This window comes from Neospora caninum, chromosome VIIb (assembly GCF_000208865.1).
Source record: "Neospora caninum Liverpool complete genome, chromosome VIIb".
In the NCBI taxonomy this organism is placed as follows: domain Eukaryota; phylum Apicomplexa; class Conoidasida; order Eucoccidiorida; family Sarcocystidae; genus Neospora; species Neospora caninum.
Window position 1 is genome coordinate 4,721,482 of NC_018394.1, and position 60,948 is coordinate 4,782,429.

At 54.2% G+C, this 60,948-nt stretch overlaps 9 protein-coding genes and 1 non-coding gene across 10 annotated transcripts; 5 read left to right on the top strand and 5 right to left on the bottom strand.

Annotated features, from left to right (window-relative positions):
- Positions 1-853: 853 nt before the first annotated feature.
- On the bottom strand, positions 854-926 carry NCLIV_t090010. Its single transcript has one exon. It is a non-coding gene; the product is annotated as a tRNA-Met (tRNA).
- A 2,833-nt stretch (positions 927-3,759) lies between these two features.
- On the top strand, positions 3,760-7,468 carry NCLIV_029820 (putative zinc finger (CCCH type) protein; the record flags this gene model as incomplete). Its single annotated transcript, XM_003883177.1, has 3 exons — positions 3,760-4,175; positions 4,973-5,739; positions 6,141-7,468. The coding sequence occupies 3 exons, from the start codon at positions 3,760-3,762 to the stop codon at positions 7,466-7,468; spliced, it is 2,511 nt and encodes an 836-aa protein (XP_003883226.1).
- Positions 7,469-9,935: 2,467 nt separating this feature from the next.
- Positions 9,936-16,300, bottom strand: NCLIV_029830 (Integral membrane protein, related; the record flags this gene model as incomplete). Its single annotated transcript, XM_003883178.1, has 10 exons — positions 9,936-10,129; positions 10,353-10,470; positions 11,074-11,256; positions 11,868-11,972; positions 12,428-12,598; positions 13,165-13,353; positions 13,918-14,009; positions 14,306-14,444; positions 15,095-15,214; positions 15,761-16,300. 10 exons carry the CDS (start codon positions 16,298-16,300, stop codon positions 9,936-9,938), a joined length of 1,851 nt encoding a protein of 616 aa, XP_003883227.1.
- Positions 16,301-20,524: 4,224 nt separating this feature from the next.
- On the bottom strand, positions 20,525-23,737 carry NCLIV_029840 (conserved hypothetical protein; the record flags this gene model as incomplete). Its single annotated transcript, XM_003883179.1, has 3 exons — positions 20,525-20,659; positions 21,375-22,626; positions 23,703-23,737. The coding sequence occupies 3 exons, from the start codon at positions 23,735-23,737 to the stop codon at positions 20,525-20,527; spliced, it is 1,422 nt and encodes a 473-aa protein (XP_003883228.1).
- A 378-nt stretch (positions 23,738-24,115) lies between these two features.
- Positions 24,116-25,831, top strand: NCLIV_029850 (putative transcription factor btf3; the record flags this gene model as incomplete). The annotated part of the gene is made up of 1 exon (XM_003883180.1): positions 24,116-25,831. One exon carries the CDS (start codon positions 24,116-24,118, stop codon positions 25,829-25,831), a length of 1,716 nt encoding a protein of 571 aa, XP_003883229.1.
- A 1,975-nt stretch (positions 25,832-27,806) lies between these two features.
- NCLIV_029860 (hypothetical protein) lies at positions 27,807-28,391 on the top strand (the record flags this gene model as incomplete). The annotated part of the gene is made up of 1 exon (XM_003883181.1): positions 27,807-28,391. The coding sequence occupies one exon, from the start codon at positions 27,807-27,809 to the stop codon at positions 28,389-28,391; it is 585 nt and encodes a 194-aa protein (XP_003883230.1).
- A 5,466-nt stretch (positions 28,392-33,857) lies between these two features.
- On the top strand, positions 33,858-43,799 carry NCLIV_029870 (putative cAMP-specific 3',5'-cyclic phosphodiesterase; the record flags this gene model as incomplete). Its single annotated transcript, XM_003883182.1, has 12 exons — positions 33,858-36,255; positions 36,955-37,139; positions 37,572-37,656; positions 37,918-38,038; positions 38,499-38,600; positions 39,038-39,137; positions 39,678-39,865; positions 40,230-40,833; positions 40,995-41,224; positions 41,876-42,179; positions 42,697-42,855; positions 43,278-43,799. 12 exons carry the CDS (start codon positions 33,858-33,860, stop codon positions 43,797-43,799), a joined length of 4,998 nt encoding a protein of 1,665 aa, XP_003883231.1.
- Positions 43,800-46,179: 2,380 nt separating this feature from the next.
- On the bottom strand, positions 46,180-49,853 carry NCLIV_029880 (putative major ampullate spidroin 2; the record flags this gene model as incomplete). The annotated part of the gene is made up of 5 exons (XM_003883183.1): positions 46,180-46,255; positions 46,967-47,910; positions 48,273-48,432; positions 49,113-49,249; positions 49,722-49,853. 5 exons carry the CDS (start codon positions 49,851-49,853, stop codon positions 46,180-46,182), a joined length of 1,449 nt encoding a protein of 482 aa, XP_003883232.1.
- Positions 49,854-52,438: 2,585 nt separating this feature from the next.
- NCLIV_029890 (Translation initiation factor SUI1 family protein, related) lies at positions 52,439-55,589 on the top strand (the record flags this gene model as incomplete). Its single annotated transcript, XM_003883184.1, has 5 exons — positions 52,439-52,748; positions 53,125-53,369; positions 54,145-54,220; positions 54,681-54,784; positions 55,503-55,589. 5 exons carry the CDS (start codon positions 52,439-52,441, stop codon positions 55,587-55,589), a joined length of 822 nt encoding a protein of 273 aa, XP_003883233.1.
- A 2,282-nt stretch (positions 55,590-57,871) lies between these two features.
- NCLIV_029900 (AGC family protein kinase, related) lies at positions 57,872-59,943 on the bottom strand (the record flags this gene model as incomplete). Its single annotated transcript, XM_003883185.1, has 2 exons — positions 57,872-58,770; positions 59,814-59,943. The coding sequence occupies 2 exons, from the start codon at positions 59,941-59,943 to the stop codon at positions 57,872-57,874; spliced, it is 1,029 nt and encodes a 342-aa protein (XP_003883234.1).
- Between the last annotated feature and the right edge of the window lie 1,005 nt (positions 59,944-60,948).

Consider the following 60,948-nt stretch of genomic DNA (forward strand, 5'->3'; position numbering starts at 1 on the left):
CTTCACGCGTGCTAGGAGACAGAAAAGAAGAATAAGACAGGCAAAAGAATAGTACACCAGAGCAGACGGCGTGTAAACTGGCAGCGCCGTACAAGGGGAGAGGAACTCTGGCCACTTTTGTGGATCCCAGCTGCGATGGGCAACGAAAACATGCCCCCCTTCCCGGTGCTGCCGGCTTCTGAAAAAAATGCGTATTCCTTATCCTGTGCTTAGTGCGGAATTTCGTTCTCTCGGTACGCACATAAACTTGCTGCGGTTTGCCAAGAGGCGGTGGTCGGCGCTATGCTTAGGGCGGGGTTCTAATCGGGAAGAGACTGCGACACGGATAGAAGCTTTCAGGGTTTAAGCAACACGGTTGTGTCGATTCTGATACATTCCCTCAGCTAAGGAACCAGCTTCTTCCAAGCTCTTTCCTTCTGAGAGTAACTTTTTCCCTCAAACAACTTATGAATCAGCGCAAAGCGGGGGCTGTCGAATCTTACGGACCATGACAAGCCCTACGGCACTAACGGACTAGTAGACGAGCCATGCTGACGAGAGAAAAAGACCGACGACATTTGAACGTTAATAGCTTAGAGGATGTAACAGTCCGTGTCTATGATGCTTCTGAGGAAGCAAAGGTTCTTGCCGGCGTGTATGTCGACGCATCGATACCGAAATATCCGTACAGGCATTTACGATCTCTCGGAAGTATGACATAGACGGGGCCGGCGAGTGGAGACGAGACACTCCTTTGAGAATCTAAAAATCCCCTTGTGAATTGTGTGCTCAGGCGGATGGTGTTATACCTGATGAATTAATGCCTCGAACAGTTGTGGCACTGAAAAAGTTTAACTCCGCAAAAGTAAACAGTTGGGCACTGCGAGGATCGAACTCGCGACCTTGGGATTATGAGACCCACGCGCTACCGACTGCGCCAAACGCCCTTGCGAACGGAACGCAGCGGCATGCCGTGAGTCAGTTTCGCCAAGTGAACTAGTGAAACGGCTCTTCATGGCGATTGCATGACGAGAAGCGGCTGAAAATATAAATTAAATCTGTGCTTTAAACCAGTGTGACATAGGCTCAAGCTTCTTTTCAGATTATGCAGTGCAGGAAAGTGCTCCTGGGCTTTTGTTGGGGGGGGGGGGGGGGGGGGGCGGTTTAGTTCCTCCGATCTTCCGTTTTTCAATGATTTGAGGCTGCGGAAAAAATTCGTTTCGCCAGAGTTTTACAGGATTGCTCCATGGAAAGAACTCTTTAACACTGATTGGCCCTTTGTTCCTCTCATCTAGGGAACGTATTCGTGTCATTCACAACGTTCCGGGCGGCGACGAATTGAGCCGCAGGAGCATTTCCTATCTAAGGTGTTCGATTCTGGAGTTGTCAGAGTCAGTTCAACTGAAAGCTGCAGAGCTCACTTGGTCAGAAACCACAGAAGTACCTGAGGTGTCCAAATACCGGAAACAAAATATAAAGTGGGGGGGATGTCCCTTCTTCCTGGTCGAGTATTTCGCCCGGACAGAAAACGTCCGAGACAGAATCTATCGTCTCGGAACAGACTAAAGACTGTCCCTAAATACCAATTCTCCATCTCATACTCGAAGAGAACACTTCTGGGCTTCGGTGAAAACGCTCAAGCAAGCTGCTATATATATATATATATATATATATGTATGTATTATTGAGCATCGAGGCAGAATCAGCCGTAATAGTAGTGGGTTGTCGCCATGAGCGCAGAAGATATGCACTGCTGCTGTGAGTGCCGGTGCGCCTGACACAATGACGGACAACAATGGTGAAACAGCGTCTTGTCTCGACAACTAGAGTGCTTGTTACATGGAGTAAGTCAGAAAGCCAAGACCTCAAATGGCCCTGTTCAATATAGAGGCGCTTCTCACATATATGAAAACCCAGCATTGCTGCGTTCGCCGTGTACGAGGCCACACTCAGGAGCTGGTGGTGTGTCCCTGGTGAAGCACATCCAAGTTTGTTCGCTTGCCCCTTCCGAACTCCAGAGAGGTGGCATTTTGTGCCTTTTTTGCGGAAGAAACGGCATTGCTGTTTGATCTGAGATTGATAGCCAATTTCACGGCAAAATATCAGAGCGCTTCTCTTCCTCTTCACCCTCATTTTCCACAACATGGGTCAGTGGTTGTCCGAGCCATTCAACTGTTGAAATTCCCTGATAAAACCGAGAAGCAAAGCCAGACTCTTCAGTTCATGTACACAAGGCGGAAATTGTGGATGAGTGTTGCGTTCAAACAATCAAGGGACAACATTGTTGGCTTTCCGCAAGGCACAAAAACGAGACGACATAGCTTGGTCCGCATGTGTTTTCGCAGCAGTTGTGTTATTTCGTTTCTTATCTTTTTAGCCAAAGATGACCATCTCCGATCCGAATTCGGTCACACATATCTCCCGTCTTCCTTCAACAGTCGAGAAGATTTCCGCAGAGGCTGATACTGTTTCAACCTAAGTACTGACTCAATGAAGACAGTCACTCCAATTGCCAGGAAGCACCCGAGTATAAATAAAAAACATAAGGACGATCTTGTGGTGATATCTTCCAGAAAGCCAAATACGAACAGAAGCATTTATATTTATTGACACGTTTAGTTAGATACTATGTTCACCCCACCCATGGTGTGGCAAGGGAAAAGAATGTACGCCCCCTTGACAAAAAAAAACGTCGGCTGTCAGTTTTCCACGATAAACTTTTTTCATGACAGCGCAGCTGCCAGTGAGATGGCGACTTCACGCTGACTTCTGTGCTCAATTTATGCATATATATACAAGTACATCTGTACTACAGTTATACACAATTATGTATGTATATGTCTTGCGCTCTTGACACTCTTCTATTAAGCGACGCTTTGTTAAACAGGTTTTTTCTCCTCTTTCACAGAACTGGCGTTTTTTTTCCAATCTGAGTCTCTTTTGTGTGTTGTCTGGCAAAAAACTACTCAAAACGCTAGAGAAAAAAGAACCACCACTTGAAGTTCTACGCCGGAATAATCCTGGGCGACAAACGAGATCCGCGTTTCTTTTTCTCAAGCTTTTTGCAATATTTTTCTGGACCAGATACTGAAACACCAGGCGCGTCGAACAGAGAGAGAAAAGAAAATTAAGTTTTTGTCACGGCCTCAAAGACAGGTTTTTTCACAACCAGCGGGGCAGTTCATGTCAGCCATTCCTCATCTGGCCGATTTTTTCTCTCTTCCAAGAACTAATGCCCCTTGTTAGCGGTTATGCGATGTTTATCTGGTTTAACCTTGACTAGGTGTCTTCACGAGACTCGAGAAAGTATTTTTCCGTCTTCAGCTTGCGTGTTTGAGTGTTTTTTCTTACGTGGACAGACGGGAGCATAGGTCTCGACAGTAGTCTTCTTGCTTTTGCTGGGCTGTTGTACTTAGTTCAAAAGTAACGCACAGGTGGGTGCGTCGTTTCTATGAATTCCATTGCCGGTACAAAAAGACTGAATCATTCGGCTAGCTTGCCGACGATCCCCCACGAATAGTCACCCCTCTTTGCCAAGAGGAGGAGAGGAGGGTATGCGCATACATAGATGCGTGAAAACGTGCTGACATATCTGCCATTACATTTGTTCATATTCACGGAGTATAAATACATACGTAAATCTCGTTCGGCAGTCTTTTCGTCTGGTTTTGGGGTTCTGGCCGGTAGCATCTCCAGTGAGCCCAGAAAGGTGGCATGTGCACATGTGGCTTTTGCTCGTACCCGCCGTGGCCCTTGCGTTCCATTCTCCCACGTGAAGCCATGGCGTCGTCTTCCTCCGCTTCTGCTTCAACCGCGCCAGAGAGTGTGAACAGCACACCAGACAAGCAAACGCCCAGGATATACCCATCAGGCTTTCGGTTCTCTTCTGCAGGCAGGACCAAGCACACGGCACATGAAGAGACGAATGGGAAAACTGGGAAACTGCAGAGTTCCGCAGCGTCTACACCAGGACTCGGTTACTACGGAAACTCGGCGAAGCAAGGAGTTGCGAACCAGCCCGGATCAGCCATCGTGGCGAGTCAGATGTTCAAAACAAAGTTGTGCATCGACAATCAGACAAAGGGATGCAGTAGAGGCGCCGAATGTCCCTATGCCCACTCCGTCGATGAAATGAGAAGCCTGCCTGATTTAAGAAAAACAAAAATGTGCTCTCTTGTCCTTTCAGGCAAAGGATGGTAAGCCATAATGCCCAACACGTGACTCACGGAAGACTTTTGTCAGCGTCACCTCGTTTATCCGAAGGGCTCGTGGGACTTTTAGAAGACGCCAAGCTTTGTAAATACATAATCAGGGAAAATAATGGAGTCGTAAGGCTATCCAACATATGACAGGCGGAATTTTTTCTTGATTCGTTACATCCACAACAGTTAGTGAACCACGCATTTAATCGAAACTATATGTACATGTTCAGATATCGAAACATAAAGGCCAGCACTGTTTTCCAAGACACCTGCCACTGGTGCATGTCTACAATGTTTGGCGGTTTTACAATTTCTGCTTGAGATAGGTAGCTATGTGAGCCTCAATATGTGCTGTGGTCCATGACTGTGCTAGCCTCCCATTAGTCAACAGTCTGCAAAGATTCGTGCTCCGGGCATGGCGCTGCTGATCCAGGTCAAATTGCAGCCTAGAAGCAAGGGTTCACATCAGCATTCCCAAGTTGTCAATATACCTATGACCTAGCAAGCAATCTGATATTCCATCTTGTGTGGCCCTCGTGTATTGCCAGTTTGCTTGTCATTTTGCTGCCGAAGTAATCAATGAAAGCCATCTCAGGTTCACCGCATGCCTGCATTTGTTCTCTGATGCCCTGTAGAAAGAAAGAAACGAATGTGTTGAGCATTCAAGTATTATTGGCGGCTACAAATCGTCTCGGGCCAACACGATCTTTCTCTGTGGCGCCCAGCAGACTTTTTGCGTACGTCGCCACCTAAAACGGGAATTGTGGACATTTTGCTGTGTTGGCTTGCAGCAAGAATAAAGCATGTAAATTTGCACATTCTGAGGACGAACTTCGCTACACCTGCAATTTTTCAGAATTCAAAACTCGTATTTGCCGCTTTGCGCAAGAGCAAGGAGGCCGCGGGTGTCTGTATGGCGTGAGGTGTCCGTATGCTCACTCCCCGTCTGAGCTGCGTCATCTCGAGTCCCCCACAATTTCCCCGACTGAGATTCTGGTACAAGAGAGGAAAACGCGTGTGCCTTTCGTTTCCAAATCACCTCACACCAAAGTTGTACTTTCTTCTTCCAAGCCGGGTTCTTGTCCACTGAAGAAAAAAGCAGAAGTCGCTCAAGAAAGTCAAAAGAAGACATCGGCGTCTCTCGAACATCAGCTACAGGGGAGGCACGGCTGCAGGCCTTCTCTCAACAGCGAAGAACGGAGAAGAGATAGTGCATGGGAAAAAACTTCTGGAGGTGAATCACCCTATTTCCCGAGCGTGGAGAAACTGAATTGCACGCCGCAGAAGGCAACCGCATGTAGATCGAGCCACGAGTCTGCCGGTGTGCATCTTCTGCCATCGGAAAACCGCCTTCAACAATGTAAACAGGCTTCCTATAGTCAGACAGGGAACGATGAGGAACTCGGTAGCTCCTCCCAAGAAAATAGAGACAAAGAAACTTCTCTTTTGCCACTCGGTTTCGAAGCGAGTAACAGAATGCCACGATCGCTCGCGAAAGGACACCGTGCGGCGACCGAGAACGCTGGAAAGTTTGCCAGCACACCCGTCGATTCAACAGGTGGGCAAAAGGAATGGTGAAACTCTGGTCATCACCTGCATGTCTCTAATGATTGTTGCCACGGGAAAAGAGGAAGAGAAAGCGAATGAGCACGGGAGCGATAAGCATGGTAAGATGGAAAGAGTACCGGATGAGAGCGAGGAGAGGAGCCGAGGGAGACACGGAAAGTGGTCAAAACAGAGACGTACACAGATGCGTAGGTGCAGAATGGTAGATATATCTGCGAACACGCCTGCTGTTTATTGCTCTTGACCAGCTGACTCCTATTTCCCGGAAATTCTCTTGTGGTGTTCCTGTCCACGACTTGCTGGAATGTTCGAGTTTTTTTGTTTGGTGTGGATGTTTGTTCATTTGTCTGCTTGTTTGTGTTTCGGATGTTTGTCTGATATGTTTCTTATCAGAGCCAAGGCATGAAAATAAGTCGGAGAATCAAGCATTTTTGCTTAGAGACTGTGCCTCCTGTGATAAACCACTTACTGAAGGCACGGCCATGCCCCGGACGAGAAAGCAGGAAACTAAATCACCTCTTTTTCAAGCCCAGCAGCCTCCCTCCTTTCTTGTCTCTTCCTCAAATGCTGTCGTTCCACCACCATCCGCCCAAGATCGAGATTCCAGCTCTTTTACTCTGATCGATAATGCCGCTCTAGATGCTCATACAATGGCTCGAGTGCTTTCTGCCGGTGGCCTGCGAGGCGCGGAAGCGAACATGCCCGGGACTCCACCTAAGCAGAACTATCCTTGTGAAAAGACTCGCACCCTCAAAACGCTCAGTGGGGGTTCCAATACTCCGCCTGCTACAACTACCTACAGGGCACAGGCACACACACTGTCCGCGCTGAATACTGCCTTTTCTACCGAGGAGATTTTCTTTCCCATGGCTCCTCGCCCAAAGAAAATGGAAGAAGATGTGTTTAACTCTGTGCTGCCTCCGTCCCTGCCTCTCGTTGCATCTTCGCCGTTCCTAGACAAGCGAAACGCGACTCAATCCTCGTCGGAAGCAACCCCCCTTCTTCCTCCGCCTGGATTCGAACATATCCGTTTGGAGAAGAAAGACGCGTCCTGTGGAAAGAAAATGCCTGATTTCGTGGAGAATCTCAGGGAAGGTCCGCTCACTTCTTCTTTTTCCGAAAACACTGAAGTGGACCAGCATGAGCAGCTCTTCCTACAACTGCAGAGGCAGCTCTTACTGCAGTGTTGGGGCAAGGTGGATGACGACGCTCTGTTACTTCCAAGAAACCTGGCTCTTGCGCCCACCGCAAACCCCGGAGGACGGGCTGAGCAAGAACACAACACTGGCACGCCTGTTTCCTCTGACCTTTCCAATGACATCTTCCACCGCCCGGGGCACGCGTCGCGCCTGCCCGTTGACTGGGTCATGTGGGAAAGTGAATTGCAAGGGGGAAACGCTCAACATACACTCGGAGGATTTGCTGACCAGGAGCTGTGTTCTTCGAAGTTCCTGACGCCCCGTGATGATAAATTCGCTTCATCGGCAGCTAACAAGCAGTTTCTTGACGTACACAGCGTACCACAGCCCCTCTTCGTTGGGAAGTTTACTCCAACAGGGGCGAAAACGAGCCGCAACAATGGCCTCGGGACCCTGTCGGTGAGAGAGAAAGGCGACCAAAAAGAACTGAGTATGCTTACAGGAAGAAAACTGAAAGAAAACCAAGAACTTGGAGAGCTTCTAGTTGCAGCAGAGTCCTGGCAGTCAGCTATGGTGCCGTGAAACGAAACGTCCAGCAGTCTTCTGAACGCGCTGTGAGCTGCTGTGTGCAACAAGCACGGACCGCGAAATTACGCTCTCACCATATTCACGGGGACGCCAGGTACCGTCGCGTGGCTCTCCGCACACGATCAAACAGGTTCTGTGTACCTCACTCCAGGCCGTGCTTCTCGAGTCTTCGTACAGGGATGCATATGACTTCTGAAATATACATCTCTATAGCTCTCTGTAGACAGATACGTAGATGGATAAACCGATGGATAAGTAGATGTTGGAATTACCGTTAATAAAAGAGTGCATATTCGTATGCGAGGGTGCGACGCCTCCACGGGTGACGTTATGTAACTGCGTGCCCGCGTTCTGTTTCATTGCTTTGATTTCCACGCACTCCTTGCATGTGTGTATTGCTTTGGAAAATGATAAATTCAAATGGGAAACAACTGTGGAAACATGGTTTTCACTCCCGCTCCCTCTTCAATTTTTTCCCTTTCATGGAACATGAAAAAAGACGACAGAGATGTGGAAAAATCATGCCTCATCCACGCATCCATTGGATATATCGAGGTTCTGATCCACGAAACGCTTCCATCAGGGTTTCGTATTTTCCGGTGTTTGAGGTTGTACATGGTGAAGGGAAAAGACCTTCCCTCGCTTTGCTTTGAGTTGCTTTGTTTCTCTTCTCATCTTTTTACCATCGTTTCCCTCATTTTCTTTGCAATTCTACTACTTCTCGTTTTCCCCCGTGTTCCTGCTTTTGCTTTCGTTCTTCGCTGTGTGTTTCCATGGCTGGCGTCTCCAGATAATACGAGGGTTCTGGATAGAAGATCATTCACGCGACCGAGTTCCGAAAGCCCCCATACGAAAGCAATGCTTCATTTTTTCCAGAGGAGACAACGAAAACAAAGCAAGCAAAAAAGGCACGTTATTCCTTGTGCAAGAGGCGCAAAGTGCTTTTTTCTCGACCATGTGTCTGTGTGTCGTTACACCCGAAAGCTTACTTTCTCTCAAACGAATAAACTGTTGAAACTTGTGAAAATTGCAGGTTCTACGTGAGGTATAAAAAGTTGTGTACATGTACCAGCGTATGAATTGTAGATATTTTCATGCCTTTATCCAACAGTCGAAACAGGGTTTTCTAATGGAGAAAAAATATTGAACGCAACATCTGGCTGTACACTTCGGGTCGCGTGTTCTGTTATTTCAAAGAAAAAACACGTTCGCCTGTGCATGCAGAGTTCTTGTCAGTTATTACGAGATTTCCTTCGTTAAAAGTGTTTTAAGACAAGAGTATCCGAGCAAAAATTCATTTCCCTCTCCGTGCGTTCAAGTGCCCGAAAAGCTCCGAGTCCGACATGACTTTCATTTGCGTGGATACATATCAGCGATACCTACTCTTTCACCAGTACACAGATATATGCCTACATATTTCAATCTAAATTTGTGTACGCATGTGTGTGTGAATATTAAGCCACATGGCAGAATATTCCACCATTCCCGTGTACGTCACAAACTGCACGTGACGAAGAAGTAATTCCGACAAGTCATTTAACATGAACATGAGAATGTGCACTACTGCGTGTAGAGCCCCTGTATGCGGAAGTGTATGTTTATCTGTTGTCTCTGGTGCATGTTTACGACCCTTCTCAAAGAAGTGAGGCATTCTGCGACGGGTGTGATTGTAAGGTAAACCGCTACACCTGTTGTTTTCATGTTGCTCGATAGAGAAACCTCTCCTTGTTCATTCGCCACATGCCGGATACCAAAATATATCAACACATTTTGCCTGCGCAGCCGCATCGGCAATGCCGATCTGTGTGAATGCAGGTACAAGAGTCCTGTCTTCTAGGCAATAAAACTCTAAAGAACCTCTCAAACAACGGAAATACAGTTAGCTTTATTTTGTAAGATGAAGTGGCAAAGACAAACACCTGCACATCTCCGGGAATACAGTAGCCACCGCGCAACCGCATGACTATATATGTAGGAAGCCTGGATTGGAGAGAAAAAACATAAAGACATAACATAAAACTCTTTGAACAAATGCCACGACAATCCGGTTACGTGTTTAATGATCCTGACGCAGTGGCATTCTTCTCATCAGCGACATAAAAGAACCGGTTATCTTCCATCTCCTACAGACGTGAAAAATACGTGCCGGTTTGCTCACCTTTAAACGCATACCAACGTATACGTATACTATACGCAACATCGATCCATCATCCCTGTTCAAACTAACGTTTACAAGACGACACCCTTTAGCACGTCATACAAAAACGTATAGCTATGCTTCCTCATACACAAGCGTATATGTACATGCAAAAACCTTGATAGGTAGAAGTAACGTGTCGACAAAAATGCGGGTATCTCCCGGAGATGACATCATGAATGACAAGAAAGAGGAGAAACGCACGGAAGGACAAGGCACTATCCTGTTCGCCGTGTTTGCCTATATGCGGCAGAGGAATCGTACCTACTGAACGACAGCCGCATTCTTGTTGCCTCCACAAGAAACTTGTACGTTCTTCTTCGAGCCATCTGTCTTATGCCCCGATTCCGGATCTTCCGCGTGTAGTGTCTCCAGAGAGCAACCTTTGGCCTCGGGGACCGCGAGTAACGTGAAGATCAACGAGAGCAGGCTGGTCACTACGAAAATTGAGAACGTTCCTGAAGACAAGCCACGGAAAAGGAGAATTCTGTTATAATTCCCCGTGGTAACCACAGTCAACGAATGGCGAAAACACGCCTACACAACCCAGCTGGGGCGAAAGAAGCCAACTCTCGAGTAAAATGTCTTTCTGTCGTCCGAAACGCGTTCCACTCCCCCCCCCTCCAGTTCTTTCTCTTCGATCTTTCCCCGCCTCTCTCGGGTGTCTCGATTCCAACCTACCGGCCTGAGTGACCGATTCAAAGAGCGGCTCAAAACCGATCTGCAGAGCGAAGGCGCCCACATGGCTCGTCATGGTGGTCAACCCGACTCCAACGCCACGGACGCAGGTGGGCGCTACCTGAGAAAAAGTACAGTTCAGCAGAAATGCGTGCTTCTCTTACACGGTCGGGTCTTACTGTTTCACCAGTGGGCAACCGTTGTTGCTCTTTTCAGAGGTAGACAGAAGCATTCAGAAAAGGCGCTTGCACCCCAATACGAAGTCCGTCATCTACCAAGCAAACCCATGCAACGCCTCGTTCACGGAAATCGAAAAGCCTTTTTTCCATGCGATGTTCGCTGAATCCCTCACCAAAGGCTGGATTCACGTGACGAGTTCTCGGATGTCACTGGAATATTCAAGTGGTACGCAACTTCAAAACTTCTGTGAAACATCACTGGTTCTGTTGAAGGTGAATTGTACTTTGAAAAAACGAACGCGGCTTCTTTTAAGAAACCATTGACGAAAGATGAACGACCGAGATGCGAGAGCCGACCCACAGGCTACATTGTGCCTAAGGGCCGAGCAACGAGTTGGCGGTGACTCACAATTTAAAATAAACGGAAGGGATGCTGTCCTCTCGTGGGCGTATCTACCGCTGCTCGAGAGCCGGTGAAAGAGTTGCTACAGACCGGGAGAAACAGTTCATGCTCATTTTTCAGCAGAAACCCCACACGTTCTCACCTCGCTTGCAATGACGAGCATCAAGCTCGCCCAGCCAGCGCTCCAGAAAAAAATGTAACTCAAAACCGCTGACAAAGCAAGGTAGGACGCCGGCTCGAGATGCCCCCAACCTGCAGTTAGTGCATCAGGTGCGCATCGTCCGCTGAGATGGCCGCGAGTTACTTGCAGCATGCCGAAGGCAACCTTCAAGAAAGACAAAAGACAACAGTGGCTCACTATCGAAGCAGTTATTCTCTCCTGGGACACCGTTTGGAATGTGCAAGAAGGGGCGTACTCTCCCATGTGTTTCTCCCTCCCCCCCAAAACGTCTGCTCTTCTGCACGTGGATAACTTCACATCAGAAATACATACAGGAAGATATACACCGCACACATACACACCTATACGCCTATGCACAAAGGCGTCCATGAATACACTTCCTTAAATATATGCAGGTACGTACGTGCATCTTCACCGGATCTGTTTTGTCGTCTTAGATAACGCGGCGCTGGCGCTCCTGTGACCTCGCGTGGTACGCATGTAAGTTCGCGGTTACAGTCCTCCATATCCACCCAATTTCGAGACATACGGGTCTCCAGATGCAGACGCAAGACGCATACCTGAGTAGTTCTAGGCGGCGTGTCCATAACTGCATATGTCTGTATATCTAGCGGATGTGTAGAGTTCTAAAGAACATGGCAAGAAGGTGGATACTCAAGAGTTTTTTCTCCGTCGCAGTCGCGACATTGTTGTGGCTAGAACTGTCTCCCTCTTGTTTTCTTGCCCCCTGACTCGAGCCACCTACTTGTGCTTACCGTCAACAAAATGTGGCACAGGCAGCTGCCGCCAACTCCCAGGAAAAGAAGCTTCCTTCGTCCCCATACGTCCACCAGGCCCACGCACGTGACGACACCGGCCATCTGGTGCGGGAGACAAACACATTTCCTTGGACAAAAAATGAAAAACTGAACGACAGCGAAGGCGAGGCAAATACCCCTCTTTCACTGTGTAGATCATGCAAATATGTGAGCGCTACCACACAGACACACACATGTCGTCACGTGTCTATCGAACCGGTCCTCGCGATTTTAACACTCCAACTTGATCCTCTGAGCCTGCGGGCGTGTCCACCTTGTATGTGGCTGCCCCCTCTGTCTCACTCTAGATTGCTCCCCCATATGTCCGTAGCTCGCTCAAGTTGTGTGTACTCAGTATATGCAAATACTTAACTACTAATCGTGTTATATACATGCCACTGTGTTTATCCTATACCTATACCGTTATGTTTTTATGTCCATTCATATATCGGAAACATACAGTTGGACCGTTCTTTTCACTTCTTGTTTCTTGGTTCCCTCTTTGTTTTCGAACGTACCTTCGCTATGCCGACTAGGAAGCCTGCAGCACGGGTGTCACAGATGCCGGCGAACTGGAAAATGTCGACGACGAAATACTGGAGAGTGCTTCCTCCCGTAGCGAGGTGCGCGACTGCACATGCCACGGCTATCCCGAGAGCGCGTTTGTGGGCCGATACACCTCGGCGCACCTGAAGGAGAAAGATTAAGGGAAGGAAAGGACGAGAGGCGAGAAGGATTGCTGGCAAGAACACAGAAAGGAAGAACGGCGGGAAGGAATGCTGGAAGGTACAAAAAATGTCTTCGGGTTGAGAGGAGGAGTAGCAAGCGCCGTCTCGTGAAGCGAAGCGAAAAATGCAGGAACACTGAGAGACAGCCACACACCAAGGGGAAATGACGAAAAGAGGGGCGACCGACAGGGCGAGCGTGAAATCGTTGCAGCTGGAGGGACACGGAAACCAAAAGTGGGTGTGTACGCGTGAAAACGAATCAGTGTCGGAGAGAGAAACAGACAAAAAAGAATGGAAGCGCCCGAAGAGACGAGATTCCAGAAAAGGCCACAACAGAGACGTAGCGAGAGGAGAAGGCAGACAGAAACGAGAAACCGAAGGGACCCAGGGAAGAACAAATGGAAAACACGTTTGCCGGGAAAAGGCAGGTGGGAAAACGTGAGACAATGGAAAAAGACAGATGCAGGGAATCGTGTCGATCTTTGTGGGCTTCTGGGTTCGACAAAAACAGCAGATCGAGTCCTTACATTTTGAAAATATTCGCCAATTCCCGGCTGCGACTGGTGGTTGGCCTGACGCCTTAAATGTACCACAGAAACGGCAGCGCTCTCTCGACTCATGCCCAGTCTGACTAACGCCCTCTCCGCTTGCGAGAGCAGGCCTCTTTGGATGAGCCATCGCGGGCTTTCAGGCAGAAAGAAGACAAGACACAGCGCCTGCAAACGGACAGAGAGGCGAACCCAGATTTAAGAAAATGATGGGGAAAACGACGGCGAGGAGAGCAAGGAAAGCGAGAAGACACCCATGGTAACGAAAAAGGTAGGCAAACACACTACAGGGGACAAAACACACCAACGAAGGAAAAAGAGCAGGAGAGAAAGGGAAAGCGGAGAGGGAGAGGACGCAGCCGGAGCTCCGCAGCCACGTGAGGAAAAACGTGTAGGTCGCTTGTGACGTTGCTGTGTTCTTTCTTCACAAAGTGCTTCCATCGATATGCACCGACAGATACGTAGAGGGACACATCTCCACGGGGTGTATCCAGGTATCTGTATGGCAACTGTCTCCATGTAGGCAACTAACGACGTCGCATCCTTCGGAAAACAGCACAAATTCGCACAGAGCTACCGGCGTATGTGTGTATATGTGCCTGGAGAGCACTGCCCCGCCTACTTGAAACCAGGTGGATATACTGATACACAGCGACCAGCGATACGTCTCCGTGACACAAATATCACTTCGCCGTGGCTTCTATTCTTTTCCACGCTTTCCGTGCCTCTCACCTGCAGGACGCCCAGGGCTGGGATCACTTCCAGCAGCGGCCGCCACGTCCAAGCTCCGAAGGCCCACGCCGCTCCATACGCACTGAGGCAACCTGGAATTCACGAAGAGCAACAAACATCCACTTTATTCATACGCACACGCATGTGTCTGTGTATATGTCTGACTACTCGTGTCCTTCTGTGCAGACACGCAAAGGTATATGTACAAAGTTTCAGATAGAGCCAACCAGGCGAAAGCTAGGGAGAAGAATGGATAGACAGATGCAGTCCATACATACCTGTACACAGTAGAGAGACGCAAAAATTTGCAGAGACAGCTGCATAGGCAAACCGGCATGTGCATAACTGCATGGAGCAAAGTCCAACAGTTTTCACACGCGAAACTCACCGCACACTTGCAGCATTTCCTGAGAACTAACGAGCGCGCCTCGCAGCGATTGAGGTGCGATTTCGCTTATATACGTCGCGATGACGACGAAACCGACGCCCGTTGCCAAGCCCAAAAGAAACCGCCCCAGCAAGAGATGCTGAAAACAAATGGAAAACACAGAAAATCCACAAGACCTCAGCCAGTTAAAGAGAAGGCGCTGAACGCAGCGCCCCAGCAGCCGAACGATTCGGAAACATCCTACGCGCAAGCGCACCGCAACACGAGAATACCAGCAGTCCGCGTGAAAAACAGAGGAAGGTACGAAACACAGGTACGAATATGTTTAGCTGTACAGGAACTTACTCAGCAGATGCCCACGTAAAGGAGAGGCGTAACGTAAAGGTTTGTGGGTATCTACCTTTTGCTTCTAACTCGTTATGTGTGTGCGTATGCGTATAACCAAAAACATGGCTGAAGGGAACTGTGAGCTACATGCGCGCCGACAGACAGGCACATCTCTGCATACACACATCCATGTGTCTCTATTGCGCATCTGCAGAGATGCGCGATACGATCTGGAAGAAAACTCGACCCAGGAAACAGTTACTGTGCTGGGAGCTGGCTGGGACAACCAGTTCAAGCAGTTCTCTATTCCTTTTTACAAGTGCAGCCCCACGTTCTCCCTCTGTAATACCCATCAGTGTTCACAGGTATGATAGATGGAGAGCTGGTTTCTCGATCCGGAACGAAATGGAGCTATGTACGAGCGCCTCGCTGAGCACTTGCGCATTCCGGGGTGCTCCTCACCGCAAAACGAACGCCTACGGAGATGAACAAACCTCCCATGACGACGAGCACGTCGCTGAGGAAGAGAGCCGTTCGTCGTCCAACTGCGTCAGCGAGCAACCCTCCGCAGAGGCCGCCAATCTACAGAGACGTAGGCATCATACACGAAAGGAAAGAAGTCCCTCTCTCCTTAGATACGCTCGTCTTGTTCTGGACACCAGACGACACCGAACGGGGAAGAGGGGGAGGTGGCCAGCCTCTGAGGTTGGGATGCACGCCGACAGTGATGGACATGGCACCGCGCTCAGGGGAAGACGAGTTCTTGATGCGAATTTCCTCGGATCGGGGTCACAGACTGCACGGGCTGCTGGGTCTGCTCGCCCTCCTAGAGATGCAGTCTGCGGCGCTCGACGAGGCAGCGGCCTTGTTACAGCGCTTACACGCGCGCAGCGGGATGCACAAGCTGGAGGACGCCCACTTATGTGCGTACGTAAGTCATGTGCATATAATTACGTGCCTAGCGGGTTGTAAACGTGCACACAGCCTTAGATACCGCATACGGAAATACGTGTACATAAGCGTGGGTTGCTATACTATCAATGCTGAGTTTGAGCGGTGGGGTGCCTCCAGGAGACGTGTGGGAGTGGGACCACGGTCGTCTCGTCAGACTGTGGTTGAGTGCCCTACCGCAGCTCCAGGTGCGAAGAGCGCGATAAACATGCTTTTGTCAGCGCAGGTAAAGGAACTTCCACAGAGACCGAACGCATGCTGAACAGGGTTGAGGACGACGGACACGCAGCAGAGGTCGTATCCAGCAATCAGGCCTGTGAGGCATGCAGTGAAGACCGCGAGGAAGAAGCGAAGCCCTAAAGGCTGCCGTACGCCCGGCCGCTTCTGCCTTTTCCCCTGTTCTCCGCCTCCTGCCCGAACGGGTACCACAGGAGACCCCAGCTGCTGTGGCTTTGTAGGAGAATGAGGGAAAGGCCCTCCTTCCTGATTCTTCGTTTCCTCCAATTCGATATGAGTAGAAACCATCGACTCGGAGGAAACCGGTGCTTGTGCCGGAGGCTGCGTCGTCTGGGTCTGGCCCGCCTTTCCTGCTGTTCCAACTGAAGCAGCAGTCGGCTGCGTCACCTCGACGGCAGATACACCTGAACTGCCAGGGAAGGTGGATGGAGCCGAAGGAGGAAGGTCTGCCTCACCACCCATTGCAGGCAACACCGCCATCGTGGAGGAAGGGTGGCGAAAACAAGGAGAAAGCAACAGCTACGCTGAAGCCCCAAGTCAAAGGGGTAAAACAACGTGGCAGGTCACCGCGACTATTGTTTGGCCTCCAGAGGCCGACAACAGCAAACCAAAGGAAGGGAGCAGCGCAACCTGGGAGGCGATACAGTCCTGTTTCTCTGGTCGTTCTTGCACATACACTCGGATCCGCCACACAGACACTCCACTGGCGCCTGACCGCGTGGGTTGTCTGGGCAACACACAGGCGCGAACGGGGGACTTAAAGAAGCCGTTACAAGAGGAGCAAGTGAAGCAGACGGAGACGAGCAAACCTTTTGCAAATTCTCACACACCCAATCACTTGACAAAAAACGAAGACACAGGGCACAGTCACAGCCTTCTCCGTCTATACGTGAGAAGATCCCAGCAGGCGGTCGGTGTCATCGACCAACAGGTAACGGAGAACTCCGATCGGAAGACAAACTGAAACCCGGTGTTCATGAGGACAGACTAGTGCCTGTGAAACGTAGTTGACGAAACGACAAATGGTGAACAGCTCCGCGCTCTCCAACGGTTAGAAATTGTCGCATTCTTGCCAGCTGTCTCGTCCCTGTGCAGGTGTACGTACACCCAAGAAGCCCCGCTGTGTCTCTCCTAGGCTGGTGGATTGGCAGGTAGAGTACCTAGGCCAAACGCCGCCAGAAAACGCCTGTTCCAGTTCCACGTCTCCCCATTCCATCGGTATTTTTGGTCCTTCTCTTCACACAGCAGTCGGCCCCTCCTGGGCACACGAAGCCAAAACTGAGGACGAGCGTCGTTTGCGAGGGGTCGCGGAAGCGTCCAGCAGATGAAGGACAAACGTTCAACGTGCATTAAGGTGAGAGCGATTTGCCTCTTAGCTAGCGCCCCGCAGCACGCACAAAAACAAATCGATACTGGTGGAAAGGTCTATAGAGGCACCCCCTGGCCTCTACATTTGTGAATGCATGGTCACTTTAGCGGCACGTGTATATTCTTCACCACGAGACGCCAATGCCTTCTCTGCATTTGCCTGCTGGTTCCGCTGATTCCTGCTAGATCCGTCAACGCCGTACGAAGGCACACACGCCGCCACAAGTCCAGTTGTGTGAGTTCTGGCCCTTCCGTGAAGTGGAAAGTGCTCGTCCCGTTTCGTAATTCAAGCTGAGATACTTGCTATTGGGTCAGACGAAGCAGATTCGTCATTTCCCTGGTTCCAAAATTCGTCGCGGTCCAAGAAACTGCGGGTTCGGTGCGGCGGGGGCGCCCCGTTCTAACAAGAATCAGTCCGGGTTCTAGAAGATCTACTTCGCCGGGGAAGAAGTTCAACAACCCATATATTGCTAAGTACACATCTGTGCATGTGTTCATGTCCATCATGAGAGCCTCCGCTCTCACGCCTGGATCCACAACCGCATATCGACACACCCACCGCCATACAAAATGGACGCCGGTATGTGTGGATGCACGCATCCATGCAAAGGCTCACAAGCATTTGTGTCTACGACGCCAGTGCACTGGTGATGCATCAAGGTACATGTACACTTTGCTAGTCTCCCGTATTGGTCAGATTTGAGGGGCTGTGTTCCAAGGCGCAGAGGCCTGCGGCGGCCTACAGGCGGACGCGCGAGCGGAAGACGCCAGACCGGCGAGCCCCTCTGAATGTTCAACGTTCAGCGATGAGAAGCAACTTGAGGCGGCAACAAACTGCCTCAGGCTCATGAAACTTGGAGCGAACTCGAGAGGGTGCAAAGTCTTGTTCGATTCCCCTGTGCGGACCCACCGGCGACATCTCGCGAGGCACGGGCTAGAAAACGGGGAAGCGCAGGAACGCGCGCTCAGACGCCGCGACACTGCGAGACCCGAAGAAAAAGAGACGCGGAAGTCAAAGACGGGAAGAAAGACCACGAAAGATCGTCGAAAATCAATACGACGAGAAGACGCTGAGACGAGGCGGCGAGTCGGCACGGAGCTACCGGAAGCCAGGGCGTGGAGAGGGCGACGAAAACGGACAAAGCTACCCGCCGCCTCTCTTTTCCTCGACGAGAGTCTCGTTTTTTCTGGATTTGCAGCCGAAATCGAGACGTGCAAGTGGACAGTTGGGGGTGAGAACGAAAAACGCGGCGGAATTCACCAGGAAAATAAGAGACAGAGCCGAAGAAGGCATGAGCGAGGCAAGGACGCGTGCTGCACGGCGACGCAGGCGCCGCAGTCGTCTGCTGAGCAAAGGTGACAACCGACTCAAATTGCAGAAAGCGAGACGAGGCGGGCACCTCAATTTCAAGTTTTTCGAATTCTTCTTCGACAGAATGAAAAATATCGGTGTCCTCTGTGTATCTGAAGACGAGCGTTGTATGGCCAACTGAAGAGCGAAAAAAACACGCGATCTTTCCAGAGACAGCAGATCGGGGCCCGTCTTCAACAGGGATGCTTAGTTGCCAGTGTAGACGCAATGGCGTGTGTAGGTGTCTATGCCGGCAAAATCAAACACTGATAAAAGCTTTACGCGTCGACAGTTCTTTGTAGAGAGATCATTTTTACGTAGACAGCAGTGCACAGATTGGGGCTTAGTGTCACCGGCTGGCGAAGCGTAGAGGATCAGTACGACGGGGGCAATCCTGCAGAACACGGATCTGGTCAACATTCAGGATCTCATCCACTAGTCCAACAGGATACCCTGCGGCATGCGAGCTTTTCGGTCGCCTTCCTGATTCCGTCGCCAGTAGAGAGGAGATGTCGATTTTCTGTCTAAATCTACGGATAATCGGGGACCGTTTGTGCTTCGGCATCCACGTGTCGTCGCAGTGGACAGCATTCGGCGGCAGGAGGCGAGCGTCTTGCATGAGCGCAGGGCGCTCTTCCGTGTCTAGCCTTACTCCTCGCAGTTCACTCGGAGCCTACATCCAGCTTCTCCCCTCGGGGGATATGACACGCATCGTCCTTTCGGGCAACTAGCTTATTCTATATCTCTCAAAAACGGCGCATTTCTCTCATTCTTCCTCAGCGGCCAGTCTCGTTCCGTAGCTCGCACTGAGAATAGGTTGTTTTCTCTCGAGACTCACTGAGGATCAAGTTTGTTCAGCTCTCCCGCTCTGATCGCTTTCACCTGCATATGGTTGTGGAAACTGAGAGACGGCTTCCTACCTGGTGCACACAAACGGCTTTGTGTCCGTTTGGTGAGCATTGGTTCACCAAAAAGAGACGAGAAATCCTCCGAAACGGCAAGCGACGTCTCTAAGGTGCTGGGGCAACTGAGGGGAAAGCAATCGTGAAAAAACCTTGTTCCTCAAGGAAAAGGAGTGAAAAAAATGCGAGGAAAGCAATCGTGAAAAAACCTTGGTTCCTCAGGAGGCCCGGGAAGGCCTCAAGCCTGCACTGATGAGTCCTCTAGAGAGGATGCAGTGTGTGTCGAGATAGTACAGGAGTTTTAAAGACCCTGCTGTGATCGGCTCTTGAAGCATAAAACGTGAATGCATATACTGTACATGGAACCATGGTATTTGGGCGCCGAAGAGAAGGTGCTGTAGGGCAAGTTCAGGTCTGTAAATCCGGCATGCATGTTTTGGTAACGGCTCGGCAGAGCAAGCGGCTTCGGACACGTTCGCATATATTCATTTATGTAGAGATGACATGACGTGAATTGGATCGTTGCTCTCACGTCACTAGGAAGTCAGTGTGGAAGCTTCCTGCATCCGCTACCGATTTCATTCCGTGTATCCCTGGAAGTTGACTAGGGCACCTGACAAACACTCCTTGGTGCCACGTTTCCTATCTGTCAGTCTGGCTCACAGCAAAACGGACATCCAGTCTTCTGATACTTTTCTTCTAAGAGTGTTTGTCATCCGCCGGCGTACAAGTACTTGCATTCTCGGAGACCTGACGGGTCGGCGCAGTTGAAGTGTACAGAAACCATTTTTATGGAACGATTGGGTTGTTGGAGCCAATAGCGGATTCGGAGACAAGAAACACAAGGGGAGCAAAAAGCGACAGGCGGGCATGCTTACTCCTTTTCCGGATGCATCCCCCAGAGAGGAGTGGAAGAGCACTCTAGGCAAGGGTACGTGACAGGACCGGTGATACTGGCGGGATAAGGCAAAATGCAGGAACCTTATGTGGAGTGTTCACAGGAAGCTGCGGAATCTGTGGCACGCATGTCACCTAGGTTTAAAATTCCAACGTGTGTCTGTGTTCGTGGCTTTCAGGAGCAAGTTATTTCTTGAAAAAATCAGACGAACCGTCACGCCATATGCGAGAAGGTCGCCACTTGCTGTCTCGTTCTGGAGGTGCCATGAAGGGCCACGTGTCCCTCAGACACCGCTGGAATACGTCCGTAATTGCGACTTCCTGAGGCAACAATACAGGAACGAGAAACACACTCGCGACAGTTCACACAACTTCTTAGTGACCGTGTCATTTGAAGCGCCACCAACACTGCACGCGTGCACGTCTCTGAGCGCATCTCATCAGCGCTCTTTCTCTGCTGCTTGCCTCTCCGTGGTTTCGACGCTTTATTCGAGTTGCGATACGTTGTGCACCGGTTACGGAAAACCAACATTTTCACTTTGAAACGAACAAACACATCCGCCCTTTCGGTGGCCCAAGATGTTTCTCCCGGTGCCTCCTGTAGGGAGGAAAAGCGACAAAGTGGAAAAGATGAAAACACAAACACACTGGAGAGGCAAACACAGCGGATCGACTGGCAGCGAGCGCATCTACGAAGCTAAACCCGTTGTGTTCCTGGTGAGCGCCTCTCATCCACGTAGTGAAAGGAAGTTGAGTTTGTACGGTCGAGCACCAAAGAGTTATCTCGCTGTTCCTCTCGAAGCAGGTCAGCCAACCACGCACTCCCAATGCCGAGAGCGAGATGCAGCGAGACATGAAATTTGTAGCGAGACAGCCTGAAGCCAGGCAGTGCTAGCCTTCAGCAAGTACGAAATAGATTTCGCCGGCTTTCCTAGCACACTTCCCTTCCGCAGCGATCCATCTGCGTTGCTGCGCTTTCCTAGCGTTTTACTGACACGCGACTACGTCTGCCAGCAGAAATAAGTGACTCTCCTACCGCCAGGCCCGGGGCTTTGCACTGTTGGTGGTCTCGAAGTGAGTTCAAAGCGTTGTGGACGAGACAGCGATTGCGTTTGGTATCTTGCCAGGGCAAAGGTCCGTCCCCTGAAAAGAAAGGCGACGTTCTCGCTCCCGCTCTGGACTCCGGGGCTGATGTTCGCCACTCGCCTCCTTCCTCGTTGTCCCTTCGATCTTCTCCGCTCTGTGCCGCCGCCTGTGCCGGCTCTGGCCTGGTCGGGCCGTTTTCCCACGCAGGCCCTCCGTAAAGGCCTTCCCCTTTGCTCGTCTCTTCGGGAAGCATTTGTCTCGCGCCCGTCCTCGTCGAGGCGCCGCCTCGCGGTCTGAGCAAGGCAGGATCGATGCGTTGAAACTGGTCTTCGTCCCATCGCTTCGTCGCCCACCAACTGCACTGGCCGCTCAGGTTGTACGCGCGAATCTCCGTGCACGCAACGTGCCTGCAATTGTCGGGCGAGATTTCCGCCCGCGCGAAATCGAACGCATGCACGAGCTCGTGCAGCAGGACGCGACGCAGTTCAAAGGGGGACCAGAAGCAGTTGCCGCATAACCACACCGTGTGGTAGACTGGCGAGTAGCCGCCTCGATGTGGAGGGGAAGACGCCGTCGCGCGGGCCGACGTTTGTGCGCAGTCCACGACAATTAGGTCGACCGGAGCGCCCATCGCAGAGAGGGCGTGGACGAGCGTCTTGACCCGCCAGTCCCGGAGAGCAAAGAAGCTCCACAACTTCATTTGCTGGCGCTGGATCCAAGAGAGAGTCTCATCGCCAAACTTGAGAAGCGGGGACGCGGGCTCTCCGTTTCCCGGTGTGGACGGCGGGCGGCTTCGCACGTCTGCAGACGGCGGCTGCGGAGAAAGGTGGGAAGCACTTCCCGCCTCGGCTTTCGCGTCTGGAGAGCCCCGCGCTGGGTTCACCACCGCGGGCTCCTCGCGAAGGGAATCAGAGGAAGGACAGGACACAGGGTCGGACGACGCACCTGATGAGCGCTCTGAGGCCGCGACAGCTCGGGGTTGCGCCGTGTGCTGGGCATGCAGAGATTTTGCGTGTGAAGGGGACCGAGAGAGTACCTCTGAAGCTGCGCAAGTGCCCGGCGACGGAGACGGACCCAAAAGACGCTCTGGAGCAGGCGAAGCGGAAGAATACGTAAGTCCAGGGAAGCCGGAGGCCTTCCTTTGGGAAGCGAGGTATTCGTCTTGAACGACACTCCGAGAGGAAGCGGAGCTCTCTGTGTCCCTAAAGGATTTGGACAGCCAGGAGAACCACCGCCACTCGGCATGCCAGTTGGTGTCGAGCGCGGCGGAGGCGGGGGGGTCGGCGGTGTTCTTTCCGGAACGCGCATCGGGGGTATTTCTCAACTCCGAAGGTCTCTCAGCGCAAGAGGCCGGCGGCCACAGGGCTTGAAAGTCTCGGCAAAAAACACATTCAGGCGTGCGGACAGCATCGCAGGAAGCCCGGAGAGAGTGTCGAAAGAAAAAGGAGCGGCGAGGTGGGCGCACAAGACGCCCCTCAGGCTCAGGCATGGTCAAGTGCAAAGACGTCTTCGCGGCTCAGAAGGAACTACAGGAAAGGAACTTCTTCGCCCACCGCAAGAAGCACCACGATTCCGCGACCAAAGACACACATCACCTGGGCCAGTCACGCGTAGCTGTTTCGAGCCTGTTGGCACATGCGCGGTGCGAGGAAACACAAAGAATTTCAGACACACAGATCCGCTGATCTGCATGCACACAGTTTTAAATGAGAATGACGCCGCACGCAGGCGTACCGCGCTTGCCGTGCAAAATGGTTCGAATTTCAAAAGAGAGGCCTCGCGCGATTCTTGAACTACCGAAACCTTAACGGGAAAGCGAAGAAGCTTCGCCTGCAGAAAGTAAGGAAGATCATCGCTCGAGGTAGCCAGCGAAAAGACACCGGAGGTCTGTAGAATGATGACATGCGAAATCGCTGCATGCCTCTGTGGCAGCATCGCTTCGATCGACTCGGCGAACGGCCCAAAGGGCAGTAGTGTCTCTGAATCTCAATCGTTTCATTGTGGCGTCTAGCCTTGTTGAACGTCCAGTTTTCTGGCAGTTTTCGTGTGGACTTTGCAAACAGAACGTGCGTAACGGCGAGACGCTTCCGTAGTCCCGTGTTGTGCTCTGCTGGGCAGCTGAGGGGGTTTTCCTGAGGAAACAGCGCGGCGGGCCCCAACTGGAGACGGCGGCAATTGTGTCTCGTTTCGCTTGTTCTTTTTGCCATCCAAAAAGCAACTGTCGGTAGCACTGAACCACTTCGTCGTGGAGCTCTTTTGCTGCTGGAACTGGCCTTACTCGATTTCGCGGCCGTGTCCACGCTTCTGCTTCATTTTTGTAGACCAGCGACCGGACAGCAGTGGCAAAACTGAGAGACTGACAACTGCGAAAAGACTCACATGTCAATCCAGTTCAAGCACTGGCCAGTGTGCACATGTTCTGACGTGTAGATGTCTGTATCGGAGGACCGCTGCAGGGGGTATCAGGTACTTCCTCGACGTTTGCGTCCGACTGGTCGTTCGCGTATGCAAGCATACTCGTATCTACGAATCGAAGCATGCGCGCGTTCGCATTCGAGTGCACAAACGGACTGTAGACGGATTGTCTCTGTTTTACGGTTCCTCTCGATGGTCTCTTGCGTCGGGGTGCCGACAGGTCCGAGTATCCTCTGTGTGGTCCACAAAGTGTAGTTGCTGCCGGCGTCCTCCAACATGCAGGCGCCCTGCACGGCGGACGACATAGGAGACTGCTTGTTCTCGATCTCTGCTGAGAGCGTTGGACGCATCGAGGACGCTCTGCGTTCGCCGACAACTTCGGCTCGGTTGTCTGAAGACTCGTCCCGCGGATGCGGACAGTCTGCAAGGGGCTTCGCGTCATGCTTCAGTGAAAGACAGACAGTGGGATGTTACTCGTGGATTGCGCGCGACGATGAGCACACGGTTGCGTCGCCGGGGCTGCCGCCCGTTGTGTCTCGGGCAGCAAGCGTGACACAGGGCCAGGCGCTGAAGGGGAGGGTGATTAAAAAGAGCAGCAAACTGGAGTTTTGTGACGAAAACGCGTACCACGATCCCCAACATCCTGTCGAGCAGCTCGTGTGCTCTGTCGACGCCTGCCAACGTCGGTGGGCGACGCAGGGGCGAGTCTCGGCGCCGTGCGCATGCGTTCGTGTCCTACGGGAACAGCAGAAGGCCTGGGCAGATGGTCCAGTGCCTTCTGTGCACCGAAGATGCAGCCTCAAGCGAGACGAGCCGTCACTTGGAGACGGACGGACGCAGGCCACAGCCACTGCGACGCCCCGTGATGAAACAGCCGTGGAAACCGGCCTTTGCTTGGGTCAGTTCGATTTCATAACGGACCGGACGAATTTAAGGGTACTGCTTCGTTTCCTTTATCCAGGCGTCACACGCTACTCTCGAGAGGCTTCAGTAGATCTCGATGTGTATGGGAACGTTTGCGTGCTGACGCGCATTTCAGCAGAGACACGAGCCCCTGATGTCGGCTACGGGCACAGTTTCGAACACTGCTGTTGTGAAACGCAGACGGTTTCGCTGGGAGAGAAGGGCGCTGTGAAAGACGACACCTACGAGATCGTCGACCTCTCATCTTTCCACTTGGTTCAGGCCTTCACTCTCTGTGACGCCGTTCGCGTCCTTGTCCGAAGCGAGGTAGACGCGTGTTGCCACCCCGCTGCGCGAGCGGCGCCTGATTGCCCAGAAAAGTTCCAAGAAAATCGGTTCTTTGGACGTTGCGGTGCGCGCGTCGCCAATCCAGAGTACACTCCAATGGCTCAGCAAGGTCCCACGCTGTATTTGTCTCGGCAAGAACCGGCGAATCTCACGCCGTTTGAAACGGCCCTCCTGGCTCGAGAGGAGTGGCTGCTTATGGAACTAAAGAGTGTGTCAGAAAGATATGTTAGCAACATTCCGTGGTTGGACATTTATTTCCAGATGCGGCTCGGCGACATCCATAGGCTTCTTGTCGCGAGTCACACACAGGGAAAGATCGGGAGAGTTGAACTCCTAACACTTACCTCAGTAGCGGAAAAGGCTTTCCGGCAGACGCCGCACAGGAGGAACGTGACGAATCGTGCCCCCATACAGGGAGATCGCCGGTCTCCATGGACAAGTGATGATTCGAGAAATACTGCCTGTTCACGAGTGGAACCGGAGTGTGCTGCGGAGGTTGTCTATTGGTCGAGGCTGACGTCGCTGTTGTTGCAATTGAAACAGCTGGCCCTAAATCAGAGGGGCGACGACGGCAAGGCGTTTCTGAGAATTCAAGTAACCGAAGAACCTACGTTCCATGTATACCGGCGAAAACAGGGCCGACCTCGCGTATCCGCCGATATTGGTTCGGCTATCATGAAATGCTCGTTGGCGCAGAGGGTGTACGATTCCAAACCCAGTGGTTACACCTCTTCGCAGTGACTAGAGTTCGTCGCTATTTTACGGGTGAGGAAACAAATAGGGAACATCTCCAGTCCAGAGAAACATCAGGAGTGTGACACACTTGAAGCCTCCTTTTTCACAACCAACAGCAAACAGCCGGCTTTCCGTTTTTTAAACGTTCTGTTGCAGGTACCTTTCAGGTGTGTGCTGTTTCATAGACACTCTTGTTTAAACGTAGGTTTGCGAATGTGTTTGTTTTTTGCCCCGCTGTTCGTTGCGCCTCCCCGGTTGGCGTCTGTTTACACTTTCCCGTCCCGTTCCAATTCCACCCTGAGTGAAATGAAGCCTGAACCGTTTACCAGCAAGCTCCAGTGCGTCTTGGAGTTGAGTCCGGGAAAACAGGGCAAAAACCGCGTGCTCCGTGTTTCGTAACATGGAGCCTCGCCGCGTACAAACAGCTTACAAACATGGTAGCTCATCTGGCGTGCTGATCCCTCAGCAACACGCTACCATCACCAGTGCTCAGAATAATAGCGAAACTAGCCACCGCAGGTCTTGCAGCAGCTGGCGACCACGTCTTCCGGGTAAACAGAAACAAAATAGTTCACATAACTGCAGACGATAAGGTGGTAAGGTGTCTGGGAGACGGCTAGGCTTTCCGTTTTGCTCTGGCCGCAGGCGCCGCTTGCGTACCCGTGTCACGTGACCTGTACCGCTGCTAGGGAAATTTGTCGATGGGGGGCAGAAGGGAAATGATATGAAGATGTAATTGTGTGCACGAGTGCCGGCTCAGTCTTTTGCTACACTCATATTCGGCGACCACGCGGCGACTACCTCAAGGTCTAGCGTGTCTCATGTCGCATCCATTTTAGCAACCTTTTTGAAATAGTCGTAGTTGATGTGGTCACACCAAGGCTTACCCAGCACACACTCCATTCGCATAGATTTTTTTTGTAGGTAGACCTGTGGCGTTAAAAATACTTTTACTTGCCATCTCGCACCGGAAAACGCCCCGGCAGACGAGGTATTCATACTGTTGCTTTAAGGGGCTACCCTTTCGGACCGCTGTGTACGAAGCCTCTCCATTTGTGGAGCGTGCGTCTCAGAGGAGCTCAGGAACATTTGCAGACCCTAGATGTTCTGTTTGCTTTGGAGAGTAGCTCATTCTCGAAATAAATAAGTATGCTCTTCACCCCCCCCTTCCCCCCCCCAATTGGACGGTGCTAATTACGTGGAAGGCGGCAGCACCAGCTGCGACGAGAAGTCACCGGCCCCGCCCCACAAAGGGATAATTGGGAGATGACCTAACCGCTCAGTAAACGGAATCTCGTTAGTACGTGTTTTTCCGCCTACTTTTCTCAGCCTCGTCTAACCGCAGTTCGCTGCCCCCGTGGGGAGTTCTTGGTGTGCAATGCCGCAAGGGGCGATACGCGCCATCTGCGCGCTGGGCATGGAGATGTGAAAGCTAGACCCCCCGCCTTTTGAGCAGTGCTAAGGCAAATCATCCTGGGGTCTCTTTCTCCCCTCTCCCCCCCCACCCTTTTCCCCACCTTCTTTCCCCCGAAATCGGGCGACCAGGGATTCTGCGCGCTTGCGGATTTTCTGCGTATATACAGTTGGCGGGAGTGAGCAACTGGAGGACGCTTTCGAACGCGCGGTGGTCGTGTTTTTCTCCCGTGCTCACTTTGTTCACCACGCACTCTTTCCGGGGAAACTTTGAAGAGACAGCTTTCTCTTCGTTCTCACCAGGGGTCGCGGCGGTTCTTTTCGGGGTGTGAAGCGGCGGCGTCGGTATCGGTCAACCCATTGTGCAAATTGCCAGTGTGGCCTGTTCAACCAGAAAACTGTCGCGTTTCACCTTTGCTCTTTTTGAAGGGCACGCGGCACACAGCATGATCTGCTGTTGCTTGTTTTGCCCCGCAGACATTTCGTGTTTCCACTCGTTTTGAGTTTTTTTTGGTGGGGCGCTGGCGACTCCTGTGCGCGCGCGCCTTTCGAGAACGATTAACAGAAAATGGAAGAGGAATTGACCCCAGAAATTCTCGCTGCCCGCGCGAAACTGCGGGAGCGGTTTGGACAGGCATCCCAGCAGCTTGGCGGGAAAGGGACTGCTCGCAGAAAGACGAAGAAAGTTCACAAGTCCGTCGTCGTTGACGACAAGAAGCTCCAGCTCACCCTGAAGCGACTGGGCGTGTCGACCATCTACGGCATCGAAGAGGTTCTTATGATTCAGGACAACGGCAAAGCACTTCAGTTCCTTACTCCGAAGGTGCAAGCTGCCCCTGCCGCGAACACCTACGTCGTGTCGGGCCACTATGAGGAGAGGGCTAATATGTTTCCTGGGGGACTTCCCGGCATGTTCTCGCAGCGTGGCGCCGGAGGAGCGGGTGGGATGAACTTCGACACTTCCCTGATCACTCCGGATATGCTCCGTCAGCTGCAGCAGCATATGTCTGCCCTGAAGACAGGCGCGGGGAGTGCAGCTGAAGGTACAGCGAGCGGAGCAGGCGAGGGCGCCGCAGGGACCGACGATGCCAAGAAGGGAGAGGACGACGTCCCTGAGCTTGTTCAGAACTTTGAGGATGTCTCGGAGCAATGAAGTCTCGCGTATCCAGTTGCCTGCCCTTAAGTTTATGACCTCGTGTTCCCCCGTTCATAGGAAGATCTATACGAACAGTTCCGACTGTGTCGGGGACTGAGAGGCTCGTCAACAAACTCTTGCTGTGACTCTTAACTATTTTCTTAATTTCCATGCAGAAAAACAAGACGGCTTCTCTATGAGCGATGTCAACAGGCCATCGTTCACGTTGCAGTCACACTCGCCTGCCGGTTTGGGAGTTGCGCTCGAATAATGGGGAAATCTAGGAGACAAAAGGTCATATAGAGGCGACACACAAGGAGTAGATCAGCGGGATAGAAGACTCTGCCTTTCGTCAGTTTGCTTTGTATCACCGTTATGACATGCTTCGAGATGCAGAGAAAAAATATCTGACGGGGGAGTGAAATGCGTGCATCCGCGGCATTGACAGCAATGGTTTTGCTCCGACTAGGGAACCGTGCGTGCATAACAAGGTGGTGCTGGGGCACCGCTGAACGTAATAAAAACTGAAGCACACGAGAAAGAAGTTGTAGGTCCGTGTCCGAGAGTGAAGTAGAGATCTACTCTGATAGCGAAGGCTGAGTTGCGCCGTACATCATCGGCAGTGATTACGTCACCGAACGCCCGGCCTAGCAGATGGCTCTGTTCGCCTGTTACGCGACGCTTCCCGACGACTTTAATGAGGGGGCCTTTTCTTGGAGGAAAACGCCATCTCGCCTGCTGTGAGTGGGTGGTGTGCTGAAGGTGAGTGTGAGCTCGTAGACTTAATTTCCGGTCGAGTTCACGACACAGTGGCAAATAAAACCGCCGTGAAGAGAATCTACAAGCAGGTGGCGATTCTATGGCGCTTGTATGGTAAAACTAGATAAACGCAGGACAACCAACGGCGCGGGAATGAGGAACGCTTTGAGGATGAGATGGAATTGCATGTAGCCATTGGGTCTATTTTTATTTTTAGCGTGCTCACCCAGCATCTCACAGCACAGCATGAATGTGATGTAATGTCACAAACTGGGGTGACCGGCCGTTATCATGCTCCTTTGCACTAGACTTCTTGGACATCGTCTCTTACCCGCAACAGGGTTCGTATGGAGAGAGTCGCGGTTTACAGTTTTCATCCTTTCATGGCTACTGCCTGGTAACCGGAACTCGGCATCTGTTGAAGATTTGGTTCCCTGCCAGAGGGTTTACGTTGAGCAATTCATAAGTATCACGTGAAGAAGTACTGAACCAATGAAACGATATTAGGAAGGCAGTGTCGTGCCAAGTGAAACTGAATTCGAGTGTACGTCTGTGGAAGTCTGCGGAATACCTTGTAAATACAAAATCGCAAATCGTTTACAAACACGTTTCCTCAGTGCTTCGGTGTAACCGTAACTCGCTCAAAGGCATTCCCCATCATGCAGCGGAAAATTCCCACGGCAAAATTCAGTCTGCATACGCTGTTGACGTTGACCAGGGCTCTTCATTCGTCGCTGTGAACGGTGAAGAGCGGCAGATCCTCACGACCGAGTAACTCTCTTGCATGAGAAAAAGGTAACCTGAACGTGCCTCTTTAACACGAACAACTCGTTTGCGTACAGCCAGATCTCCTTGGGCAGCTCGTTTGTCAATTTGCCCTCTCCTTCGGTGGACGTCAGACATCATGAAACATACTTAAGCGTGTTGGTGTTGGTTGTGTAATCCATTCTTTGTGAGTGCATTTTGATGCATTCGTGGGCATCCTGCAGCACACTCTATTTTAAGTCTGATGCTGACCACAGCATTTTGCACTGCCTGCCCGACGGAAGTTTGAGTCTGTTGCGGCTGGGCGCACTGCGCGTGTACGTGGGCCCCGGAAATTTCTTGCCAGTGGAAAAGCTTCCACAGCGCTAGCAAATTTACCTTCGCTACAGATACATCACCACCCACTTACATGGGTCCTGACGTAAGCGACGCGGGTTCTCCGTAGTACACAAACCCAATACCTATCCAGCAGTGAGGGACAGGGACTCCAAGCTAAAGAATTCCTCTAGCGAAATGCACACGAGCGATACCCTGTGTTCGAACAGACTTGAGATTTGTTGCCCCGTTTAATGTACTTACCTTATCGACAGGCGCGACATCTTTGACCCTCTTACCAAGCCATTGAGGGTGAATGCACCCTTTGACGTTCGCGGACCGACTGGGACTAATCGCAAACTACCTCGCTCCTCTTTCAGCCGCCTGTGGAAGGAGATCGTCAGTTCCAGTTCTCTGCGCGAATGTTGGGGTATCGCACGTTGTGCTGCTGCTGCTGCTGTGACGCCCTCATTTCCTTGCATGAATGGCGACTGGGTCACAGATAGCGGAATTCGCTTAATACCATAGTGTGTCTCGTCTGCATCTGAGTGTGGTCTGCCCACGGGAAGCCGCCTAGCCCGATTGAATCGAGAGACATCCAACTCGCTTGCCGCCCCTGTTGTGCGACACTACGGACTTGCTCACCGTGTTGCGCTGTTCGAGTTGCTTTGCATTTCTCAGGAGTTGTAGCCAGACGTTTGACTGCGAGAAAGACCCTTTTTTGTAGATAATGCCGTCACAAAAAGCGCAAGGCTTCTGACTGTGGCTCTCCGTCAGGTCTGTGTCGTTTTCCCCCCACAGGCGGCAGTTCGTGGTTGGGTAGCATGCGCAAGGGGCGCAACAAAATGTCGGCAACCATAACTCTCCTTGCGAAACGCGATTCGTTGGAAACCCCACTTTTCATACGCCTTTAGCCACGTGATGTGAATCTGGAGTCGTTGCGAATTCCATCACCAGATTGTGTCTTCCCAGGGTCGCGCTGGGGCCCTGTCGGGGACGGGCACGTTTGGTGGCAGCTCCTCCGTTGGCCGCCAGAAACCTAAAGAGGGACTTCCCCGACTTTTCTATGGGGGTAAATAGGCCCATTTCCCCCGCCTTTTTGTTAGATGCTGCTTCCCAGGACAAGGCCTTTCCTCTTGTTTTCTGTCGCGTTCTCGCCTTTTCTGCGTTACTGAATAATTTGCAACGAAAACAGGAACGTCAATGTGCTGGTGTGCGAGTGCAGGATGCTGAGCAGCGGCCAGTTGTTGCAGTCTGAGAGAACAACCGTGTAAAATACGGAGAGCGTTTTCGAGAGAGTCGATACAGCACCGGGACGGGGGTAGCATCTTTTCTAGCCAGAGAGGGGGGCTGAAACGTGCCACTGCGAGAGCGCTGCGAAATACCGTCGTGTTTGAAGCCTTCTTGCCATCGACCCCATTGAGAGTTTTTCTTTACGGTGGGATCGATCTTCTCGTTTGTATCCTTTCCTAGCGCACGTGGCCATTCATTTGTCAGCCGCATTGGCCGGATGCAAGGAAAAGCCCGGCAGGACTCTGGAACGGTTTCGGGCCCTACAAGGGCGGAACGTGCCTTTCTTTTCTTCGCACGTTCGCGCCCCGGGTGGACGCAATAAAGTGCGTTTATCAGCAATTTCACCCCCTGTTTTTTACGCCCATTTTCGCAGAGATTTTTATGCCGTCTCTTTGGACTGTATAGGGGCCTAGTCAGCCGGAGGATGTTTCTAGCAACCGGGCGATTGCCGCTAACAAGAAGCTGTTTGCATCCTACGCCTCGCCTATCTTTCCACTTCTCGCCGTTTGTGTTCTGTTCTATATCGCGCAAATGCCCGTGCTCTTGTCATTTTTGTGTGTCTTCCTCCTGAATGCTTTTTGTTTGCATCCCAACCCCGTCAGTTGAGACGAGTAGCAGCTGCGCTCCGCGAGCTCCGCTCCAATCGAACCGGTACCGATACAGACATCTCGGTTCCAAAGTTTTTTCTCAGCTTCGCCAAACAGATTACTTATCTTCTTGTGGTGTTCACCTTCGTGCGGATACTCCACGTGGCCTCGCGGCGTTTCGCGTCCTGTCTCCTCACTAGACCAGATCCGGTCTCTCTCCTAAAGGTGTGCTAGACACAGGAGATCCGGGGCAGGGGCGTTTCACTCTCTTTCGAGGAATCGCCTGCAGGAGCATGAAACCTTTTACCGTTGAGGGGTTGTTTCCGAATCTCCTGTCGTGTATGCGTATTTTGCGTGTTGTCTCTCTGTTGGGAGGGGGGGGGACCGGAGCAAGCTGTTCCGGCCACGTGAGGCCCGCGCCCTGTGTTTTGCCTGTGTCTGTGTTTTTGCCAAGTTATCCACGAACGCCCCGTCCACAACTGCCTTCGGGAACCCGTGCGGATTATGTTCTCCTATCCGCCGTCTCCATTTTTAAAAGCAGTTTCACCCAGTTGTCGGCCAGAAGTACTTTTCCCCGGCACACTGTTTTTTCATAGAGTTTTTTGTAAGAGGTGACACGGGAGACTCGGGTCTGGTATCTTCGGCGCGCGTTCATTCGCGTTGTCAGTCCCGTGCGGTCGATGCGAGAGGATCCCATTTTTCGTGTCTTTTGAGGGCGGCTTTTGCATCCGTAGCTTTTCGCAATGCAGTCGGTTGTTCGAAAACAAAACTCGGAATCGCTGACCTTCGCCCACGATCATTCCTGCTCTATCTTCTCTCAAGGGGAACAACGACCGACCGATGGGATTGATGGAGAGCTCTTCACCGAGACAGTATATTCTCCTGCGGTCGGGTGTCTCACGACGTCGCGTCATTTTCCAAACCCTCTCTGAAAGCGGCATGTTCGGGTTCATGCTATGCGGAGTCCATTGTCGAAGCGCACCCGGGGCAGAGATCGCCTCGGCTTTGGCAATTGTACGGTGTAACCTCGCCTGCTGCTATCTTTCCTGTTCGCTTCGGTTCCCACTCGCGTGTTCCTCACTCCCCAAAAGCACTTGCCACGACAATTGAAGGTCGCTTTCCGGGAAGGATGGTCTGAAAAAGAGTGTGTGGTGCTAAGCGCGTTCTGGTACGCCGCCCCCGAGCCTTTCAAGTGCTGGCTGTGGCAGGAAGCGAAGAACGAGAAGCCGTTTCCAGTGCCAAGCACATTCGTACAGACGACTAAAAAATCGAGACCACCGCGGTCCTCCGCGGGAACAGCTACCCTTCTCCGATGCTTTCGCCTGGACAGAGCAAACCGGATACAACCGGGGCTTTCCCGCTTTCTTCTCCCGGCAAATCCCCCCGTCGCGTGCCTGCGCGCGGGTCCACCCCTGATACGACTTCTCTCCTAGCACACCCATGCCGGGGTCTTGAGCCGTCCCCGTTGAAAGACGGCGTTCCTTGCCTCAGCGCGTCGGACGTGGGGGAAGGATTATCGGTTCCAGAGAATTGCTTTGAATCTGCTCAGCGGTCCTGTCTCGTGCCGGGGCTTCGCACGTCGACTCCGCTTCCGACGGCGATAGAGGATCCACGTGACACAGAGGTGGAGAGACCATGTTTCGAGCACGCGAGGAGTCCGTTTCCGCCCGATCGTAATCTAAATGATTTGTCGACCGGGCGTATGAAACCTCAAAGTCATCTGGGCGTATGCCACCGGACGGGCGCGTTCTCAACTCCAGTCGCCATGTCTCCGTTTACCCTTCGATCAGGCGCCGTGCATGAAGCTAAAATGCTTAGTGTTGACCTTGAATACGTGGGGAGCGGCATGGCAGCTGCAACTGCCGGCAGCGGTTTTGCGCCCAACTGTGAGGACAGTGCCAGGCTTCCGTGTACAGAACAGTCGGGTTTTCCAAATGCGGCTGCGCGGGGGGCGGACACCGTTTTTGCAGGGAACGGGGGACGCCTGAGACGGAGGAGAAGTTCGGGTGTCGGCACAGAAGACACGGCCATGGCGGAAATACGTGTGGAAACACTCCGTCGTACACCGAAGCCGACGGTCGTTCCCGCGTCGCCTCCATACCCAGAGGACCGCTTTTGTCGGTATCTGGACGTGGATTCCTTGGCCGTGACATGGAAACGGATGACCGTGACACGAGACGCTGCCACCGACTCGCAGTCTGAAAGCCCTTATGGGCGCGAAGACTGGGAAGACGCACGTCGCCATTCCATTTCTTCGCCCGCGAGCTCAAGCGATTTGTCGTGGCCTTCGACGCGCGCTCCCCCCTGCGTCGCCCCTCCTTGTTTGCGGCGTTCCACTGGAGGCGGCGCCTGGGGAGACAGAGACGCGACCGCGTTTCCGCAGATTCTCGACGCACGAGCAACTGATGACGGCTCAATACGGTGCCCGTCCGTCGCCACTATCGCTATGTCGCCCTCGTCTGCCGGATGCCGTTCGCCGCACGCGGAGAGAAACGACGAGGGCGTAGAGCACCCGTCGAGGGAACTTGGAGGCCATGGAAGACAGTCCTCAGCGTCTTCTCTGCAGTCGGTGCCGTCGCCGACGGGCTGCGCCGGTCGGCCGTCCAGGTTCCTCGATACCTTCGTGACGCTGCGCTCAGATGATTCCCCCCGCTGCATCGTTCCAGTGGCGGTCCATGGGAAGCCGAAGCCGCCGGAGTCGAACGATCGGGTTCGGCCTTCTCCGGTGTCTCCCCATTTGTGCTCTGCCAGCGGCTGGGTTGGTGGAGAGAATGGGGCGGCATCTGCCGAGAGCAGTCGCGGGAGTCTTACCGATGCGGCCTCGGACCCGAGGAAGACCCGATCCGGTAACGGCACTGGGCGGAGGGATCACGGGTCGGGGAAGCCGGGTTCGTCGGAGGGCGGACGCCGAAGCGTGTTTCCCAGATTGCGTAGCGGAGTTAACGAAAGCGACGTCGAGCTGTCCTCCGTGTCTCCTGCTTCGCCAGTGACTGTGCCTCATGGCTCGCCTGGGAACAGAGAAAACGGCAAAGAGATCAACGACGCCGAAGGCCCTGAAGCCGGCTTCGGAAGCAACCGATCGAAGCTACTACAGGTGAACGGCGAGCGGACAGACACTGCACAATGGGCGGGAGACAGTGTACACTCAGAGAGTCCGGGAGGGTCTCCCGATTGGCCGCCGCTCTCCAGAGTGGACGTGACTCCCATGAAAAATGCGTTTCATTCGTGCGCGGGCGTGCCTTCATTCGTGCCTCGCATGCAGACGCGGAAGGCAGGCGCCAAAGAGCTGCCCAGTCCTTCTCCTTCCTCGTCTGGGTCTCCCGACCACGGCGCTGGCCAGTCGTCCTGCTTGCCAAGATGCGAGACGCAGGGACGCCACCTGAGAGGCGAGTCTCAGGGGCCCGTGCGTCGGTACATCTCGCGATTTCTAGAGATGTGGGGCGGGGACGATTGGGGATCGACTTGCTACGAGTCCTTTCAGGACTCCAGGAGCGACGGAGGCGACGCGATTGGGCCTAACCGGAGGTCCAGTTCGGCGGACCAACATCTGTGGAACAGCGCGCGGAGATGCAGCGCCAGTCGCGCGCAAGCGGCGTGCTTTAGGAACAGGACGTCTTCCGCGGACAGCTGCCTCATGCCGAGAGCTGGACAGGAGACGCTTGAGTCGCCCTCGAGAGGTGCCCTGGAATCTCGGCACAGACTCCCGCAGTCGTTTGGGCTCGTCAGGCCAGCTTCGTTCCAGCTGGTAACGGACGATGCACTGGGTGACCCACAGGGAGTGGCGGCGACAGTGGAGTGCAATCGCGACACGTGCAAGGCGACCCAGGAGGACGAAATGGGAAGGAAACTGGTGCTGTATGCGGAAGAGAACCGTGGAAACCGGGACCGCGGAAGAGACCACGCAACAGAACACTCCGGACGAGCGGAAGGTTTGAGCGGTGCGGCCATCTCCGCTTTGGCGCAAGTGAAGCCTCGACACGAGGGAAACTCTTCGACCGTGTGGAAGAAGAAAAAGTCATCCCCTCTTGCTTTCGAGTATAAAGACGAAGAAGAGGCGTATCGTCAGTACCTCAACCGGCTCTTTCCTTTCCGTCTCACTGTTGTCGGACTCGTTCTCCTTCTCGTCGAGATCTTGCAAATCTCCTGGAGGCTTGTTCAAAGAAGTGAGGATCAGCGGGGAAAAACAGGGAAGAGAGGAAAAGGAACGCCACAGAAAAATATCCCGCTTTCGTGGGGGAACCTGCGACAGGGGTTGTATAGGGACCACACGGCGGTAGGCGACGGACCGAACGAGACGAGGGAGAGGAAAACGACGAGAAGCGCGTGAACAGACACCTGCGCGTGTGCAGTGGAACAGGCACTGGGGGCGGTTCTCTGTGAAGCAGCGGACGCCGAGGCGTGCCGTATCTGTCATTCTGTTGGGAGTTCGTTTTGCCGGTCTGCGGACTTGTCGTGGTGCACAACGCCCGACACAGGCAGTGTGAGTTGTGTCCTTTTACGTTCGCTACCGTGGTCGCCTTCGCTCTAAAAAGCGGAGCGTATTCACCCAGACATGCACGCATCTCCTGGTGCTTACACTTGCAGCCACAGCCACTGGCGGCCTGCCCACACGGCTCCTCTCTTTGACCCTGTCGTCTGCGTCCTGCGCGTGACAGAACTGTGTCTTCGATGTCGGACCCGACTGTCCCTGTGACCGTGTCTCGCAGATGTCCGCGCGTCTGTTTGTCGTTTTTCTTCCTATCGGAGGGCTCCAGCGTCATTGGCGTGGTCGCTTGCCTCTCCTCCCAGCTGGTTCTGCGACACTCCACATCAGGACTAGTTTTCGATTTCTGCATTTCTGGGTTCTCGTCCCTGTGCGCCAGGCTTCCTCGTCGACAGCCGGGGCGAGTATTCGTATTACGGGCTCGTCAACTTTGACAGGATCTTCATCGTTATCGCCGTATGCCTGGTTATTCATATCATCATCTACGGTTTGCTGGCTGCGGGCGGACGCATTCCCGGCGTGAAGAATCGACTGGAGAGCTGGTCGTTTTCCATGATTGTCGTGGTGAGCGCTGCGGGAAAGCACGCCAAAAAGTTTATGGCGGTGGTCTCTTGAGTGAAGCCACACCATCGCCTGTCTTACGGTCTAGATCAGGACAGGAAACGCACCCCAGTCAACGCGAGTGCTCTCACGAGAATCGGGTCCTTGGTTCGGTGGCGGGGAACACGTAGGCTCACTGGCAGCCAAAAGCGAACGAGCGCATGCATTGCGTCGTGACGTAGTTCAAGGCCCGTGCTCACATGCCTCCGCGGAAACCTGTTACGGCAATGCGTGAAGCGTCTTTCCTGGACTGCGTTTTGGACACCCCCGGACGCACCTCCGAAACCTTGCGACGCGACGTGCAGTGACGCTTCACGCTGTGTGACTTGAGGGTGCGTATCCGATTCAGTCGTCGCGCATGCAAAGTTAATGTGTGCTGCGCAAACGCATTTTCAGGCACTCACGACCCGCATCTGTGGGATGGTCTGTGTGGCGTTCATGGGCGAAGGAATCGGAACTGCAACGATCTTACCAGCTGCAGGTATGCCAGGCTTTTCAGTTTTCTCTGACGTGTGTTAGCCACTTGAGAAGACGGCCGGGCTGGTTCGTGCGTGTGTCCTGCCTCGCTCGGGCTGCGTACCCAAAAAGAGTAGCCGTCGCACTCTATATTTTGTGGTCTCCGTCTTCGGAACCGTTGCTCGCCCGCGATTGCGGGGCTCCGACAGCTGCGTCGGGAGCAGCGTGAGATGCCCGTTGTGTCTGATCGCTGTCTCCGTGGCCCGACTGTGCTGTGCTCCTGCAGACGAAATGGAACCCCCAACCCCCTTTATCTCCGAGCCTCGAGCCCTTTCCTCAGAGCTCGTGCTGCTGTCGCTCTGTTGCCTTTTCCACATCATCGTCATCGATATGATGCTGCCTATCAGGTGCGTTTCCCCTCTCTCCTGCCTGTGCAAGGCGCGTCGGTCCTCGCCGCCCGACCGGGCCCAGAGCAGCAACGGGCGGCCCTCTTGCATGTTTTCGTTTTCACGTCTGGGCCGTTGTGAACCGGCTGCTGGACTGTCGCCTGCCACAGAAAGACCCAAAGACGTCAGGAGAGAGCACGCGGATTCCATCGGAATCCAGCGAGACTGACGGACGGCGGTGAAGCTCCAGAGGCTCTGTTGCGGCTCTTCTTTGATTCGAAGCAGCCCGCCTGTAGCGGTACACGCACCGCCGTCTGAGCAGGCAAAAGAGCGCATGCGGCCAAATGGTGACATGGCGAACGCGTCTGCGGCAAGTGTTTGGCCTTCCCGTGACTGCTGTTGTGCTCCTTGGAGATAGTTGCCTCGACGTGATGGCACCATCCTCCCGCTGCGTCTGACTGCTTTTCTCTCCCCTCTTCAGGACTCTCCCGTCGGTGGGCATGCATACGATCCACATCCTCGGGTGTATCGGCTGCTGCGTCCTCTCCGTCTGTCTCTACCCCCAGTGTATCTCCTCTGACGGGTATGCCAGCGCTTTCCGCGATGCACAGCGACAGTCGGCGGAGCCGAACGCGCTTGACCACCAAAATCCTGTTCCATGCAGTCTCACAGACGCGCTCTTCGACACAGGCGGGGGAGGGGGGCCCGGATTTTACGCCATTCTTTTCTTCTTCGTCTCGCTCGTCAACGAGATTTGAGTGTGTGTAGACTCTAGGGCGAAGCTCGTTCACGTAATGCCAAAGCTGCACGGAAGGTGGTTTTCGTTCGTTTTCCGTGTTGGTGTTTCGCTACATGTAGGTGAGGCCGTGTAGCTTAGAACAGACTGAACTTGCGAGAGAGAGTCCGCGCTAGACGTGGTGCCGCTCGTAGGCCTGCATAGTCCCTGTCGCCTGTCTCGCCATACGATTGCAGCAGACGTCGGCGTGGACGCTCGACTTTTTTTCTGTGCTTGTTCTTCAGGCCGATCTGTGCGGTGAGCACGTGCCTGTTCATCGTCTGCGGCTTTTTGGGACGCGCTCAGATGGAGGTTGCTCATAGGCAGCTCTACATGAGATGGAAAGTACGTCTCGGATTCAATCTCTCATTTTAGATGGCACCTGTCGCGGCACAGCCCACGTAAAAGGACGCCAACGAGAAGACAACAGAAGAAAGGCATGGATTCTTCTTGGCGGTAGAGGCTTTAAAGACCGACCAAATACTCATATACATATATATATATATATGTATTTGTATATTTGTATTTGTATATTTGTATTTATATATATATATATATATATCTGCATTGGCTCAGATGCCTTCCACTGGTTGGAGGTGCGGGCCTCAAGCGGAGTCTGTTGCGATCTGCGAGGTGTGCTGAGAAGGCGGGAAACCCACGGAGGGATACGGATGGTTGAGAGCGGCCCCGTTTTTTGGTTGCCTGCACGCAGCCTGGGTAGCGTGCTTGGGAGTGGGGGAGTCGCCGACGCGCGCCTGTCCAGTGTCTGCACGTGCATTCGGAATGGGGAAACAGATTGACGATGGCGCGTCTCGACAGACGCCCGCGGAATATGGCGGAATATGCGGCATATTTTCCCCGTTTTCGCTTCTGGTCTTTTTTCAGCACGGTCTAGAACGGTTGCGCGCTGCGGAGCAGAAGCTCCACTCGCACCGTACTTCCAAAACAGGCATCGAACAGTTGGCCATGCTGGTGCGTCAGTCGCAAGTCCTCCTGCGTCACGCGTGCGTCAGCGGGGCGAGCCGACACAGCAAGCAGCTAGCGCTGGAACAAGTGACAGACATTCAAGGACAGTAAGTTCGACCGAGAGCGCAGCTCTTTTTGCCGAGTCATGTTTTCATGCGGTGTTTGCGTATATCCCACGGCCCAGAGCAGACAAACGGCGAACACTCCAACAGGTGAAGACGGGTGAAGACGCGGGACTTTGACGGGGCGAGTGCTGTGCCGGCTCGGCGGGCGTTTTGGGTGCGGGGCTGTCTCTCCCGAGCAGTGCCTACGGGGGACGGGTAAGGTGCGTGTCAACGCCGTTTGTGTTTCGCTGCGCGCGCGCCTCATTTGATGCGTCTCGACGCTCTCTCCCCGCTGGTGCCGCTTCTGGTGTGAAAGCGACTGGTCCATTTGCCGCGCTGTGCGCGCGTCTTCGTGCCCCGCTCGCAGAGTGCTGGACATCGTGACGAACGTGAACAACTTGTACCATGCCAAGATGAACACGGAGGAGATGAGTGAGCTCCTGCGGTTTGTCCCTGAGGGACAGGACGACGCGCACCGGTCGCTCCTGCGCGACTGGCGAGGACGCAGTGCCTCCTTCAGCGGCTGCGAACGGCTACGAAGGGATTCGGAAGCGTCGAACGCAGGCGTTTCGTTGAGCGTCCCGCTGCTGCATCAGAACTCGACATGTTCGACGCTGTGCGTGGGAAGCTTTCCTTCGCGAACTTTGCCGTTCGATGGGGGCGCGCCGCACTCCACGGCGTTTCTCAGCAGTCGGTTTCCCGAAGTGCTGGCTGGCCAAACAGGCCTTCCAGCTCCGGAGGGCGTTCAGCTCGGAGAGACTGGAAAATCTCTGAAAGGCGCGTGCGTTCCCACCGCGGAGAACCCGCTCGGCGCGCATTCTCCCACAGGGACTCTGAAGCAGGAACGTTCGCAAGAGGAGAAACCTGAACCTGGCGACGCACCTCAAACTGTACGCCCGGAGCCGCTGCTCGACCTCCCCGAAAGCATGAAGGCAGCCATCGGCGTCGACTGGGATCTCGACTTCTTCGAGGTAGGTTGTGGCCCGGAACGCTCGCTCTTGCCGGATGTGTGCAACGGGATCTCTCGGAAACGACACTGCCCGTGGGTGGGAGTGCACCATTTCGGACTCCGCTGTGTGTAGACTGGATTCATCTGGAACGCCTGCGGTCCTGGCTCCTGTGTGTCGCTCAGCTGAACGAGCGCGTGAACAACAACGCCCTCTTGGTGACTGCGCAAGTACAACTGCTCCCTCTGTTGCGCCCAGAAGGCCTGCGGTGTAGTCCGCACGTCTTGCGGTGTTACCTAAGGTGTCTTCAGCAACAGTATTGCCCGAGCAACCCGTACCACAACCAAGTGCACGCCGCGATGGTTTCTCACTGCTGCTTGATCATCGTCAACGAAATTTTGCCCTCCAAACAAGCGTAAGCGCCCCGCGTCACAGCAACCGCATTTACTTCGAACCTTGCACTCTGGAGAGGCGTTTCGCGGGACCTTAGACTGCGCACAAGGCGGGCGTTTTCGTCTGCTACCGCAACCGGCAGCTTTCCTCTTCTTTTCCCCAGACTGTGCCGTCGGCCTCCTACCGAGGAGACGCTTCAGTTTCGAAGTTTGTGGACATGCCTTTCGACCTGACTCGTGGCGTGTGGTATTTAGCCGTGTCCTGAGTTTCTCTCCCAGCTTTGCATGCACTTCGCTTGTCGAATTAGCGTTCACGCAATGTTTTTCGCGTTCAGAGGTTGCCGCTGCCAGGGTTTCGCCAGCTGACTGTGCCTGTTCGCTTAGCTGTGTCTATACTTCCGCTCGACCCGTGAGGGACGTCTTCGTGTGCCTGGACTGTGCGGGCCTGCGCCGCCGCGCCAGTGTCGGTCAACTCGCCCGTTCGCGTGTTTTTTAGCCACCGGGTTTGGGTGTGTGCTGCTGGGTCCGTTGCGCGGGTGTCTCCGTTCCATTGTGAGGGCGGCCCCGCCCAGTCGCCCGCTTTCTCTCTTTCGGACTCGTGTTGCCGTGGACCTCGCGGCGTGAGCGGTGCTGATTTGCTGCGCGTTTTGTTATGCCACTCCGCGCCTCTGCAGGCTGACCTACGTCGACGAACTGTGTCTGGTGATCGCATCCGCGGCGCACGACGTTGGCCATCCGGGTTTGAACAATCAGTATCTCATCAGTTCCCAGTCTCTGTTAGCAACGACGTACAACGACATTGCTGTCTTGGAGAACTACCACGCCGCTTGCTGCTTTCGGACGGCGGGCATCAACGAAGACCACAACATCTTCAGCGGCCTCACCAAGGAGGTCTATCAGTACATGCGGCAAAACATTATCGGCCTTATTCTCTCAACGGATATGAGCAAGCACATTTCCTACGTCAGCCGGCTGAGAGTAAGCTACGTGGTCACCGGCGAAGGGAAAGCAATTTGACTAAAACACAAAATGGGTTTAATATCGTGAAAGGAACTGTACTATTTTCAAGTAGATTGCTTTCTCTACTAAACGTCTTTTAACCGACCGGGTGTTTCGCGTGTTCGTGTGACTACGTCCACGTCCGGACTGTGGGAGGGGCGTCGGGTGGCCTGCGAACTTGGGCCCCCACCGTATCTGTTATCCCCGGCGCACCTGAAAAAAGACGGTTTTATAGTTCCTCGAGATAGAAACTAACGTGGATCGTTATCCAATTTGCTGCGACAATGACACACCGGCAGAATTTGCGGGGCACATTCGGTGGGGGAGACGCAAGACTGTCTCTGGAGAGAATGCGCGCCTGCATGGCGCGTGCATGCGGCTGCATGCACTTTTTGCCAGGGGACTTTACACCCGCGGCTCGGACGTTTTGGGGAGCGACGCCCAAACGTTTCAATCAGTGCTCGACTGTGTGTGTGTGTGTCGGCGGTCGCTTCAGGTTCGCGCGGAATCAGGAAATTTCGATGTGGCCAACGAAGGGGACCGGTGGCTGCTTTTCCAAGGGTGCATCAAGGCGGCGGATCTCGCGCACACTGCGACGTTCTGGGAGAACCACAAGCGCTGGGCCGAGTGTCTCTGCGAAGAGTTCTTCAAGCAGGTAGGCGTGGAGCGCCGGACAGAGACGCTAACGGACGTGTGCAGGGCGTTGCGGGTGTCGCTGGCCTAGCACCTTTTTCTCTTTATCCAGTTTTATGCCGGACTGTGTGGGGCTCCGGTTGTTGGTCCTTGACCGTCGCCCTATCGGTCGTGTCGAGACGTCCAGCTCGCCCATCCACGACTGGAGACCGCGCGAGTTCCGCCCGTCGTCCCTCTGTGGCGTCTTGCGTACGGCTCTTTGCGCGTCGGGCTAGGTGTCGGTTTTCACCACGGAATCGCCTGAGCCTTCGCGTTGTCCTTCGGTGTCCGTCCGTGTTGTTTTTCGGGAAAAGGGTGTTGCGTGTCCGTTTGGCGGCAGGTGTTTTTCGCCTGTTCAGCAGAGGCACACGTCACGCGTCCGACGTTCTTTTTTGCTGTGTGCAGGGTGACGAAGAGCGTCGGCAGGGAATGAATGTGATGGACATTTTCGATCGGAGACAGAAAGACCGTTTCCCGCAGTCGCAGTACCGCTTCATTGAGCTGGTTGTCGAGCCGCTCTTCCACAGTGTGCGGAGCATCGAGGATCTACTGAACGGGCGCGGCGGCGTGCGTGGGAAGATCTGCAAAGCTCTCTCTGCGAACCTCACCCGCTGGAAGGAAGCGGCGGAGGCGCTGGAAAAGGCCGCGAGCAACTCGCCGACGGACGCCTCGGGCGCAAAGACGAACGAGGAAGGAGACGGCGACCGCCAAAAGGTGGTGGGTGGAGACGCCGCAGAGAAGAAAGAAGCTGGGAGAGCAAGTGCAGGCACTCCAAAGTTCGCAGGGAGCGTCGCTGCGAAAACGGCGGGCGACCGAAAAAAAGGCAGGCCTGCGGCGACGGAGGCTGGCTGGAAGGAGGCGGAGAACGCAACCAGGCGGCGAGGGGACGGCAAGAAGAGCGGGAAGCCCGAGAAGACCACATCTTAGGAGTGAGGACGCATCGAAAGCCAGAAGTGCTTTCAGGCGACAGTTCTCAGCGGTCTTTATTTGCGGGAAAGCTCTGTTTTCCTCAAAATAGATTTTGCGCGTTTTACAGCTCTGTATTTGTCGGATAGCGCAGTGAAGCAAAACGCGTCTGCTGCTGGGGCGAGACATGGAGACGCCTTCAGTAAGTTGGTCAGAGGCCACACACATACAACCACACAGCACCCACGTTGTCTTTCTCCGGCTGTGACTTCGTCAGACGGCGACAAAAAGTATAGGTGGTTGACGGCTCGCCTGTGCTTTGTTGCTCACCTGACGCCAGCCGTGGGACTATTTTTGTCTCTATGTGTAGAAATGCTCTGCCCGTTGAGCGGCGAGGTTTTGATAGGTTTTGAATCCGCTCGAAGGATGTGTTTTGTTGTGCAAGAGGTGGGAACCGTTGTTTTGATTTCAAAGCACCAAAACGATTGAGATTTGAATTATCTGTGTTCCTTTGCACACCAACGAAGTCAGGTTAGGTTTTTTCGACGTACCGTCCAGTTCTAGGTTCCACGTGTCGCTTCAAGACCAAGCGAGGGAAGAGGGGAGTCTTCGTGTGGCCGGGTTCACATCGTCTTTTATTATCCGGTGTTGTCTCGTGAGACAGCCAAAACGTGAAACTAAACGACAATGACATATATGCAAGAGACCGCCTCGCGCACAAGGCCTCTCTCTGGCTTTTTCCCGCACGCGATGCTCCCCTGACTCAGCGTGGACACGCGATGAGCCGATTCCGTGACAAGCGAGACACTGAAGAAAGCGACTTCGCGCCGCAGCGCTGCTAGCGCCAGTCTTTCCTGAGTGATTCTGACGCCAGAGTAGGCAGGAAGTGACGCCGATCTCCCGGCCTCTCTGCTTCGAATTGTGGAGAACGTCACAGCAAATCGAAGTGACGTGTGCGCGTGATCTCTGACCTTCCCTTTCGACTGTTTCCGCGGCTTCGACTCCGAAAAAACGCGTCCGGCGGCCGCATTTGCGTAATATATGGATCACTGTTATCACTCGTATTAACAGCTTGGCCGCTTCGCCGCTCTTCACGCCTGGCGCTCCGCTCTGTGTACTACGTAGGTGCTGCAGATGCGAGGGCAGTTCGGAAAGGAAGGCGACCCGAGAGGAAGGCGGCGCATGAGCGGAAACCGAGTTACGATCTCGCTCTTTCTACCCGGGGTCGGTTCCGCACCGGAGAGCCCCGGGCGTGGGACACAGTCAGCTCCGATAAAAGTTAAGGAAGAGAAAGGCCTACCGACGCAGGGAAACCGTGCCGATAGTGCGTGTGTGTCGTGTGCTCCACGTTGTGAAAGGGTGCGCCGCTGCTTGTGCTGGGGGGGTTTCGAAGTTCGTGGAAGTTGGTGCGCGCGTTCTCTTATACACACTGGGACGAGAGCTAGGCTCGTGCACGGCGCGACGAACACGCCACAAACTGACACAGAATCGTTTCGCAAGCATTGGAAGTTGTGCGCGCTCGGTCAAGCACGGAAGGTGGATAGCCGCGGCCACTGGAGACGGCACACCAGCTGCAAATCGCGCTGTGGACGCCTGCGGGAAGATTCTCCTGTCTGCAGCAAACAACGGTTTTTGCGCGGCAAAGCGAAGGGTGCCGGCAAAAAGGAACCCCCTTGGAAACGCGCCCCTACGATTGCTCCACATGCATGTGTTACAAGAACTGAAATTTTGAGAGGTTTAAAGAAAGCCGGGAACGGGGAAAGGAGGAGACGCCCACACACACACACTCAAGACACTGTTCGCGACACATCTTGAGGCGCTCACGGCAAAAAGAAGGCGACGTGCTCGCCCGACTCTGTGCCCCCAGAAAATCGCGTCGCAAGCCTTGCCTCCCCCAGCGGAGCCACCCACACCCGAGCCGACCTCTGCGTCGGGCCGGTGATGACAAGCCCTCTGCAGGCCGAGCGAGGGACACGGGAACGTGCCTTCCTCACATTTTTGTCTGAAACCTCGATAGCGAAACGCACCCTGCTGTCTGTGTTCACAGACGTCTGTTCGTCCCTTCAGTCAGCTCTTGACCAAGCAGCGGCCAATCTTTCTCCGTTGCTCCAGCGGTCTTCCAAAAAGCCTTGAAAGAAAAGCGTTTCCTCACTATCCACACGAAACGCAAAACCGAAACACAGACCTCTTCGCTTGTCAGAACTCTTTGTGTTCACGGCTGCCTCGTTGTTTCTCCAATTGACACGTAAGCTGCTTCCCTAGACGCAGTCGGCGTCTCGACGAAGCAAAGTGCCGCAAACAGAAAACGGCGAAAACGCCTTCACAGGGGACCCTAGCAGCATCGCCATTCTGCAGGCGTCGAGTTTTACCAAGGAAAAGAGCCTCCTGCCTCAGGGATTCTTTACCATAAAGACGTGTTGTACGGGTTCCCTCCCGCGCCGCCTCCGGGTCTCGCGGCGTTCGTAAGGGTCATCGGTCTGCAGGAAAGAAACACCGGCAACCAGTGGCAAAAAGGAGATTGGATGCGTGAAAAAGCAAAGACAGAATTGTCCAACAGAAGCCAAGATGGGGGCCAGCGCGCACGCCCCTCCTGCCACATTCGGATGTGCCCCGTTTCATCTTCTACAGATCGGTTCGGTCGCATCAAGAGACACTTTCACATGCTACGGCAGCTGCCACGCGCCTCCCGCTCATGTCGTACGACTGTGTGGTATCGAGGCCGGTCGAAAAGCGAATCCAGAACCCCCTCGGTTTCGTTTTTCTCGCCTGTTCGCCAAGTGACGAGGAAGGTGACTGCCTTAAAAAACCCCTCTGCGTCTCCCGTTCCTCTCATGTGTTCACCCGCGTTTCACCAAGGGAACCATTATTCACGCATACGCCCCCTGAAACTCCCGGTCCCGTAAGCATCTCCCACAAGTACACACGAAGCTCTTCTGAACGTTAGAGGCCTCCCTTCCAGACCTCCAGCGTGGCTCAACTCCCATTGTCTACAGGCACGCCTCCTCGGTAAACGCACGTGCATGCAGTCCTCAACTCCTATCCTCTTTCCATATTTCCCATCAGCGCCTCCCCCCCCTCCCCTCCTCCTCTCTCCCCACCGGTGATTCGGTAGTATTTGTGCCATCCCTTCTTCATCTAGGTTTTTTATGATCTGGTTTTTCCAGCTTTTTCGCTGTCCTGGTACGGACCGTTGCGGCGCTGCCATGCCCATGCTGGTGAACGGGTTCGGGGTTCCTCCAGGCGTTCCAGATCCCAGGCTCATCATTCCGCCTGCGGGAGGGCGCATATGCGGCGGCTGTTGCGGCGCGAACCCGAGGCCGCTCGCTCCGAACACGCCTGCGTCTGCGAAGCCGCCGCCCCCAGTCGCGGGTTTCTGCACAGACAGGAAAGGATTCATCGTCGCGCCTCCCATCCCGGGGAGGCACGAGGCGAAGGGCGAAGGCGCCGGCTGGCCGACCGGCTGCGGGGCTGTCCCCATGGCGAGGAACGGGTTCATGCCTCGCTGTCCTGGCTGCTGCGTCGCAGTCCCGGGGAACGACAGCGGGGAGGCGGCGCGCAGCCCGCCGGCGCCTGCGGCGCCAGGCATGAAGTTAGGAGTCTGTCCCACCATGTTTGGGGGCTGGGGGACCGGCATGGACCCGGGGAACGCGCTGCCGTCTCGCCCCGCAGGCCCCGTCGAGCCAGCAAACTGACGCATCATCGCCTGCTGGTATTGCTGGGGAGTGAGGAACGGCTGTCCTACCCACGCCTGCGAACTCGGCGCGCCCTGCGACGCCCCCAGGAAGACCGGACTCCCCATGCCGACCATGCCTGGAAACTGGAAACTCTGGCCGAACGGCGCTTGCGCCGGCGACGGCGTCAGACCCAGCATGCCTGCCGGGGAAGTCCCCATGCCTCCGCCGACCTGCGGGTGCGCGCGCGCGGCAACCCCCGCACTGGACGGAAACCCCGCGCCCCAAGACGCCGCCTGGGTGTCCCCCTGGTTGCCGCCCTGACCGCCCCAACTCGCGTTGCTAGCGACTTCGAAGGTATCGAAGGGATCGCCGCGATGCGACGAGCTGCGATACTGCCGAGGAGACCTCCCCGACGCCCGGGGCATCGAGCGACTGCGCCGTGGAGGCAGAGGAGAATCCTGGAAAGCACCAAAGAGACGGACAGCCGACCCCCCAGACAGCGCCTTCAAAACGTGTGCACGCCTCAATGCAGAGCTCGCGGAGCGCCCAACGGCCACAATACAAACAGCCTTCCTGGTCATCATGACGCCCCATAAAGCTCCGAAGCCACAGAACAAAACCGTAAACACGGGATGTATAAATACATATATATATATATATATATGTGCATACTACAGCCCCACGTCTTCCGTGCGTATGTGGCAAAATGGCCGGACACCAGAACTTTGCTCATCTCGCATGCTGAGGTCCCTTTCTAAAGCGTGTAGGCGACTGCTTGTCGGCTAGCCGTCGTTTTTTTCGCGTCCTCGAGAAAGCGTACATCTCCAGAGTCGGATTCGCTTCCTTCGGAGAGGTCCGGGACAGGCGGCCGGTGGCCGCTGCGCCTCTCCACGCGGCGGTCGCTCCTGCGCGCGCCGCCGCTTCCGGAAGTTCCGCTTCGGGAGAAAGAAGTTGACGAGCGGCCTCGATGCGCGTTGGACCTGAAGAGAGAAAGCCATTCATCGCGCCCACAACATGCAAGCTGCGTTTACCCCGAGTTTCTCCGTTTCCACCGCCGACGCGCAGCCGATTCCAACTATGGACCGCCCTTACAGACTCGCCACTCGCCTCAGAAGCATCTCACGCTGGTTTCCGTACCACGCCCCTCGCGCCACACAACACTTTCTCCTAAACAGATGAGACACTAATCTATCCTATATCCATGTATCAAAAGATAGATACATGCAAACATATATATATATATATATATATATAAATATAAAAAAAAGGGGTGTGGAACAGATGGAAGTAGGGGGGCGGGCACAACCCTGCGTAGTCAGTCCATTTTTTGCACGGACAGCTCCATCTGGGGTCTTTGTCTTGCTGGCCCTCTTCCCTTTTCAGACTTTGTCTGATTTCGGATGCGTTCGATTGTATCTGCTAGTCTGGTTTCGGATTCGTTCGATTGTATCTGCTACGCGTGGTTCATCGGGATACACAAACCGACCCGCTACAGTCTCCACTGTTCGGGCCCTAGTCAAGGGAAGTGAAATCCCTCTTTCCTGTTGAATTTGTCTGGCCGCGTCACCTTCACGAGCGCACGCAAGTCGCCAGCCTTCACAGGATTGTGGATTACCCACGAACACCTTTTCCGCGCAGGGAGAAAAGACCTGTGGCTTACCTGTCGAACCGCGCGTAAAGCTTGTTGACTTCAAAAGAAGAGAATCGGTCTTCGCCGATCCTCTTCACCGAGCTTTTTCCGGCGCAGCAACTCGAACAGAGGAACTCGTACCTCGAGACGTCAACCGCCGAGACACCCTGGACACAGCCACACACGAGAGCGAGAAAAAAAAACGCTCAGGCGACTGCACGACGCGATTCTGCACGCCCCGTTTCTCCTTCGCCATTCGCTTGATGTGGGGTGCACACCGCCGTCGGCTTCCTCTCTGTCGTTTTCGATTTTCGCAAACTCCGTGGTCCTCTGAACAGCGAGGCCGTCCACGCGGAAACGCCGTGCTCCTGCTGACCCCATGGATTCTCCTCTGCCTCTCTCTCTTCTCTGTTCCGCGTACGCTGCCTGCGCTTCTTCCTCGGCATTCTTCGCCCTTGCTGGCGTATCCCCCGCTGCTGGTATTTCTGTGTCATTGCCACGAGTTTTCTTTGCGCCTTCTCCCTCTCTAACCCTCCAAGCTCACTCCACAGCCTGTCTCGTGTCTTTGGCGAGCCTGTATGAACCCGCGGAGTCTGTTCTTCTCTTTGCGGCGCTGACGAAAACGATCAAACGACTTACCCCGCGGCCGCAGTTCGCGCACCGGTCGCTTTTGTTGACGAGAAAATACAACTTCTCCAAGTTGACGGCATCCTCGTACTCGGACTTGGACAGCCCGATGTCTGCTGGCGAAGACGATGAACGGTACGGCATCGTGGCGTGGCCCAGCAGAGAGTTTTGAAACAAGAGCGGCGGGGATAGAAACGAAGAGCACGAAAACGCCGCACGCGCGACGCAGCGAGACGAAGCTGAGAGACGACCGCGAGGAAGAAGGACGTAAGTCCGAGTCGAAGGCACCGACGACGGCGCGTTGAAAAGATGGGAAAAGAGTTTCCTGGAAGGCCTTGCGAAACAAAAATGTGGGGGGACGGGGACACGAGCAGCAACGGTGAGCGCACTGAGCGTGCGTTGGAAACCACAGCCACAGGGATTCTTCGGGGCAAAAGGAACGGCAGACGACCTGTGAAAAGGAGGCAGACCGCACTCCACGAATACATCGCTAGATCCCGCGAGTAAAAACAGACTTTAGGCTCGCGACACAACAGAGGCGGAGATGCAAACGGGAACTTTAATCTTCGGGGCAACCGTTAAAGATCGCACACACAAATATGAATTGCATTCGACAAATGCTTGTGTTCGTACTCAATACCAAATACTCACAACCACAGAATCACAGAGATTCACTCGAAGACACGTACGCGGTTGAATGCCCATGCATCTACAGATATATATATATATATATATACATACATACATACACGCGTAAGCAAATGAACGAATGTCGGGTGTGCATGCACCTGTAAAGTATGTGATCGTATTTTATGCACGGAGGATCTGGTTAGTGTTTGCGCGTCCCCTCTCCCCGCCGACAGGGCAGTCTCCCCGTACGAGGCTTGTCGCCAACCTCTCGGGCATTCCGACCAGGATTGTTTCCTTCGAAAACCGTTGGGAAGAGGATTTTTTCCGGCGAAAGAGACGCGCAAGGGGGTCACATAAACAGGCGAGAACGTTGACGGAGAGAGTGTGCCGGTGAATCGAGGCTGGTGCGGACGGAGGTGAGCATCGAAAGGCTCGGTCTCAGACAGTTCGCCGCGTTCGAAGGATCCAGTTTGTTTTCCACTTTCGACGGAAAGAACGGCGCAGAGAGCAGAGGAAAGACGTTGTTTTTGAGAAAGCCGCCAGACTGCGCAGCCGAAACAGACGACTGCAGAGACAAAAGCCGCCAGCGATATATCGCTGTATCTCCAGGGTTTCTTCCTGTTCGCTCGCCTCCCCTGTTTTTTGCTCGTGTCGCGAGAGGAGAACGAGTCGAAAAAACCGCAGAGAGAGAGGCGTTCAGAGACGAGCTTGGCGAAGAATCCCGGGATTGTTCGGTCCTCCTGGCGGCGGAAAAACGCTCCGGTGAGGAAAGGCGGCAGCTACGTCCTTTAAGTTCCAACTGGAGGAAGGCAACAGACGGATCTCCTGGTGGAGAAGTTCTGAGAAACCGGCGACGGTGAGCAAAAGAGAGCAACGGCGCCTGGCATTCAGTCTTTGTCGCGTTCGCTTGTTCGCGCTGAGAGCCCCGCTCTACTCGAAGGCTTCTGCCTAGACGAAACTGTGCTCCTTTTCCCGGGTTTTTATCTCCGGCAAAGCGAAAGCGTGGACACAAAAAGCCATAGTTCTTGAAAAAAGAACGGTGGAGCCGCAGAAACCTTCGAGAAAGAATGGCGAAGAATGGCACGGGGAAGGCCTCGCCATAGAAAGGAGAGTCGCTTTTTAATCTCCCGGATGTAAGCCGGAAAGTCGCTCGAGAGGGAGCGCACAGTTGTGCACACCCCGGTAGAGAGCGACGCTTGAGCTCTGCCGATGTCGAGTCGGTGGATTCGAGAGAGAGAATGCGCAAAGAAACGTTCACAAGGTCACGGACGGCAGAGCGCCTTAGAAAAGCCCTCGGTTCGCAGTTGCACTGGCGATAGACGCGAAAAATCCGCGAAAAAGCGGCCGAAAAGCGCCGGCCGAGCAGTCACTGTCACTTTGCTGTTTTGCGCACGACAGGCGACCTTTCACTTTTTTGCGAAAAGCGGGGGCGCTACCACACCTTTGTGAACGGCAGAACTTGTGGAGCGTTCTCTTCGAGGTTTTCGTTTTCTTTCTGACTCGCCTGCGTCACGACGCGGAGATTCTCCTCGGGAAACGTGCGCAAAAAGCACACCCAGTGGACGTTTGCTTCGACGCAATCGCCGGGGGGGGGGGGGGGCGGCCCTGAGGAGGGACTCTGCAGTGAGAAATCTCCGTTTGTTTGCTCCTGGTTGTCCTTCTCTCTCTGCCTCCCACGACTTGTACTGAATTTTCTCGCCTTTCCAGATTCTCCAGAGGTCCTCGCACTCTCCGTGGCTTCCGTGTATATTCCTCGTCACGTCCGGTCTCGTTATCCCAGGACACTCTTCCGCAGCCGCCGGAACGAAAGAAATGCGCGCGTCCTCCAAACGCGTGGGTCGGAAGAGCACACCACTTCGATTCCCCAAAAACTCGACGCCCATGTGAATGCAGTTGTAACCTAAAAGTGTGTCGTACAGGCGTGCATGCCTACATCCATCTTGTATCACACCTACGTAGGTGTTCACGCAGACCTTGTTCGTCGATGTAAGTCTGCGCGTTCGTACCTGAACGCCCGAAGTTTTGCGCTCTCTGTCTGCGGAGCGTGTGTGTCTCCTGGTGCGTGGCGCGAGTGCGAAAAACTTATCTCCCCCCTCACAATGACAGACGTGGAACAGCCACCGAGCGACTCGTCCTCGGAGGCAGAACAGCCCTCTCGCAGGCAGCTGCGCCAGGCTCAGAAGAGGGACCAGCAGGAAGCTCAGAGAGGAAAGAAGAAGGGAAAGAACGCGGGAAAACAGGCCGAAGCGGCGAAAACGGAACATGACGATGGAGACACCGCAAAGTGCGGCGGAGCTGAAGGAGGCGGGAGGGCGCAGGACCCGGGACGAAATACGCAAACGGACTCCGCCTGGGAACACGACAAACAGCCGCCGATAACGGGGCCGAGCCCAGTCGTGTATTGCGGAGGTGAGACAGCGCGGACGGCTCGGAATAACGGCCGGCGGGGAAGGCGCCGGACCGAGGAACCGCAACGGAGCATGCGGCGTTTCTCGTGTCCGGTCGGTGACGCAAAACGAAGAGATCGTTTCCTGTCGACCGTGGAAAAGGAGCGAGGAAGCAGCGGCGCCGGGAACTTGGCAGACACGCAGAAACCCGCAGTTGTCGATACAGGATATGTATTATAAAGATATCGTGTGTTCTTCGTATAGTGCGGTCTTCACATTTTTTCGGGTGGGTCTTCTCTCTCGCGCCTTTCTTTTTTGAGGCCTGTTGCTCTGCACCCGCTTGGCAAGCTGCCTCTCCGTGTGCTCTCTTCACTTCCGTCCCATCTGGTTCTCTGCAGTTTGCGGCGGACCGCCAGACTTCTGCGAGTTCGGCAGCCAGTGGCCGGAGTGCGAAGCGTGGATCGCTAAGAACCACGCGGAGCTCCTCCCTTTCTGCTGTCCCGCCGGCGCTTCGCAAGGCGCGGAAAACGGAGACAAAACCGCGGCTGCCGACGAGCTCGCCGAGTGCATGCAGCAGTTGACTGTGGACGGCGACGCGGAGAAGGACGCGAAGAAGGGCGGCAAGAAGAAAGCCGCAAAGCCAGTAAGCAAAAGCAGCAAAAGATCCCCCGGGCGCTGCAGGAGGCGCAGACTGCACAGGCTGTTTGCCCAGGACCGCCCTCGAGACACTCCGGTGCGACGGGGAGTCCGCCGCCGTGAGGAGAGCGTCGGCCCCGTCCGGGAAGAACTTTTGACAGAGTCCCCGTCCACAGTGCTTCGCCTCTTCGGAGGGCTGTGGTCGGCCTGTTTATATTTATGGCAGTGGGATTGGTGATGGTCTATGTATCGTTGCACGCATTTTCGAGGCGGGGGGGGAGGGGGGGGGGTGGAAGGAACCTTCACACGCCACCAGGAAGCGCAGTTCTCAGAGGCCACGCCGACGGTTTGGAGGCGGTCCACGCCAGTTCGCGGCCGTACCCGGGCGTTGACCAGAATCCGAGAGGACCCGCTGGGCAGCGCACCACACCTCCGCAGGCTTTCGACGTTCCACGCATTCGCGCGTGGTTGGTCTTCCCAGCATGAAGAAACGTTTTTTGTTCTTCTGGACGCGGTGCGCGGACAGTCGGCGCCGCCTCCTATCTCGAGACGGCGAGCGCTGGTGCCGAAAGGAGCTCGGGTGTCTACTGGTGAGGGCCTTCCGTTGAATGCAGAAATCGACGAGGCCTCGCGACGCCTGGCCGCGAAGCACAGACGGACATCTAGCAGTGATGCTGGCAAGTCGCGCGTAATGCCCGCGCCCCCGTCGGACACGGTTCGTGGCGAACGCCCTGCGGCGAGTTGACTCTTTTTTGTTTGCGCTGCGGCTCTTCTGTCTTCAGAACGTCGTCACGATTCAGCGCCAAAGCCGGTCGAAACGGAAGACTGCTACCGTCATTACGGGTCTGGATCTTTTCGGTGAGGTTCACAAAAGAAGAATCAGCCACGTGACTTGTATATATCTACAGGCGGGATTTTCGTGTGCGTTTTGCTCATCGGCAGGCATGCACGTTCACCAAGACACAGAGACACCTGGATAGGTGCGACCGTGTGGACCCAGGTTTTTCTGTACAAACTTGGCGTTCTAGCTGTCGGTGTGCGTTGGTGTCCGCCGCGCTGGTCTCTGGCTGTTCGTCTACCTGTGCGCGAATTGCATATCTACCCTAGGCCGATACAACTCTACGTCCATGCATGCATTTATATGGATGCACACGCCCATATGTATCGATAAATTACTATAGTTGGGTGTGCGACTGGCGATCTGTCTCTCCGTGTACGACTGCACAATGCCTATGCGAGAATGTGAGGCGAGGACGAGAGAAATGTTGACGCACACGACGGGTGCGGTAACTGCAATCATGCTTCCGCTTCTTCCCAGGAGTCAAACTTGATAAGGCTGCAAAGCTCTTCTCCAAGCAGTATGCCTGTGGAGCGTCTGTGTCGAAAGGCGTTCCCGGGCAACCGCAACAGGTTGAAGTCCAGGTACGTGGAGAGAGGCTCTATCCGCGTCTTCGTTGTTTTTCCAAGTGGAGAGGCATTGTCAGCGTTTTCATTTTTCACATTCTCTGTCCCTTCTGAAGGGCGCGGCCTAGCAACGAAGCGAGAGTCGGCACTCGGCGTCCCGCTCGGTACCCAGAGACTCAGAGACTGCGGCGCACTGGCGCTCGGTAACGCGGGGGAAGGGAAAGATGGCCTTTAAGCTGCCGCCTCTTTTCGCTTCTTTCACGGCGCGTACTGCGTCAAACCTTCCGTATGTACCTGCATGCTCAGATGTGGATTTACACGTATCCGTATCTGCATCTCTATACGCTCGGTCTCGTCTACAGTGCTGCTGGCGGGGAAGGGAACGCCGTTCGCACGGTGTGCACGGCGGCACAGTTGCTGGTGTGTGTCGGTTTGCAAGCATCCTCTCGAGGTCGAGTGGGCCCTAGCCTGCAGCCGACCAGACGGTTCGGTGTGCGGACGCAGACCTCGTAGAAGCTTTTGCGCTGAACGCCGCCAGCACGCCAGAAACCTGTGCGGAGGTGCTCCGCCGGGGGTCACAGTTGTGGAACACATTCAGAGGAAACTGCAAAGGTGTTCGCCAGCCGCGGCACGGAAGTGTTGAAAGTGCCGATGGCTTGGCAACTCACTGGCGGTGAGCTCTTGGCAATGGGTCTGAATGACTGGAAGCTTGCGTCGTCTGCGCGCGTTTCTTCAGGGCGATGTTGAGGAGGAAGTTGCCGAGTTGATTCAAGAAACCTTTGAAATTCCAGAAGAGAGCATCCAACTTCTCCCGCCGAAATAACCCGCCGGCAGGAGTGTCGCGGGAACAGAGCGGACAGGTACAAAACATGCGCAAACTTCGATGCGGCTGGTTTCCTCTCCCCTAGATTGGCGAGACCGCTGTTTTGGGTTCATTGCCTGGCATGCGAATCGTGTACACACATTTCGGAGTCGTTGCATATGTATCGCCATACAGAGCGAGATCGATATCAGCGAAGAAAGTGCCCAGCTGAAGGCCGTGTGCCGACGGTGGTGGCCGTGAACCGATACGCGCTACGACGCCAACAGACTGCGACGCCCGTCGAAATGTTTGGTCGGGCCTGGCGCGTCCTGAGTTCGTCCTCTGCCTAGCGCTGCAGAAACAAAAACTGGCTCAGAAGCTCTTTGCCGGTCGCTTGTGGCCACGAGTCTTTCGTCACCATTCGCGCGGCGATGACGACCCCCCGAAACACCACCCCGACCTCTCTCCGATTGTCGAGGGTTTACACCGCTCTGTACTCCATGCCTCCCCGGTTGCATCTCTGCGGCGGTTTCGTAGAGAAAACGAGAGAGTCGTAGAAGGCTGCTGATACTAGATAGGTAACGCTGCTCTCTGCTACGGGGGCCGGCGCCACAGCGTAGTGGTACTGACTTCTGAAAGGTCCGCACTCACACAGGAGATTCGTCGCGGAAGAGACACACACGACGCCCGTATATGGAGCCTCGCCTAGGGATCGTTTCTCAGTCTGTTGACTTCGAATTGGGCGCGCCTGCTCTATCAGAAACTTCATTGCGTGCAAATGCCGTTCTGGTTACACGCGTTTGGTGCCGGGGATATTTACACACCGTACATAAAGCCATCGTTTCGCATTCCATGGGGGCGGAGCGAGGCGCCGCAGCTAAGAGCCGCGAGCAACAGGAAAAACCCGCGGTACTCTGTGACCCGCACTGCAGGTGTATGTATGTGCACCAACGGGTAATCTGGGGGCATGGAGCAGAGCCGCAGACTGCCTTGCAAAGGCATCTTTCCCCCACTGGAGACACACCAAGACAAACTTGGGACGCCACATGATGACACAGTGAACCCACGCTGGTGAAACGTCCGGTTCTCCGGGCGGTCTCCCCCGTCGGGCGTGCGGCCGAAGGGAGGTCTCCTTGCAGCATTGCTTGAATTTGTGCGTACCCGAGCCTGTCGTGTCGCCAGACTACATTTCCAGTCCTAGGTTGTTGACGAATCAATATTCGTGTATTTAAAGCTCAAATTTCTGACAATAGACCTAGATTGATAAGGGATGGGCGCCTCCTTGATCCGGCCGCGTTTCTTTCGTTCCGCGCAGTGGACCGCGTGCCGGCGCTCGATCTCAACCCTGCGGCGTTGGGTTTCCTACGGGAAGCCTTCTGTACCCCCGCGGCCAGCCTTTTCTTCTGAAGATGCTCCACGCGCCGCTTCGCCTCTATGATCCTCTGCAAACGGACGCTCATCCTCACTAAAGCCCGCAACTGTTCTGCGTGAGACGGACAGACAATCGAGTGCAAACTGCAAACATAGGGACGCCCGTCCCCGTGCACCTCGACAGGTTCTCGGGCGAATCCAACATGTCAGCTTTGATGAATCGTTTTCTCCTCTGCTGTGTGCAATGCCGGGAAAAAACGTGTCCTCTAGAAACCCCTGCCTTTTTCTCACACTAGCGACCTGGATGCTCATTGCTGAGACTCTGCGCGCGGAGCGTTCGCGCGGCGTCACGGACAACTGACGTCACGGAAAACTTGCGTGCCTCTTCCCGTATCTCCTTCGCAGCGAAATCCGCTTTTCTCCACATTCGCCCCAAGCCCGCCAGCTACCCCACGGCGAGAAGGGAGGAGTGTTTCAAAGAAACAAGCACCCTGGCCGAAAGCCCCGGCATAATGATCACATGCACCGCTGACACAGGTTGCGGCAATCGCGCGTAGGTCCGCTGTATTCAGGAACCGTGAACAAAAACGTGCCAACCTTCTGTGACGCCTGCCGGCGCACGACGTTTTGACTGCAGCCTCCCAGATTCTTCTCCACGAAAGTGTGCGCCCCTCGATGGTGACACACTCTATCCCTGAGGAGGCAAAACTAGACGCACATTTGATGCGAAAGCGTAACGGCAGTTTCTTTGCTTCTCACTTCCTCCCCAGAAGAGGTGCCTATGGCGTGTGTGGTGCGCTGTAACCCTTCCTGGATTCCCCTCTCGCTGACATATCCCGCCACGTTGAGGGTGGTCATCGCTTGCCGACATGCTACTGCCGACAAGCGGGGGTACATTCGCGTTCTGTTGGGTTCACCGCGTTTCACGGCACCTACGCGAACTTCCGGTACGACTGTAAGTCGCCCGGGAATGGGACGCCTTGCTTCTTATCTTCGAGCGTGGAAAAGTCGATTCCTCTGAAATACTCCGACTCCATCACCTGCTTCATCGTGTAGCGGTCGGCAGGGTTTGGAGCCAGCATTTTCCTGACCAGCGCGCTTAGTCGGCGGGCATCCGGAATGTCGTTCTTGAACACCTGATAAAACGTTCGGAAGCAGACTCCGAGAGCGTACACATCCGTCTTCTCGGTGAATAGCAGCCAGTCATCTTTCAAGTTTATCTCGGGAGCGAGGAAACCGTTGGTGTAAACGATGAAGTCGACGGCGGAATCTAGCCACATCGTTTTGTCTGCAGCGCCCTCGAAATCCGCGAGGACGACGTGTCCGGTGAAGTCCACAAAGTAGTTCCCGAGTTTAATGTCGCGGTGAACAAAGCCGAAATCATGCATCAGCTTCAGACTGTATACCATTTCAGCGAGGGCGAGTTTGACGTTGGTCTGCTTCTTGGCTCCACGAATAGCTGTGTATAGATCGCCCTGGAGCCGCGGCGTCACGAGGTACACCAATTGCCCAGTCGTGCTGCGATAGGCACCCAGAAACGGCAGAATGAATGGGTTTTTCGGTACCATGTTTTTGTGCGCATTGATTTCGTTCACAGCGTCTTCCGCCGTTGAGTTGCCTTGTGTTCCAAAAGCTTTGATGGCGATACCGTGCTCTCGAGTCTCCGAGTCAAGCTTCAAAAAATCTGCCAGTTTTTCTGTCACATGGGAGAGCAGCATCACCTTGTAGCGCTCTCGACTTTTGGGCCATGTCTCCGGAAAGTCCGTGAACCGCTTCTCGTCGATAAGAGGCAGACTAGCTAGGAATCTCCTCCAAGACCACGGAAGACGCTCTGAAGACGAACAGACGCCAGTTCTCTCTGATGTGAGTGGTGGAGCTCTACTTACGACGTGACGAGTTAACGAGTCCACGCTCGGTGTTCCGTTTCGCGAATGTGTTAGGTCCGCGCGGAAAGGAACTTCAACAACTTCGGATGTCCACGTATATCAAGCACGGAGAAAAAGGGAAGGAAACACATCTGTACGCGCGTATATAATTATTATACGTTTAGGTTACTCAAGGACAAATGAGACATATTTTCGCATCAGTGGAATCGAAATCGGTGCGAATACACGAAGCCACTGGCAACAATGGCCGCAGGGTATCGCCACGGTTATTTTATCCACTGGACGAAGCCACGTGCTGTGATCTATTTACTGCCCCAACGGACTTTGACGTACTCCGCATGCGTAACTTGAGCCTCTTGTATGTTTTGCTTGCATCGCCGACCAAATCTGTAATAAATCTGCTGAGTCTTTGAAATGACCTGCGAATCGGATTAACTCCTCCCAACCTGTTCACAAAGAGACAAAAGGAAGCACGAGTAGAAATCGACAACTCCACTGCGCTACGCCGGTTGGTCGGTGACGACCGAGCCCTGAGGCACGAATAGAAGCCGCACGCTGGCGTAGGTCACCGAATAGTTTCCTCTCAAGTCCCGGAGCTCGACCTTTTCCCTGAGCTTTCGACTGCAGCATTCTGCCTCTGCAGCCATTCGTCTCTCTCCATTTACGAGTTGTCTCTGCTTTTAAGTGGCGTTCGACACTACGCAGCGTTTTCCCAAACGTGCATACCTTTTTTCCCGAGCAAACACCGATCTTACATTTGCCTATGGATTCTGAAGCGACACCTAAAGACGGTACGGAATTGGCAGGGATTTGCTCCGGGGCTGAGTAGCGTGCAGCCAGGTTTGAGGGGAGTGTGCGCACTGTATTAAGTCTACGCTTGGTATGCCGTCGAATCGAAGCGGCCCAGGAAGGAAGTATCACCGAGACAGGGTGATACTTCGTTCCCGCGCGTCAAATAGTTTGCCACCACAGAAGCCCGGGAACTTACGGTGCGTCATTGTTAGCCAGCCGCCGGAAGTGTGCACCTTCCTGAACGTGGCGACTGGCCACTGAATCTGGCGAGACGCCATCACCGCTTGCGCCGTCACGGGCGAAAGCCCAGAAGTCCTCCAGTCCATTTTCGGATGGGGCTTCAAAGAGAGCAGGAGGAGCGCTGCGGTGCGCAGCCGTGACAATATAGAACCAGAGATTACACAGCAGGAAGAGAAACAGGGCTAGTTGTACGGTAGCCCGCCGTCGATGGGGCTCCATTTCTGTGGACACTATCGAGGCCTCGTGACACTATGACGTTTCCCCTCAAGCAGAGAAGCACGACATGTACGTCCACCTCGGAGCCCTTCGGCGCCGTTTGAGAGTGCACTTGTTGCAAGGGTAGAAAATGCTCTGGACGGCGCGACGTCGAGACAACTCATCGCTGACACGCGTGATAACTTCTTTCTTCGGTCAGCCTGATCGCCACCCGGGAACCACGGACATCTACATTTCTGTTGACAGTCACGTTGTGACCGCAGCTCGGAGGTGACATTTCAAGGGAAAGGTCCGCAAAAATCGGCTGCCGAAGGTGGTGAGAACCTGAATGCTTCAAAGATATTCTCACAATTTCCTCGAATGGGGGGGGGGGGGGGGGCGCACTTGCGCATACCTGCCTCTGAGTCTCCTTTACACTGCCTAGCCGCACTCTTGCCGCTCTTGCGGAAAGTTCACTGGATGAGACGTCGTCCCAAAAATCGAGTTACCCGAACCCAGCATTCCCTTGGCTTCTGCGCGCCGCATCTGAAGCCCCGTCGCACACGGACTCGCGCCTTGCGGCGTTCGCAAAACTACAAAAAAACTGCGCCGCGACCGCTGCAGGCAATCTATCAACTTCCGATTTGCCGCCGTGATTGTATGCACACCATGGAAACAATGTGAATCTAAACTGGCGGCTCGGCTGACCGCGAAAGTTGCCGTCGCTTCTACGGTAATAGCCTACACGGCTCAACACCCCTGTGACAGCTGTTCGAGATACAAAGACACCGGAAGAGCGATAGCCCTGTCCTTCGTCTCTCACATATATAAACCTTGAGGACCGCATCAGAACCGAGCGCGTCATCTGAATTCGTTCGCACAACGTAGCCGGGACA